Genomic DNA, 53083 nt, shown 5'->3' on the forward strand with positions numbered 1-53083 from the left:
GTGTAGCAGGAGAAATAGTCCAATGTCTTTCCCAAATGATGACTTTCTAGTATGTCACATGAGGGATATATAGTCCCCCCTCTTTCCAACTTGTGACTTGTGTATAGTAGGAAGAATAGCCCCTGAGGTTCACAACGCCCCTGACGTTCACAACGTGTTCGCCTCCCACAGCCTGTAGCTAGGGAAGCAGGAGCTATAGTACCAGATGACAAGCATCAGTGAGTCTTGGGGCACTGGGCTATCCTCCCCTGCTACGCAAGCCACAAGTTGGGAAGGACAAGGGGCTATGTATTCCTCCTACTACTGTACGTACTAGAAAGCCAACATTTGGGAAATATAGGGGACTATTCCTCCTGCTACACCAACCGCTCGTTGTGAAAGACAGGGGGCTATATCACCGGTTGTTAGAGACTGGGGTTTATACCTCCTGCTACTCCAGCCACAGGTTGTGGAGACAGGGGCTGCTTCACGTGCCACTGGTTGTGAAAGACTAGGTACTTACTATACATCATGCGTCACCAGCACCAGATAGTGAGAGGCAATGGACCAAGTTGTAAAAGGTAGGTGTTTCTCTTGTGTTTGAAGGACAGGGACTGTTCCTCCGGCTATGCCAACCATGGGCGTCACCTCACTTGTCTCGTTGTGACTGATTGTGATTCGCCTTGTTCAGCTCATTATTTGTCTCCCAAGATGTCTTCTTGATGGGTCTCAACACGTTGTGACCACTCCTTGAGGCATGTATATGTCACATCTCGTTCTAATCCATCACATGGTCTTCGTTGGAGGACAAATTACAAGCAGGATCAGTCACATCTAATTCTCACCGGTAAATTTGACATTTTGGGAGACATGCCACAAGCAGTAAAAGGAACTGTTGGTATCAGTCACTTCATGCCCATCATGGACGTTTTGGGTTACATGCTACAAGCATCATTGGTCACAGAAATTTCACACCAACAAATTGGACATTGTGCAAGATGTGTCACAAGCACGATTTTTGCCGGTGGCTGGTGTGGAAGGAGGAATAGTCCTCAGTCCTTCACAACTTGCGACAGGTGTAGTAGGAAGAATGGTCCCTGTCTTTCATGATCACAACATGTGCTGGTGTAGCAGAAGGATTACAACCATGGCTGGCACAGTCGGAGGAATAGTTCCCTCGTCTTTCACAACCTGTGGACTGGTGTAGAGAGGGAAATACTTGTCAGTTCTTGTCCTTCGTTACCTTTGGCTGGACTGGCAGGTGGAATACCCTCCCAGGTCTTTCACAATTTGTGGCTGGTGCAGCAGTCTCCGATGGAGACAGTTACAAACTCTCCCATCACTTCACCAACCATGCTTAGGCTTTCATTCCAGATGTTCTTGGGGGTCACGAAGGCTCCTGATCAGTTTTGCAGCATCAAGAGGTCATTTAAAGCATGTTGGTGCATCGGTCCTGCAGTTAACCCGGAAATATTCGCGGCCATTTTTCAGTTTTGTGAAATGGCATCTTTTAATGGCTAAACTTTAGAATCCCTGATCGGAAATGACGTAGTTTGATCGCATTCAACTATAAATCCATTGAACAGTGGTGCTTGGTTAGTCAACCGATGACCTTTTTTTGGGGTGTGATCCATTCCATTCACGGGCCATACATCCATAGAGGGATGGTGTCGGGATTCGACTCCTTTCTCTCCATGTAGGATGCAGGATGGAATTCAGGGTAATGTGATTGGTGGAGATGGGAGAATATTCGCTGTTAAAAAGTAGATCCTTTTCAAGCAGTCCATGATAGTTATATTCGGGGTATTGGGGAGAGGGCAATCACACTGGGGAGGGGCATGCCAACTGGCTGTTTCCAGAAGTCCACAGCAAACATCTCAGGCTGTGGAGAGATCAATAGCTTTCAGAGTCCTCCATTAGTTCTTATGATGATGCAATGATGATATTGACCATCTTGCACAAAAAAGAACATCCAAGCTGAAGAAATGAACAAGATGATAAGTATGCTAAGTAGTAGAGGCCTCAGGCCCATCACAGGCCTAAGTAACTCCTTTATTCACCAGTAGCCACTAGATATTTACTAGCATCACACATGATAAGACAAGACACACAGATCAGAACTGCCGCGACTGCTTCGAGACACGACATCTTTGACATGGCTCAGGTTCAATAACGCAGTTAACCATGATAATATACACGTGGAAGAGATTTTTGACTTGAAACTCTCAACAAAGAACGATTGCAAACAGCACTGGAGTCCAATAATCTTGAGGATATTTCGTTTATACGCATTATTTAAAATTGTCCATCCCAATTTATCATTATCATCATCATGACCATTTGAGGTTCCATTGTGCTATAATGACTATATAGACTTGTTTCAAAACTGGCATTTGTACGTCTCAAGAGATCTCACATCTTACAAGTTACAAAGAACAAATTATCTATTAGATTCGGAATCTGAAAGACATTTAGTACTTGTAAAGAAGTTTTCTTAAATTAAAAATAAAATAGTGTGCCACTTCTATGAAGCTCAGCACCAAATACTTGCATTCCATCAATGTGTTCTTTGTACTTGGCATGTAGTATCTCTTTGTGGTAACACAGAAAAGCAACTATCAATAATACTGATCTCCATTTCAACATAATGCCAAGAGATATGCGAGATCAGGTCGAGTGCATTACATGGATTCCCCACCAAGCAGATCACCGGGGAGTAAGCCATGTGACAGCCCTGATGATCCCCACAGGTTAGACGTCCCTGTACTCCACATGCCTCCTTGCAGACCACCCAAGTTCGCTCCGTTCCATTGACTGGTGTTGCTCTCGTATTTCATATTCATCTGGTGACCCTGGGAGCGGATCATATGTTGTTGTTGATGAATAGCAGGCTGGGGAGTCGAATGCGAAGGTGTTTGCTGCGGCTGAGACTGCTGTGACCACAAACTGGAGGAGCTTGTATTGACGTTCTGATCACTCAACTGAGCAAGATCGTTTTCGTTGGCGAATTCGGCCATGATGGTAGTGTTGCCCAGGACACAGGCATTGAGTGACTTCTGAGCTTTCATGGCTTCATCTCTACTTTGATACTGCACCAGTGCCTGGCCATAGTTTAGGTTCAGATGGAACATCAAAAGCGGTCCATGCTGCATGCATAGAGTCTTCAGAGTAGACCCATCGATCTGAAAGTCAAGAAATAGATTAAGTCATCTGATATAAAGATTGGAGAGCTATGGACCCAGAAGTGTTCAGAATCAAGGAGCCCTTATATTGTCAAAGCAGTGTCCCAAGTATTCTATCCTCTACCCCCAAACCAACCAACTTTGGGATTGTTTTCACTCTTGATAGCCAGGCTATTCATACCAAGGGCAGTGGTCAACAGTTTGGGACTTATACCTCGCTGTACATGTATCCACCTTCTTGGAATGAAAGCTAAATTCATACCTGTAATGTATACATTGGAAGCCAATACAACACAACTTTATTAGTGTTAGTGGCGATTCTCAATGAATCTGATTCGAAATATATGTACAGTGCCCAAATTTCTTTGACTACACCTGATATTTCATCACAAAAAGGTTTGTGTGCACACATGAATCAGCTGTAAATGGTTTTACCTCCCCTCTCAAAGAGATTCTGTCTCAAGTACAACAACTTTAGGTCGTGCAGGATCAGCCACTTCATAAATTTGACGATACATAAGAAGCAAAATTTAAGCTTCTGTCAAAATTATGAAGGGTATCGGGAATAATGATTAACCAGAAAAGCCAATTTGTTAATAAGTTAAAACTACTACTAGCCTACACCTCGGACAACACGTGTAACACGGCTGTGTGTCACTGACTTACCTGCGGAGTAAGGTTCTTAAGCACCAGCCAGTTGGAGGAGGATGACCTCCCATCCCAAGATTGATTGGAAACTGGAAGATAAGGAAGTGGAGAACACTATCATTTCTGAACACACCAAGGACCAACACCAATTCCCTTCAACAGGACAGGATTGGTTCCTTGGGCATTTTTTCAGACCAATCCAAATGCTTTTTTTAGTCATGGACATAAATGAAATGAAATGATAGACAACACACACTGAATATTCAAAGAAATGTTTGCAAAAGAATAAAAACATAAGACTCAAGCAGAAGGTTTTTGTTCTGGAATTTCTCAATATTTTGTGAAAAAATATCTGAGATTCCAAAATATAAGAGAAATACAAATGAGATCCAACATTCAAATATGTTCCCCAATTTTTCTTTTCAATCATTTTGATTGTTGACTTCATTATCTTCCACTCCATAAAGCGAAGACTAGGACATCGTTATCTGCCAAGAAATGACCAGTGATTGGCATTTGAAAATACACAGCCAACAGGGAATAACTTATCACCTACAAGAAGTCTTCGAATGCTGCAAACTCATGTTTTCTAAGTCTAAGGAGACGAATGGTCATTTCTGGGCAGATATCAACAGACAACTTGCTCAAACTTAGAAATGTTCATTTCAAACTAAAAGTCTGACATATTCTTATTTACACTTGAGCACCAACTTTATACCATTTGTCATAAACTTGACTGGAATCAACATTGAATAGGAAATGAACATTTCTTAGCTGATCAAGACAGGTTTGCTAACCAAAACCATGACTGAGAGTGATGATCAAGACCAGTTTTGGAATTGTACTTCATAATGTTTTTATAAAGTTTGATCATTTTTTCATCAGTCTATGATATCAAATGAACTTGCAAAACATGGTCTTGATCACAATCTCATGTGTGTGTGTGAGAGTGAGTAACATCTCTGAAAATCCAAGGAGAACCAAGCTAAAGAACCATCTACACACTAGCACCACATTGAAGCAGGTGTGTGTGCGATCATTGATTGCCCTACACCACTATATTGACCAACAACTTCGGCAACAATATAGAAAATGCCTCTTTTACCATTAGCATTTCTGCTGCTTTGAGGAGATGAGTCTGGCTGAGGTGGTGCACCTTTTTTGGCTCCTTCAAGCAAAATATGGAAAAGCTGTTAACTTGTGAGACATGAATTCTGTGATCTTAAACAATCTCCAACCGTAACCCTTTATGACATGTTCTACCAGTTCATACCTCATGCATCAACTCCCCCCCCCCCCCCCGAGCTGATCATTTTTGACTAAAACTATCCATTCTTTATCACAACACGTTCATTATGCCAACCGACAAGACCAGAAACAACACAATTATCTATGAGCTTAACAAACACTGTATCCCGCGATACGAACAAGTGTCTTTAGCTGGATGATCAATGGATACCTACATTTGTATGTTGTTAGTAACTGGAAATGCACCGTAATTAAAACATGAAGAGTTAATGGTTTTATGACACATCACCAAGCATAGCGAAAGAAAGCAAGTCATGAACTAGATGAGCTGGTGGTTGTTTCATCAAGCTGAGTTGACTCTTGACGTACATGTTCTGGCACTTGACCAGGTCCGAGGTCTTTGAAGATTTCGAAGCTTCACAGCCAATAGTGATCATGAACAGTGCATTTCAAAACGCCTTTTGCAGGTTGTACAGTATCACTAAAGGCTACAAGGATAACAGCCAAATCTGTATTCAAAATGTCAGTGTCAGAGTACGTGCAAGTGACAAGACTTAATGAAAGAACCCCAGCTGGAGAGAGTCACTTACCTGCAGTAAATGCAGACTTATCACCGCCCCAAGAGATACTGCGATTAAAGTTCGGTTGCTGTTGTTGTTGTTGTTGCTGTTGTCCAGAAGACGAGCCCCACAGGTTCTTTTGATTGGTCAAGCCTGGTGGAGGGCGGGTGGCAGCAGCTTTGGATGGCACTGGAACTCCCCAAAGCTCTGAGGTCAGGGATGTCGGCGTGATTGAGGCACTATTTGGCCAATTACTAGTTTTGGCTTGAGGGATGGCAGTGGACTTAGGGAAGTTGCTGTATGCCCAAGTGGAACTGCTCGAAGTGGAATCGCCAGTAGTGTTGCTCACAGCCTGTTGCTTGGTCAGGTTGTTCAGGTACTCATCCTTGATTGTGTTAACACTCAGAGATCTGGAAATGCTGCCTGGAGTAATGTGAGGGTCATCTTCTATATTCTTGTTGGCCACCCCTTGCCAAGGTTTGCCTGGAATAAATTCTGGGATCATATCGTTCAGGTTGAAGGTCGAGCCGGCTGAGTTTGGTGGTGTGGCGGAAGGCGTTCCACCAAGAGATTCCTTTGAAGCGTTATCCGGGTTCTCCTTGCTACTCTCCAATACTGAGGAGACACTGGACGTGGGGGTGGCAGTGGTTGTCGGCCAATCACTTTCTGAGGTCGAGGTAAGAGCAGACCAAGTACTGTCACCACCAATAGATAAGGAACGATGGAAGTCAAACTTGGACGACTGAGCCTGCAGATTGCTACTGGAATGCGATTGAGTAATAGGTTTGGACCCTGGAGCCTTGTTCAAGGTTGAGTCGGAGATAGGGGGAGTGCCGCCAGAAGCTGGATCATCTGACATGCCGTCTTTCTCTGGTGATGGAAGCTTCCACTGTGTCAATCTGGACTGAGTCTGCTGCGGTGGTGCCGCATCTTTCATACTGAAGTTACCAAATTCTGACTGGAGTCCGCTGACCAGATCGTTTGGAGAACCGCCTTGCATATCCTTCATGCCACCAGCACCAGCTTGCTTGTTGTAGCCCTGCTGAGCCTGGGTCAGTTGCCCCTGGAGGATTACGATTTGTTGCTTGATCTTCTGTATCATCAGGTTGACTTGTTCCAGCTGCTGTCGTTGTGCCATTGGATTGTTGACAGGCGTCTTGTTTTGGATCATCTGTTGCTGGGTCATCAGGCGCTGGAGAATGTTCTGTTGTTGCAGCAGCTGTTGGAGGATGCTGAGCATCTGTGTGTTGAACTGCTGGTAGAGGATCTGTGGACTGATCAAACCTGCTTGAACGGCCATGCGCAGCTGTTGAACTAGCTGGTGTTGGACAAGCTGTTGCTGGACTGACTGCCCACCAGGGATGAGGCCACCACGCTGTCCCTGTGCAAGGTTCTGTCCCTGCTGCAGCACCTCTTGCTGTTGTGGCGGGGGTTGTTGTGGCTGTTGCTGTTGTGGAGGTGGCGGTTGTTGCTGCTGCTGCTGCTGACCTAACAATGGATGCTGAATAATCTTCTGCTGAAGCGACGGACTAATACTGGTATTTGTGAGACTTCCAAGACTAGAGGCTGTCAGACTAGGCCCCTGTTTGAGGGCAATGGCTTGTGGATTTGGTACTTGGCTTTGAGCACTGGAAAATGGCTGAGTATTTTGCATGGAATTAGGAGGCACATATTGATTACTGTCAGAATGAATATCTGCATGTTCATCGTTGCCATTATTAGCACTGTCATGAAGACGCTGCATGCTTCGCACCTTGAGGAGGGCTGCTTTCTGTGGATCGGTCATGTCTATGTCTTTATTCCTGTCAGCATTAGCACCGGCAATCAGATCAGCTGAAATGAAAAGCAAAACATTCCACAGTCTTGTCAAACCTGAGATACTCTTTGGATGCATTATTTTACAGCTAAAACATAGGAGACAAAACATTGTCATTGGCTATATTATGATTCGTTTCTTGATCTTGAACAAACAACAACATTTAATAGTAAGTGTCTGTAACAACATCTGGCAAGCAGCCTTACTAGATTCACCTAGCCACCAAGTAGTTTCTACTCACCAATGGCACTATCGAGGTTCATGTTATTGCTTATCAATGCATTTTGAGCATCCTCTTTCTGAAAAAACAAAATATTGCAATTGATTAATAGAGGCACCACCAATCAAACTGCATTGCTATAAACTGAGATAGCTAAAACCACCTATGACTATAAATGTTTCACTGGTTTCTTGCACCACTGGTTTCTTGCGCAGATTCGGAGAGAGACCAATCTGAAAGATGACATACCTTAAAGCCCATGTCCATGAGTTGCTGCAGCAGTTTAATTCTCATCTGAGGCTGATTCTTGTAAGAACCAGCCATGGTAGCACCCTGAAACGACACAGCATCCTGCACATCAGCTAAGTTTTACTGCCAAGTTCAGTTGTGATTGGATGGACTCTGACACATATCATAAACAGGTCATGATAAAAACAGGGCAAAGACGAAATTTCCAAAAATTTACTTTTGCTTCACTATTTACTGTATGTGGAACGTCATGAATGATACTGATATATATTATTGCACATGTTCGAAAAGCAAATCAGAAGGGTTTGATTACAACTAAATGTTGTATTACAAGCAGTAAAACTAGTCGATTTCAGTTGAATAACTTGTGTGGCATTGCCGTACTTGATGCAGTACAGTGATACACTGTTTAGACTTCAAAGGTTTATAGAAAGAAGAGGTGATAGGAAGCATTCGTTAGAGAAACCCCACAAGCTCCAGCACAGTTTGGATGCATTTCATCACTCCGTGTCACACTAAAACAAAGGCACACAGAAAAGATTCAACAGATGCCTTTCTTTAAACATATTTTCATGTGGTAGACATTGCCAGTGCAATTGGATGACTGCTTACCAAGTCTTTTAAGGTGCTTGCAACACTGACCTTGACAACAAGTTTACTCAAGCCAGAGTGAGTCGACATATATAGTGTGGCCCTGCTCATAATTGACTTTTTCAGCAGCAACATCCCCCCGCCTTGACTTTTTCAGCAGCAACATCCCCCCGCCCTGAGTTGGATCTTTATTCATAGAGATAAATGTTAGTATTGAAAATTAACTGAAGGTGATCATACCATTCCTCAAGTGATATTCTTTAACTCAAGTTTGTCTTCAGGCAGGTGAAGTTAAATGTAAAGTGTTTCATTGTTGAGAATGGTATCATCACATAAAGGGAAAGTTATTTGTAAGTGTGGGATCAGAAAGTTAAATGTAAGATTTACAAATGTTTGTACGGTGTGATTTGAAGAAAGAACTGGTCAGCCACACGTTAGAGCTGATCACTCATTTGTGGCCAGGAAGCCATTACAGAATCTTTAGTATTGACTACCAAAACCCATCATCTTTGTAGTATGTATAAGTTGATAGAGCATAAAAAAGAATGGTTCAGAGTAAACTCATTTGAAAATGAATATGGAATTTTGGTATCTCATAAAACACTGAATGAGCTGTCATAAAACACTGAATGAGCTGTGTTTGTAGAAGATGCAGACTGGTGACGAGACTTGCGGTCTCAGAAGGTTTGGCAAAAAAATGTTTTTAAATGCACCAAAATGTTTAGGGAATATTAGAATTATTAATTTGTGAGATAAGACAGGACAACAACTAGATCAGAAGAAGAGAAGCACAACGCAGGGATGTTTAGTGTCGGGTGCGGTCAACAGGTGGAGACAAACTGTCTTTAGCCTACAACCCATTTTGGTGCAGTAATAGAGAAGAGAGAGTGAAGCAAGACCGGAATGGAGGAGGACAAAAGCAAAGCAGTGGATGCAGAAATGCGATGTTACAGGTGCAAGGAAAAGCTAAGAAGTGCGGAGAATGGAGAGGGTGAACAAAGGTGCAATCTTGAAGACTGAGAAGCAGGCTGAAGAAACACGACAAACACCCTGTCAGAAACGTGGACGCACAACCCCAAACTATTGGTGGGAACGGGTCAAAAAGCAAATTAAAATCTAGTAACTAAGTTGGCACACATCGCATGGCTACTTGTGAGGTACTGTAAAATGTATCAGGAGTGTGTGAAGAATCTATGTACTAATTTTTAAAAGGTGCATCATAGCTACCTTCATGGCCGCTTTCTTTTTAGTCCAATCTTTAGCACTACTCCAAGAAGCATTCTCCTGAACTACCGAATCATCTTCTCCCCAAACACTCACATCATCCGGCCAAGCTTGGCCTGGTTCGTTAGGCTGCAAATTCAATCAATAATAGATCTCGTCAGTGCTACCCAGATTGGGAAATTGCTCCTCCATTTTTTAGGGCGAGGTTCGAGTTTTTCAGGATGGGTAAACTGGGCACTCGCCACTCAAACTCAACTTTTTCAAAGTCATGGAATGAGCAATGTGAAAAGGTGACCTTTAGTTCATGTAATTCTTACTGGGAGGGAAACTAGACACAAGACACAAGACAAAGACAACACTCTGAGGAATGATATGGAAATGCCTGGATGGCATGAAACTTATCATAAACTTGATTACAAATCTTGGCCTTGCATCCTCAAATCCCCACAATACCTTTTTCCCACTGGGTTTAAGAACTGGTGCACAAACGATTCCTATGCCTGTGAGAAGGTTCTGTCGGCTATTCAAATTCGAGGAAAGTCAAAAGGCAAGCAGGAAGACCATGTACAAAACAAGAATCTTAGGAGGAGTGGCTGCTTCACTCACGGGAGGACCGAAAGATGCCTTACTTCCTCTGGGCCTGGAGTGGGAGGGGTGGGTTCAATTCCCACCAACAGACTTGGACTAAACTCAGGGGCATATACTAATGACAGCTTCTTACACAAACAACAAACAGTGAATAATCCGTAAGTTGGTCCACACACTCCAGGGCGACAAAGTTTCTAAAGCACTTATTCTAAGAAAACAGATCAAGTTCTGTAAGGAAAAGAGGCAAAGGCTGGAACACTGGAACAAGGAATCTAAGATGGTTGTGAGTCTTGAGGGATAAGGGTAGCCAACAGAAGGAAGGATCTGCGACAGTGGGTTGCAGGGTAAGGCCAGACCACCTGATCCCAACACCTTCACACTATTACGGCCCAGAGAGCCGAGACGGAGAGGCAGACTTTTCTGTTCATGGCTTTAATTTCAGGAAATCTCGTTGTTTCCTCTAATCTGGAAATCTGTACAGTGGTGCCCGAGGTGGCAATACAATGAACAATTGTTCATGGCTTTAATTTCAGGAAATCTCGTTGTTTCCTCTAATCTGGAAATCTGTACAGTGGTGCCCGAGGTGGCAATACAATGAACAATTGAAAAAAAGAAAAAGATCAGATAATTCGTTTTAAACCACAGATATCAGTATATTCAGGTCACATTTCAGTTTTGCCCCTTGGCGATTTGGAGATCAAACCATCCTCCCATTGCAGGCCTTTGGACTGATTCAAAATATGCTCAATAGTTTGGAAATATCCAAAGTGAAAGGCCTGCTAATGGCAAGATGGGTCAAACCGCATGCAAATTACCACCCCTTGCGCCACAATTGTTTTTATCCTCTTGGTTGATTTCGGCCTTTAAAAATGTGGTTCTCGAACCAAACGCCAGGGCAGGGAAAACCAATCAAGAAATCAGATTCTCGGAATCCCGATTTTTGAGAATTGGGTGGCCTGGACAACAGACAGGTAGAAGAGTGCATCTCGTTGCAGGCTACTGTGAAGAGGTGGACAGTTTGGAAATTATGAAGTCCTTTTTTCTTAATCTTTCAATTCACTTTGTTTTGTAGTGTAAAAAACAACAATTAAATGGCACAGATGACAGGCACCTTGGTATAAATTGATGCTAAAACTGAGAAGAACTAAGGCTAAAACGCAATAAGGACAGTTCAACTCTTCCTAGTGATGGAAGAGAGTAAAATGGGATCAAGGCCAAAAAATTTGGGTAAAAATCACAGCTGAATTTGTTCATTTATGTTGTTTTAGTGAATTGCAAACTGCATAATTTTGTTCAACTTAAAAATAACTTAAAACTCTAACCAAACACAAAGCCTACATTATAATAAACTAAGCAAATCTGAATAAAATGGGTAAACAATAACACAATGAACAAAACAAAACACCACTTTCCAGAAATATTTTCGAAAGGCGTCATATTTTTCCAATGAAATGCATCGTAGATACCTCAAAGTATTGTCACAATACCTTTTAGATCTTCTCTCTGACGACAGCTCAATCGAAATGTATTCTGGAAAATGATCACATTTGTCGTTTGTCCACAGAAACAGGACTCATAGATTTGTTGCTATGGTACAGCTAACAAAGCAAGGTAATCTGTCGGCCTACCTTATTCCACGAGTCGATGGTTGTAGTACCCCAGCTGGATGATGAGGGTGTTTTGGGCTTAGCACCAGAGTTCCACTGATTAGCTTGATTTTGAGGATTGTTTTCCCAACCGCTGCCTTTTGCCTGCAAGGATGGAGAAACAAACACTTGTATAACTCGACTGCAGGAAACGATCAATCTCGTTGGATGAAAGGCTGGCACTAACACAATTGACCCACCAGACACCATCGGTGACCTCAAAACCTCAGAAACTGTGCTTGCACCTGACAGAGTTTCATTCATACATGTAACAACAATAGTTTCACCTTGTAAACATGGCGCTCAAATTTTGGGAAGGAATTGTGTGTGTCACGGATTGGTGGAGAAAGTGCAGGGGACCAGCTCCTGTATGAAACCATATGATCAAAGGCAGCAATCATTGTGTCCACTTTCCCCAGGAACCTGATGTGACCCGTTCTTGGTCTGGCTGCTCACTGAGCATTCCCATCCAGCACTCTTCTATTTATGTCCCAATCAAGTCAGAACCATTCAACTCAATACAAGTACCTCCATATGAAGACTTTTTAATAAAGCCATTCCCCAAGTGACAATGACATAACTTGTTATTATGACATGAAATAGATTACCACGTTCAATTCTCCACAACTCAATGTGCCGAGGCCAACAGAGCCCTTTCAATTCTCAACAGTGAGATGTGAAAAGGTCAATATATACACACTATTGATTGAAATGATGTAACCAATGGACTTCAGGTTCTGGGACTCCCAAAACTGATCTGCCAGGTGAATTTGAAGAAGTGAACATGACTTACCTGCGGCGGTGGACCAATAGCACTTGTCCAGAGGGCGTTTCCTCCACTGTCAACTTTCTGCTGCTGACTGATGTCACCCCAACCCCTCTCAGGCTGACTGGACGGTGGTTGTTTATCCCAGACGGCAGAAACATCATCTGGCTTTGGACGTGGGGTTGGCGTATTAGGTGTAGTTGGAGTGCTTACGCTGTTCCAGTTGGAGACTGGTTTCGTCTGACTGGCAGAAGGATCACCCCAATACGACGTGCCAGTATCGATGTTTTTCCTCTGCGTTGGCGGCGAAGGTTCTTCCCATCCCATGGGCTTAATCTCCTTTTTCTGCAACTGTGGTGGAGGTGGTGGAGGTTCGGCCCAACCGCCACCTCCGCCATTCCCACGATTATTTCCACCATCCCAACTTGATGTTGAAGTCCTCTGAGGCGGCATCGCAGGTGGCGGCTCCCCCCAGCCAACAGGAGGACCAGCACTATTGCCACCACCAGCAGCACCAGCATTTCCAGAAGCACCGCTACTGGCTGCATCACCCCATCCACCGGATGGATTGCTTTTCTGACCATTATTATCACCCCATGAACCTGAACTGCGATTCGATCCAGCACCATCCCAACTCGACGTTGATCCTCTTGGACCAGGAGCAGCACCCCAGTTGGTACCCCCACTGGTATCTGGAGGCTTGGGACCTCCCCACTGATTCTGACCTTGGCTGTGACTTCCATTAGCACTACCCCAAGCAACATTAGCACTAGGATTGGGATTAGCACTTGTATTCATCCAGTTGTTCTTATCCGGTTGTGGTTGCTGCTGTGGAGGAGGAGGAGCACCCCAGTTGTTGCTGGATTCCTGAGGTGGAGGCCCGTTCCACGTATTACTACTCGCATAATCATTATTATCACCCCATCCTCCTGATCCGGAGCTGGAAGTTGACACTCTTGATTCGGAATTCCAATTCTGTTGCTGAGGTGGCGGTTGAGGAGGTTGGACTACAGCATTTGGCATCGCTTGTTTCTGGTTTTCCCATATGGCAGTTCCGTTATTGACTTGTGTATTCCACACATTGGAATTAGCACTCTCGATCTCACGGCGTTTAGTGCGAGGCGACACTTCAGATTCCCACGACAGATCCTGTTTGACTGGTCGCTGACCCCACCCATCCTTTGCATTCACAGCACGAGATATCTCCATATTACCTAAATGCCTCTCATTAGGTGCATTGTTTGCAGCAGTGTTAGAAGGATTACGAACAGTATTGGCAGAAGAAACGAGTCCTTTCCCGGCAGCCTGAGCCCAGGTGCTAGGTTGAGTTTTGGCTGGATTGGCATTCATTGGCGTGTTCATTGGAGTGTTTTGGGCGCCCCACTGAGCTGGAGGTGGGCCCTGTGCAGTGGAATTTTGTGGAGGTGGAAGATTTCCCCAACCACCAGACTGTTGAGGGATACTGGTCTTGTCTGGTTGTTGTGGGTTCCATCCTGTCGCCGGATTAACTGGGTTGGGACTAGGCACTGGACTAGGTTGCCCCCACCCCTTCGAGTTGTTTTGCTTGGCACCAGGTGCTCCCCAATTCTGCTGTTGGGTAGCACCGCCCCATTGGTCTGTTCCATTCCTTATTGCAGTTCCATCACTCTTACCCATATTACTGGCATTTCCTGAATCCGATATGTTCCAAGCAGTGTCCTGATTCACTTGGGGTTTATGAACCCCTGTACCCAAATTACTAATGCCCTGCCATAGCACAGGATTACCAATAGCCCCTGGTGGTTTATTGGCAGCCATTTGAGGTCCATTATTGTCAATAAATTGAGCACCAGGTTTTTGTGCTTGCATGGCATTTTGTGGTCTCTGATTGCTACCTTGGGCAGCATTGTTCATCCCCCAGCCACCAAGGCCAGAGTTAAGTGCATTATCACCAGCTGCAACATTTTGAAAGCTTTGCATATGAAGTCCTTGGTTGCTCACAGCAGCAGAGGTCGGCGGATTACCACCCCAACCAGTGGAGTTCATATTTCCCGAGGGATTAGCAGCTCCGAAGCCCCAGGGGGAATTAGCGTCCATTTTTGTGTCATTAGGAGTACCTCCCCAGCCATTGGAAGCACTTTGACTTTTAATGGCACTTGACCCCTGACTTGACTCTTGACCTTGTTGCCCTGGATTGCTTGAGCTTGATATCACAGATCCTGATTTGACTGATGCGTTGTCATCACCGGCTTCGGAGGCATTCGAGCCCTGGTCGGCACCAATCGATGGCCATGCCTCCTTATCCTTTGTGTCGACGATTATGTCATTCGTGTTCGCTGAACCACCCCAGCTACTCTCAGGGTTCTGCCAGGTCCCGATCTCCTGGCTATCACCCTGGTGGGAAGCAGAATCTGAAAAACAGACCAATGCAACATTTAATCACACAGAAAGAACATTTAAGGACAGTTAATTTGGTGAACAGCCTGTAACCTGAAATATTTTGTTTTGGGGATTCACTTTAAACTTGGTCTGAACTGAAAGGGTCAAGAGAAAAAATAATCAAATGGCTATCCTGGAGGAAAAAAAGAATACAAGTGGGTTATGCCAAAAATAGGAATCTTATCCTTGAAAAAATTCAATTATGGGAAGGAAAAATATGTTAGGGAAAAAAAAGGTCAACATGATTTCATACAGGTTGTTAGACTTTGCATCTATCTTCAACAGTTTCCCATCAACGGCTGGTCTGTCAGCAGGCTAGATGAGGAAGAACTCTTGAAAGCCAATCTATCATTTTACAGTGAATGTCACTTGCCACCAGTGAACCCCTTTCCTTCAATATGATGAAGATAAGGCTTAACTGGAGCTACAGCTACAGGGTAGTGCAGTGGAACTTGACTACAGAAGCACGCAGACCACATCAAGGCAACAATAGACAAAGTACAACATGTCACGCACCCCACATTAGCTTTCGACACTTTCTTAAGACAGTTAAAACTGAGAGATCCCCAGGGCAGCAAAGGAGAATCAAAATTTCCGTATTCAGTAAGCTTGACTCAGATATCAGTTTTTGTTTTTCACAAGGAAGGTAAGGTGAGGAAGGAACAACTGATCAAGTGGAGCTATTGACAAGTGTTAGAAGAAACCAGCAAGTGTTCAAGCTAATGATGCCTGCATACCCTGGGAAAACTGCCAAGTGCCAATCAGATTACAGGTCAAGTTCAAATATGATTTGACAACAATGTCGGAAAGATTAGTAGTTTTCCAGGTTCAAAAGGATCGAATAGTCTCAGTTTTAACCTCATAATAAACCCATCCATTCCATGTTCAAAATGACACCACTCAATAATTTTCAGTTTCGCTCTCAGTTTTACAATGACGCCACCCACTTCCCACTTGTTACAAAACCTTCCAACAGCTGACACTTACATCCTTCTGTCCACCCACTACCCGTAGTTTGAGGCCCCAGGCTCCAGTTATTAGCCTCATCGTCATCACCCCAACCTGGGCCTCCCCACTGAGAGCCCTTTTTACCACCTATAATTAGAGAAGAACATTGCATGTCAAAGAAAGTAGAGCATTTACTGGCTCGCATCTGAACCACTTCCCTACCACTTCACCTGACTTGGTTAGTTTGATTTTTTGTCAGTTTTTGTCAAGGTCAAGTTCAGGATTTCATGTTTAGAAAACAAAGACTGGTTAGTATATTCAATGGATTCTATTAACAGACCTGGCCCTTTGTGGCTGGGTCAAATACCGAATCTTAAACAAGAAGGCCACCCTGTTACAGTTACACTAAATCTCAGTTGATCCAGAAGAGTGTGCACAATGGTTTTCTGTTTCGGTACTATCTTGGTCAATCATGTCAAACAGTGCCCAGTGCACACAATAGTAGACATTGCTACAGTAGCAGCCCTTCAACAGCTCCCCAAATCCCAACACAGAATGAAAAGCACGACTAAAATGAGCCGAATAGTTTAGCACACTTGTTGTGGATCAACTTGATGGTACCCAAAAGAAACACAAATTCGCCCTTACCTTGCTGCATTTTTTGCTGCTTCTGTTGCTGTTGCTTTTGAGCAAAGCGAGGCGGTACCTCACGAGGTGGGTATTGTTGTGACTTCTGTTGCTGAGTCTGTAACAGCGGAGAGCTATTCTGTTGTGGAGACTTGGGTTTATTATTCACAGCCTGTTGTTGATCAGTCTGTTTCTGCTTCTTCTTCTCTTCGTCTTCTTTAGCTTTTTGTTCAGCTTGTTGCTGTAACGAGAAACAAAGTCAGTTTAATTAGCTCGGCCATTATAAAGAGTGACCACCTGCAATAACGAAGCATGACATTCAAAAGCACATGAGACATTGTCAGACTCTATAATTTCATGTTACTGCAATGGCTATTGAGCATTTACATGTTTAACACTGCTAAGAACTGTTGTCGGATCAAGTGAAGACCCTCATACATTTATGATTTAGTCCAGAAACAGTGGTAGCATAGTAACAAATTCAAGTCACAATGCTCTACAAGGTGTGATAGCTTCCAAGCTCAGAGTACTGATAGTATCATGGCTGGGTTCCAAATCATTCATCTTGTGAAATTATACATCCATGGACTGCAGGAAACACTACTTTCAGACTTGGTTTTATCTTCACTGAAGCAATATCACAGTCAGATCACAAATTCATACCCAATTCTTTTAAAGACATGATAGATCTGGGACAAGACTGGCTAACATGATTAAGTTAGAATCTTGCTATTTATACCAGAAATAGTGGTTGAAAGTGGGTATGTGAGGAGCCATGGCAAGTTTGCCCAAGCTCCACGCAAAGTGTCCAACAAGTGACAAGTGAAAATCGTACCCATAACCAATGCGTGCAAGAACAAGCCTGTCATAAGTGGTAAAGTTCAAGACATGCAATTTGAGCATGTTGCCCTTAACCTTTAAAAATTGATCTCGCAAGCTTCCATGACACAAGATTTGGTTTACTTCAAGATAACCATCTTGATCAAGGCTACTTTCGAACAATACATGGAATGGCCAAAGTGGTAAAATCGAGCATTTCCAACCTGAAGTTGTAGAGAAAACCAAGCAGCAGTCCTACGGTAAAGTTTCCCAGGGGAAAGGTTACCTTCAGCTGTTTAGCAGCAGCAGCTTTTTTCTTCTTTTCTTCTTTTTCGCGGCGTTTTTCTTCGTCTCTTAGACGTGCCTCCTCCTCTTCACGCTCACGTTTCTCTCTCTCAATACGCTCCTTCTCTTCTCTGCAAACAGATATGGAATTAGAAACTCGAGGTGACCAGTCAAACCATTCCATTTTTAACTCTGGTGAAGCACAATAATTAGTATTCCACAAAATTTTATTTTGTGTCGCTGGAAGCGCGTTCAGTGTATGATCTTTTTGATTGAGGAAAGATCACCAACTTTGGATGGTTCTCACAAATTACGGTTTTTATGAATATCACAAGGCACTAACATATCCAGAAGTGGCAGCCGAGGTTGTGGGTGACATGACAATTCCACCCAAGCAATGTTAGGTGAGACATGCTATTAGTATCATCTAAGGAGGCATAATAACATCACCACTTTACCTACTTTTCTCTCCTTCGCTTATCTTCAGCTGCTTGTCGAGCTTTTTCCTCTTCTTGACGTTTTTGTTTTTCAATTTCAGACTGAAACCAAGACAAGGACAGCGTTGAAAATGCTTTCAAATGGAAAGGAATCATTGACCAGAAATCAAATTAGTAATCATCTGAAGGACTGTCATCACCTTCAATAGTTGTTTGGATGAAGAAACTAATGCCCCATTAAATTGGCTCTTCCTTTCAGTTTGCACTGCTATGGGCAATTTCATTGGCAAAGACACAATCAGGGCGATGAGCTCAAAAAGTGTTTTCTTTACAGATGACATAGTCCAGATCTACATTGTCTACATCCTGGACCCTTTTCATCACCATCAGGAATACTGTATTGTTGTTGATACACAAGACACTACCTAATACACACAGCAGACAAGTACCCTACAGGTAACATGCAAACTTGACGGACAAGTAGAACTTATTTCTTTTTAGTTTTAGTACAGGGTGGACAACAAAAACCTACACATTTAAAACAAATGACTGACTTCACTTAACAAGTTGCCATGATACGAGATGCTGTGTTAATATTTAACTCCACAACTGTCCAAGACAGAAAAAAAAAGGCGTGATCTTACATAATTTTATGACAGAGATGTCTAGTTACATTACTTTGGTAACTGTTAATTGCTCAGCGTTACAAAAAAGCTGTGATGTGCAATATCACAGACGCGTGATTATTACATCAAGTGTTAATTTGTGACTAAACATGTTAAATGAGTCTCTCATTCGAGGCAAGAGAACAGAGCAAAGCATAAAGTATGTATCCCATTGTATGGGCTCCTGATCAATTTATTGAATATTAGTATTTTTGAAGGGCATAGCAACAATCCATGGTATCAGAAACAGTCCCATGTTTCATTGATGTCTCCACCTACACAAACATGAAAGATCTTTCCAAACAGTCTCCAAATGAATTCACTTACTTGTTTCTTTTTTTCAGCGCGCTCTTCTTCTAATTTAATCTTATCTGCTATCTCGTCAGCGATAGCTTCCATCTCCTGTGAGAATAGAGGAGAAGCTTTCAATTAGACTGATCACTTTAAAGTCGGCATCAAACTCAGGGCGCCACAACAATGACAGTCTACAAATCATTTTTATTTATAATTTTATAATTTTTATTCGTAATTTTAATAGATTTGACTTGTTGTGAATCTGCTTGAAACATCCAACGCAGAACAAAACGTCATCAGCTGAATTCATGGACGGTCCCTTAGAAACAGTAAACTGCTGGGAAAATTCACTTGAAATTCTCTGGAAAGTTCTTCACCGAGCGTTTCACTATCTGTGTCTAGTCATGCATGAACAAACTAACTGTCACAGTTATGTTGAACACTCAGCATGCAGCATTCAATTGAGTGTTAGGGGAGCTTCTAGCACTTGACATATCACTAAGAAAGCAAGGAGAATACATACCCGCTCCCGCCTTCTCTGTTCAGCGGCCTTTTGTTTCTTCGACTTAGGCTTTGGCTGAAAGAAGAAACGGCACTTTCAAGTAACTCTTGCCTTTTCTTTACCACAGAAAACAACGCAACACCTCCCCAGGGAACCCATTTACCCATCTCTAATTTATCGATAAGAAAAATGCCCTTCTGGCCTCAACACCCACACACCTACTAACTACTGACACAAAGAAAATACTGCGTCTCATAACAGACTTATCCATCATAAATACCCGATTCAACAACATGTAATAAGAGGCGTTTACAGGAAGAGAAACCAAACATCGCCCAAGCTACACTCACAATATCAAGTATCAAACCCAGGAAACCTTTTATGACAAGCTCAAATACCAACATGTCCCTTCAGCGCCAAAACTAGTATGATCAACAATAACATTATGACAATGCCCATACAAAAATCTAGCAGCTATCATTAAAAAAAAACATTGAGAGGAGCTGACAAAATAGGTTAAGTTTACATAAGTCATTTCGAAAGTATTCGTACATCTTCAGTAGGGTGACATGACTGTGTCACACCCTTCATTCTAAAAAACGTCCTCCATAAAGACTGACACTTTCCAAGTCAGTTCCAATTCTGTGCAGTATTTTTTATTTACCTTCGACACAGGCACTTGATTCGATGGTTTAACCTTTTGACTATTCAATTTCTTGGAAATTTCTTCTTTCGCGGCTTCTTTCTCTTCGAGTAAAGTCTCCCGCAAAATTTCTAACTGCAAAGAGCACAATGCAAACATTATTAGATCAGGAGAGAGTGCACTCATTAATAACCCCATGTCCACTAAAGTGTAGGGGGAAACCAGGGTCCTCCTAGAGGGCTCTTGTGCCATCAGAGAGATCAACCATCTCAATCACATGGAGAAGTATTCGGACTGGGAGTTGAGTTAAACACCTCAAATTTGACAGGCACAAAGGCTTTAACACTAACTTTTTACCCACAACAGGAGTGTGAAAGTTGCATTATGTATTGAAGTCCAATTCAATGCTAACTTCTAAATAATCAACTGACATGAAGAAAGTGACTGGGAAGATCAACTTACCTTCTCAGGTGTAAACTCATTTGGAATGAGCTTACCTTTCTTTCGTCGATTCTGAAAGAAAAAAACAAATTATTTTATACAACAATTCCTATGGTTGGAAATATTATGAACGTTGCGGTAGAATGTACCTTTGGCTGATATCAATATCACAATATTTTGGGGAGATAATCATCATTTGGTGGCCTATATCAGTAACGGCCGTCTGCTGATGCTAATGATCTGCAGCATGAATACTCACCTCAACGATTTCTACAAAAGTTTCAAATTCCTGCTCTCCTGTGTCGTTCTCCTCGTCATTCTCTATACACATGTCATCCACCTGGCCACGAACACCTGCAACAAACAACAAATTAATCATTCACAGTTCTGTTTCCATGTCTACTGTATTCTGCACCTGTATCCAACCACTCCAGCCAAAAGATATTGCCAATTTTGCAAACAGCTATCAATAAGTACACAATAACCACAGTCATTGGCTAGTTATCAGGCATGTCAGATAGTCAAGTTCCTTCCTTATTTGTCTCACGGAATCAGTCTCTGTTCTAAATACCACTTTCACAGAACAGGGAAAACTGTTGAAATGATGAAACCGATGTGGTCAAAGAAAATAAATAGGGAGGTGTTTTGAAATTCCAATTTAACACTGTTACTCACCTACATGGGTATTTGTGAAAAATGCATATATACTGAGATCTGAAAAGGTGGGATAATATAGAATTAGAACAGAAAAAGAATCAATTCAATCCCAAAAAAATTTCATCAACTAGAGTGGAAATTGGAATAAGCCTTAAATATTTTACTCCCAGCCAAAGCTGCTTATTTCTCAGTTTCTCAGTAGCAGACAGTCTTGCTATGATCACAAATTTCTTTGAACAAATCATCATTCATTGCGCCATATTTCAACCATATTGACTTGACTTGACAATATGCCAGGAAACAATAAAATGTAAGTTGCAGCATTCATTCCTACATACAGTTTATGCAGGAACTGGAATGTACCTTTCATATTCATATAGTAGGCCAACACGGATCTACTAACATCAAATGTGAATGAGTGAATACCATTTTTGGCTGTGCCTGTGCAGGCCTGTACAGAATGCCAGTGGCAGCGTTTTTTATGACACATTTGTTCAGCAGATGATTTATGATGAATGTCTACTTCCTGAACTACACTTGGTCCATATCCTACAGTGAAATATAGCCATGTGGGCATTTTCCGGATAAAGTCTATTGAACTGATTCTTATTTTATCCTGGAAATGGAAGTGTTCAATTAGTTGGATATCTTACCTCCTTTTCTGGACAAGAGGACATCTTTAAAAAGTTTGAAGAAAACCTAAAATGACAGAAAGAAACCAACATAAAAATCACTTGGCAACTCTAAATCTAGTTTTAGATCCTCGGCGGAGGAGTACAAATTACACTGAATCTGAAATTAAATTCCACATTGCTGCAAAGACAAGCGACATCCTTTCATATCACCTATCTTATAACTGTCATGTTTTTCATCGAACCTTGCTGACAATAAGATGAGGTCAAGTTCAATATTATAAGAATGCAGGTTTGGCCCCAGTTGAAGTCGGAGTCCAAACACAGCCGAGTTGTTGCCACATTGTAGGACCAGGCCAAGGGCTGTAAATTTGTGAATTTCTGAGGTCTGCTTCAGTGCTTGACTTCGATTCAACCACCAAGAGTGAAGTCATGGTATTCAACATAGTTTATTATTTGCTAGTATTGGTAACAATTATCCATCTCCGGGTTACCAGTAAATTCACAATCCAAGAGCGGAGATGACGTAGTTTGATGCAATTTATCATTTATAAATCCATTAAACAATGACACATATTTTGTCTTGATGCTGTAATCGAGCATTGGTAACTCATTCCCATCCATGAAACTCAGGTGGTAGGCATAGGTGTGGGCAAATCACCCCCAAAATATACGAAAATAATAGAATTCTCGGCTAAAATAGGCAATAACTTCATCCTAATTACCTAGAGACTTTGGTTTTTTCAACACACAAGGGCCCCCATCAGTTATTTGGTGTGTATTTACCCTACAAAACTACTGAATTATGCATAGCGAATGTGTACATTATCTCTGTACACATGTATTCAATACACGGTGTACATCGCACTGTACAATGAATACATTGAGAGGCCATATTTATTTCAAGTCGGCCATTGCAATAAACCTCTCAAATAAGCACATAAATTCAGATGAAGATGATGAAAACGTAGATGAATATCCACAGAAGATATTAGATTATCCTTCTTCACAGTCCTTAGCAATCCTTATGGAATATTTACCTTTGAAATACCACAATCTTATCCTACCCTGTGTGACTGCACTAATGTACATGAAGCACTACGCCATGCACTGATATTCAAAACTGAGGGACCATCTCCAGAATGATAATGACTTCAGAGAATATGAAATTTTGGAGTCAGGGTTTTTCATTTGAAAATCACAACAAGATACAGGTAAAATACTAAAATATATGGAAATACATTCTTCTTCTTTTTGTCCCAGTTCAGCTCAGGTAGTTTAGTGAGCAAAAAAATTATGTTAGTGTTATACTTTTTATTTCGATGAAATGGTCCCTTTGCTTACCAACTATGAGGTATACTGTGATTATCATGACAAAAGTGTGTGCTGACAGTTACGAGTTTATTATTCAGTTATTTTTTGAAAAGTCTTGCAGGTTGATGCCCCTTGAAAGTACTTCCTTGCATGAGGAGCGTACTGCTGACCAGAAAATCCCGCAATTGTCATACATTCTCCACTGATCGGGCAACTAATCCTCTCACAGAACATTTGCCATAACATGAGAACCTTTGATATATGGCCAATGAAGCAGAACAGTTGACAGGCGGACTGGGCACACTAAAGAAACTTGAGACTGTCAGATAGTCTGCATCACTTTGTAATGGGTTTGCTACCGTTACCACACATCCTGTCCATGTAAGTGAAATTCTGGTCGATTGAATTAAATTCAAATATTGAGAAAAGGCAAGGTGCTGTGCCCTGCTAAAATTCTTTAGCTGAAGCACTAATATCCTTCATCCGTCATCTATCCAGGTACTGAGTTACCATGGAAACCAGCGGGAAATGTAAGATTTGAGATCCTCCAAGCTGGCAGTGTAGGGTGCATGCTGTATAGACGGTTCCCATGATTGGAACAAGTATCTACAGCTGTCACTCGATCCCCTTGAAAATACTTCGATGACAGGTTTGGAAAGAAACCCATCACAGCGGCAACTGATTGTGTTTCACCATGGTTCCCCAAGTATCTACGTTAGGAAGTCGTATATGTCATACATACCTTATTACTGTCTACATCTCTATCTTCATAACCTGAAAAAGACAAAATCATCAAGTATGAGAAATCACATTCCAATTCTCTCATGAGGGCAGCAGTGGATTAGAGCTCATACACTGCTGATGAGGGTTTATATGGTCCTTTTCTGGAGGGATTAACCTGAAAAACTCTGATGGCAGGGTAGAAAGGGGCGAGGCTGGGCTCCCGGTTTTGTTTCAGGACAGGGAGGGTCAGTTGTTGTAATTTGTGAGATTTCCCTGGGCTCTACGCCAATTATCATTAATTGTGTTATTTCAATTCAGTAACCTTTTTTTTACTTTGACACAGCATACTGAATTGTTTACCTGGGTTAGAGAGTTGTAGGCTATATATGCCTAGCTAGGCTATTTCTGTTTAGCTTTATTTATAGAAGATACCAGATAGTCTAGAGGAATCGACTCAAAGAGAACACAAGCCAAGACCACAAGCCAAGACGCTACTGGGAAGGCTTTCCAAACTGCACATCACCCCAATGCAGCAAAACTGACCAAAGAAGTAACCTTCCCCAAGATGACCTTCCAAATTAAGAAGCCGTATATGGTCAATAAGGTCCCACAACACACGGTGGGCTTGGAGTAACAGGGCCGTATTTCACTTCTTCCTCCTGGAGGAACTCTGAAACCCTTTTTGTGCGGCTTGTGGTATTCGACTCGATGACTCGACGACGCGATGACTCGATGACGCGATCAAGTTGGAATCTTTTTAAAGAATATCACTGCCTGGACTGTAATTTATACATAGAATCATAAGTGGAGGAAAATAAAAAAAGAACCGATCATTACCAACCCCTTTCCAGCTGTTTTCACCGTATCTAATCCGACCATTTTTCGTTTCCTACAAGTTCGCATTTTTGATAAAACCATGCGCCATGTTGCTATGCAAGCTTACCGTCAATACAGCTAAATACACCTAAATATAGCTGGTTCAGATCAACCTCCTACCCAGGTTCTTTACGAGCAGAAATTCCAATGTTAAAATGACACGCGAGTTCCTGGAGACAAGGTTGGCTCTGGATATCCGTTCAGCACGGCAATATTATGGGCCGAATTCATAAAGGGCGTTTAAGGGTTAGACGTGTGTAACTTCTCCTTAATCAGTTTCAGGGCCTATTCATATTCTGTGAAAATTTATATGAAGGACCTGAATCTCTCCATTCAGTAGTTAAACGCTGTTTTAAGCTAAACGCCCTTTATGAATTTGGCCCTAAATGTCCTATACACCTTTCCAGAAATGGGGCGCTGAGTGTCCGAAATAGTGATGTCATAAGGGGAAACTAGGCCTGTGGTGGAGGGACAAAGGAGATAGTCATGGTTGACCAACACACTTGAATGCCTTTAATGACGGACAAGGGGGAAAAAGTTAGTTCCAATGCAAGCCACCAATTTCGGAAAGCATGTATAGGGGCTGATGTATTGGGGGGGGGGGGGCAGATGTCAAGGGGCGGAAGAGGGACTGAGTGACTGAGTCTAAAAAACTGCACATATGCGAAATTCCGATTGTTGACAGACTACCACATGACATCTGACATTGGCCACTAGAAGCTTGTTTGTCAATTAAATCTTCGGTCATTTTGCATGCTATGAAACTTCCGCGAGTCCTTTAAATATCAAAATCAATCGCGGGGACCAATCTTCAGTGGCCATGGCTGGGGGGGGGGGGGGGAGGGGGCACATCCTTCTACATACCGTAGCTGGGTATGGGAAGGCCGAGCTAAAACCTCTGCTGTTGCAGCGGTAGCCCGGAGACCAGGATCATGGGATTCCGTATTTTAGCAAAATCCATAGCAACGATCGCGTCATCGAGCCATCGCGTCGTCGAGTCATCGAGTCGAATACCACAAGCCTTTTTGTGCAACCCACCATTATCTTTTGCAACTCCTGAAAAGTCAGTGTCAACCTCAACGTGTCACACTGCATTGTAGACCTGACCACCAATGACTACCCAAGGCAATCATAACAACAAATGAAAACCAAATCGAAAATGTGAGAATTTGATGGAGTTGCAAGTCAGTGCACAGTCGCCATGGAAACAGGTTTATAGATTTTTACAGACCCTCAAATCTATGGCTATGCTGGTGCCTCCAATGATACTGGTAGTGGTAGCACAGGCGACACTGGTTCTAATATTTCGTACAAGATATCAGGAGTGGAGCAAGGTCTCTCTTGAGACTTGGCAGCCAGGATCACAAGGTCAATACTCCATTGAGAGGGGACCACCACTGGTAGAAGAATAACAAAATTTCTCGACTTTGATCTGGATGCACATGCGCATGAATGGTTAATGTAGAAAAATCTGGTGCCTGCATGCATAACCGGACAAAAAATCTGCACATTTTGTCCACCGCAGAACTGAGTCAAAGTCTTCCAGTGAGAATTCAAGGTCAATTCATGTGTATGCTGACACACAGGGGTCACTCTGTGGAGGTCAATTCTGCTCCTTTTAAAGACTTTTTTCGAATTCAGAGGGGAGGCGTGCATCCAAGGAGCTTACATCACCAGTGGAGAATGGTCAATTTGTGACATATCGTGATCCTTTTCACTCTGTCACACCAGACAACCACGTCAATATTGACAGCAGTGGCTCATATCATCGACTACTAACAGTCACTGGGTTCTACCTATGTATAGAACTGTTATTGATTATCCTAAATCATGCAGGCTTTCATATTCACTGATCACTACTCATGTATTCAATATACCTGTATGCTCCAGAGGCTCTCCACCGATGGATTATTTAGGGGGTGACATAAACATTAGCCAAACATTGCCAATAGCTAAATATGTAAAGGTCTTGATCGGTACAGTAAATGCTAACACTAAATAAGGACCAGTGGATATTTCGTGAATTGATAGTTTCAAACTAAAATACCCCATCTCCTGCCAAAATTTGCCAGTATCAGTGACTGCTTGGGTGAAGCACACATTCTACAAACTTGACGGAGCCCACACCCTAACAGACCGAACGTGTTTCTTCGAAGTGGGCTACTCAAAGGTTAACCAATCAAATTTGGTCGGCTATAGTGAAGTTCTGATAGCTAGCAGTCAATATGGATCCAATAGCTGATGGTCAGCCTCTCTGGGTCCAGTTCTTCTTTTTCATATTTAGAATCTCTGAGTCTGCAGGAACCTTCCTCTCCTCACAGAATAGACACTAGGAAGAACTGAAGAGCTCCGATGGTAGATATTACCTTTACATTCCATGGATTCTCAGTGAGAGATATTTTTCCTCCTCCTCATACAACCTGTAGGTAAACTGCATCACAACACGCCAGCAAACTTGTCTTTACAAAACAGATGCACTAGTAAGATGTAAACAATTTACATAAAAATTTGCGTAAAATTTACGAGGTTTCCCTCTTTCTCCATCTGGTGATATAAATCTGAGGAGCCCTGACAAGTACTTCACACTCTGTATCGATCGAACAAGCTGTCTGCTCAGTAGAAAGTGGCCATTTCGGATTATTACCAACCTCAGTGACACGGTCACTGCTACAAACAACTTGGCCAGACAACAAGCCCAAGTGTGAGATACAAAGTGGTCGCTCAATATCAAGATCAATCAGAGGCCACCAAGCACTGCCACCTCACAGACTGGTGCAGAAGCACTTATATACTTGCTCCACAGCATCTAAATGTCAGTAGGTATTTCTTAAACACTTGCCGGGTCATTGCCACTCAGCAGTATAGTTTGGCCTATCTAATGGAACCGATGATTAGGCCTATTAAAGCAAGGCGGAAAGAAGAAGAAGATGCACACATATTATCAGGCAAATATTCGCCTCCGCTTCACCAATGGCAACAGACACCTCCATGAGTTTTTACAATGCTCATAGAAAGGTAGCTCTTGGTAAACACAGACATCATGAGGAATTGCCAACAAGTATGTTCAGCATAGCAAGCAGACGATTTACTTATATTCTGCAGCCAGCAGGCGGTTAACCCCTTCCGTTCACCTTGCTAAAAAAGTTGATAATCTAAGTGAGTTGCATGTGCTGACCTCCTTCCCTTGGAGGGCAATTCGGCAAGTCTGCTTGTTGCAAATGTTTACTTACATGAAGATGTTAGTTTCCAGTATGCTTTGGTCACTTCTTCAAATTTGGCAACTGAACATTTGTCCTGAAAACCAAAGAAATTCGACAGTTACAATAAAAAGAAAACTAATTTGTTGAGGTTGATCACGCTTTAATCATGATTGCGAGGAGTGAACGATTTTGGACGAACTTCTAAAGATGTCAACCACGTTGCTCCTCCAACATGTCTAATCAGCAACTATTCTACATCTAAGGGGCTCTCTTGACAACAATTTATATCCCAAATGCATGAAAGGGTTAAAGCAAGGATATGTGAGCTGCAGCTCCTGGCATTAAAGAACTAATATTGACCTTGTGATCAATACAGATAGTTTACAACAACCGCAATGGTAAATGAAGAATGCACTGACCTAAGCTTGAACAAACCAAATTTTATCACAGATAAATAACTGTGTGGATTTACTGGTTTACTGAAGAGACATGCACGGTCATGTTCAACAAAATGGCCACCATTAAGAGGATTTTCAAAAACTGATTGTGATTGTTTCAAGATAGTCAAATAGGCCTTAAGTCTCATTTCTTATCACCCCCAAGGCCAAGTTGGACAGGTCAACTGGTTGGCTAGGATGACTGTGGTCCAGGTTATGCAGTCCTGGGGTGAATGTGTCTCTTGTGCTGGCCAAAGCCTATACCTCACCAATATCTGACATGTGGTTGTTCCCATTCTATATAATTTATGCATTTCCATCAAACCGCATTAGCCCAGATTGTAGGTGTCATGTCAACAGGCACATTGGAATAAGACCACAATGAGGATGGATCCCACGAATTGGAACATAGTTTTTTTGGCATCATGTGTGTTTACGGCCCCAAAGTGTCAAGCTTTCAGAATTTATGAGGCTAGCACTGAACACTGCATGTCACATAAGTACCCAATAATCAATACTGTAGATATTGTAATTTCATGTTTATCCTACAAGTCACTCAATATCACCAGCTGTGTCAGTGTTACTGCTGACCTGTGTTTACACTGGGGGTCACCTTCACAGGGTGAACCAACACCGCCGGTAGGCTTCCTTTAATGGTATATTTCCACTAGGATCTTTTTATAACCAAACAACCACCAAATTTGTGCATAACTTAGGCCTACTAAATTCTGCGATTTATTGCTGTTAAATATGCTGCCATCAATAAGGAGGAACATTGCGATGTCAAATACATTGTCCGTTAACAAAAGAGATATCTCAGTGGGAGAGACACCATTTGAAAGGGGGCTTGATAAGAATAGCACGGACCACATGAATAAGTGGTGATAAAGCTCGGGGAGAGATCTCAGCTATGGGACTTTCGACACGCAGGTCGATAGACAAGGCAATGGATAAAATGGCTAACCAACCAAGACATCCTTTTTTTGTTGCATCCAACATGATGGCTATGCTGGGCAGGCACCAGCTTCTTAGGACATCCTGAGACAAGAGAATTACATTACAGTGACCTGCTATCGTAGTCATTGCAACCGCTAATAAAAAACTCTCCTTTCCCAGCCAAACAAGTTTGTTTGATTTGAAAATTATTACCGGTTGCAGCAATGACAGATTCTCACTGCGGGCACCTGCAATGACTTCGAAAATGGAAGAGTCTTTTGTCTCATACAATAATAGTCGAGGTGTGTTGCAGGACGCTTTAGCGCCTAGTACCAATTAACAACTATGGTCAGGTCTTTTGAACACAAGCCCCTGTTTGCTCGGGGACATCACAAATTTCACTCTTAGTTTTCCAACTTTGGAGGAAAAAGAGTTAACAATGTGGATCGAGTCATTTGGGTTAACTTGACTAGGCCATAGTATTGCAAACTGCGTCATCAGTATTAGCCAGAATAATTTGAATAATTGATGGAGATGAGAAAATTACTTGGTACACACATACACAATGAAATACAGTTTACATTATTTTGCTATGGTGATATGTATAAATACATGCATATATCAAATAACCTTATAGGGCTCCAGGCTTGTTTTACAGACATAAAGCCTCTTATAACACACACACAGGTTCAATAAAATAAATATCGTCAATATAGGCTTTATACTAGCAGCGAAATTTCATGTGTGACCATTGTATTGTAAAGGATTGCATAATGCAGTCAACCTCAACATGACCTGTCCAGAACTATCGTGAACATGGGCCTGCACTTAGCTTCTGACCATTCTTGGGGTGGTCAGTCCTAATACGATCAGTTATTAGGTCATTACAATTCTACCGTTTTTGGCACATTAAAGAGGTTGAATAGCGCCTCCAGAAGCAAGCAACAGCGCCACCCGTAGCAGAAATGAGAACTGCTTAGTGACGTCATGGTTTCCATATACGGCATCTCATTTGCATATTTTTACAACCTTATTTACTACGAGTTATAAATATGCCAGTAGCACGTGGATCATGCCGGGCGGCGCTGTCAGGTGTTTCCACTATGGGTTACATAATCGGCTACAAAGAGGCCAGTGTTCTAGTAAATGAAGTTAGCAATGATAGCGAAAGAATGTTAGTGTATGTTACGCAGTCAATAGCGATAGTAGTGAGTTGGAGAGAGGAGAAAATGGAAAATGGAGAGAATAGTAGTATGGATTTCGAGTCCCAAGAAGAAACTTTGCAAAGTTTTCATCAAACTGATAATCATATTCCTTCCTTCTCTGTCTCCAACAATTAAAAGTTGCTGCAGTCAACCTGATGCGTTTATCCGCGAGCGAATCGACGAGACAAGCATTTTTCAAGCATCCGAATGGTACCTTACAGATCCGCAAGGGGCGCGTTACCGAAAATGTTGCAAAAATCAACAACGTGATCGTAAATATTGTCATATTTTTCAAAATGAGAGTATGTAAATGATACGCAGACGGTAAACCAATGAAAGGCCAGTATCTATTGAACCTTACAAGTGATTTGGGGGCCTTGAAACTCCTTATATTTATCAATGAAACCTTATTCCCGCCTAAGGTTTTGACCGGGCCGTCCAAAACTCCCCATTTTTTGGCGGGCCATTCCCTTTAAGTGTATTTGAGTAGGACATACAAGACTGCAAGCATTGGAATTCCATACACTTTAACATTCACAATATATTGAAAACGAGAGGACAGAACAAACTTGCGCCAAAACCGATAACGGGTCTACACTCAAATGTTTATAAAAACCTGTTTTGAACAGAAATGAGGCACAACATATTATTAAAACGCAGCCAACCTGAACACAGTTATTTAGAAGATAACCTCCAATCTATTAATAGTTTAAACGAAGACGAAGATGTTTCAACCATTGAAACGAAACTGATAAGAGCCGCCAACTGTGATATTTTGACAAAGAAATGACAAACATAAGGTTGACCAAGACATGACTTTGCATAGGGTTATATTTGGTGACTTTAGAGTAGGGGGACATGCTTGATTGAGAGGTTTCATGATCTGGGAATGACTTGATCAGAAAGAAACATTAGCTCTTGAAGTTGAGCTTTAGAAATGAAAAGGTACTAATTTTGGTTGAATTCAATTCAACTTTGATTTTGCTAAAGAGGCGCTCCAGACTCAATGTACCCTCCTGTAGGGAGAGGGGGGTGTCTGGAAATTTCGGCAAATACGCATACACCTGTATAGGGGAACCTTTTTTGAAAATTGGGGTTGTGATGTGCACATACCTTAGTATGTATGGCTAAGCAACTTTATAATTCAGTCTACAGATTAATAAATCACACGTGAAATAGATTGGAAGACTGGGATGAAATGGAGAAAAGAAGGATAACTCTGGAACATACCTTATTATTAGGTCGGTCAGGATGATATTGCAAGGCAAGACTTCGATAAGCTCTCTGGATATCAACTGAAAGATCAAGGAAACAATGTTTATCACACTTGACAGGTTTTGTGAAGAAATTGACAGGCAACAAACAAATTCTCATTTCAACTCTTGTTTCAACCTCCATGTCAAACCGACTCCAAGACACTCTGACAAGACCCATGGAAATCTGAAAGTGGCAAAACACAACAAATCTCTTGATTTTAGGATTATCATTTAAAAGACCAGACATTCGGAACTCTTTTCAGACAAATACTGTAGCCTACATTGCCTCCTCTTTCTGCACCAAAGTGCTACTACATGTATATCACTGCGGATCAATACAATCCATTAGGTCCTCTGATCCTCTGGCATTTTGATAACAATTTTTCCAATATATCATGCACACTGTTTCTTCCTTACGAGTCCTATAAATATCATTGATTTCAACCCAAAATAGAACAAGCAATAACTAGGAGTCTTGATACAATATTCCATGATTATTTTTTCATAGCTATAAATGTTCCTAGTTTGAAACATGCATTTCTTTTTATTGTTGTCCTTTTTGCATGGGCCATTCACAGATAAATGATCAGCTGAGAATAATGGTATTAAGCACAAACTGACTAAAAAGTCAGTAGAAAATGCAAATATGAAACAAAGGGTTAAGAGAGATGCCATTTGACTGATAGGTTTGATTGATTATAATGATTGTGTTGACAGTGTCTGCAAGTATCATTTTAAACACTTCTATTGACAACAATAAACTCACACTATTCAAGTCAACAGTCCATATAAAACAGGCATCATCAAAATCACACATCGACCATCATCAGATTCCTTTATTATAACCCGCATACGGCAGAGACAGGCGATTATGTAAACATCATGGCCAGGGGGACAACACGTCACTCCATCAACAACACAGCACAATAATGAGCTCCAATCAATAAAGGTTTCAAATATGGCCGGCTTATAGTAATGGCTGCCGAGGATAGCATTCAAAATGGCGCAGACATCACATAGAAAGCTTTCAATCATATTATTGATTAACTTTGCTACAATGCAATACAGGAGTATCTGAAATGAACTTTATAACATGGCCAGACTTAATGAAACGTTTCATGGGGTAAACTGATCACCAAGATAGCCTTAGTCAAGTGCAAGAAGAACTGTCTATGGAGATCATTTATGTGACCTAGATTCTCATCAGGGTCATATCTGTCCTTGGATGAACCACAAGCAGTGATTTTGAAATATTGCACCAGGGTTGCACAAGTCTGAATAAAAAGACCCCATTTTCCAAAAAGAAGGCCCAAAATAGTGTCCTTCATCAGATGCAAGAAGTCTACACGGACGACCTTCCTCATTAATAAGAGTATGGTTCTATAACCTAGACGTAGACTTGCGTACATCTTCTTTTCACTCCAGATATGTAAATAGAAGAACTACATCTTCCTATAAACATTACATATACAAGAGTTACAGCAAACACTCCTAGAGGCTGCTCAGCATCACCATTGGAAACCCTATCCATCATAAACAAGGTCTATACCAACCCAGGCCACTGTATATAATTAGTACATCAGACGGCCTCTCTAGGTTTGTTGTTGTCAATTAAGCGCCTCAATAACCCACTAATAACCCCTCTCAACACCTATATTGTGCACAAAAAGCAGTGAAAGCATTCAGACAATGGTATTACCTGTTAAATGAGAACAATGATAAACAGCTTAATCCAATAATAAGATCTGGCAAGTCAAAATAGAATAACCATCACATAAGGTTTCAGCACAGAGTTCCAATGATTGGGGCTGAACGAGATTGTTTGTTGTGTATTCGCGATGAATCCACTGAGTTCTCGCAATATCTACAACCTACACCACATAAAAATGTCTAATCGTAGTCCTGATACGTGTGTGGGGCACACTAAATTACATGATCACGAATATACACTAGCAAATTTGAGAGCCAGCTGATAGAATCACAAGTAAATGCATCCCCATTAGTCCAGTCTACACAAAATATTATGTACAGTTTTGATCTGGACGCCACAGCCCATGCTCAGAACAGTCACGTGGCCTAATCAGCATAAAGTGTCCTAGCCAAGCCATACATTATTGATCAGGAGTCCGGGCAATGCTCACAGTCTGTGCATGCACCAGTAGTGCTTCTATTTATAATACCCATTGATTGAACACAACTCAGATGAATACACTGCATTTCTACTTTTGAAAAGCGGTTTAGATTCGTAGACCTACAAGTCCCCTTAGCGGGCTGTTCAAGGTTGCGTAGTCACGGTTTTGGCAAGTAAGCAAGCTATTTGGCCCAATATGTGGTATCACTCGAGGTAGTGGCGGGGAGGATTTCAAGGTGCCTCTCCCCAATGACTTCTACAAATTTGAATTTTTTGGATCTGAAATTTCCAATTTTTTCTGGGGGTGGACACATTTTCAGACGATTAGGGTTCTCGCTCTGTCACTGCAGGGTTGATATCTTTTCTCAAAATCACTTCCAAATTCATAATTTCATCTATAAATAGCACTTTAATGGGTTTGACTTGGCAAGAGATAAAATCATTGACACTTGTCTCAATTGCTCCTTTAGTATCAGATCAAGCCATTTAAAAAAGTTTATCTTTTACAGTCACCAATTTCTTCATTCCCAAAAATAGGCACCCATTTAGCCTTGGATATCAAGAGTAAACCAGCCAACGAAGAGGCCCGATCATGATTCTATAACTGATACCTCATATCAAAGTTAAATGTGTTTACCCACTAATTGACCATGACACAACTCACCACGTGAGAGTGATTTGATAAATTTTAACTCTCCATAAAATGCCTTGAATAATGAATGTCCTGTTTTTTTGCCTGTGGGTGTGAAAGGGTTGTGAATAAACAGGCTTATACTATTTCAAAAACATGTTCGCATATGAAATACGTGGCAGGAAACCTGTTATTGCATGTAATGTAGAGTAGGAAGTTGGACAACGCAATCCCACTAGTCCCTACATTGCGTTGGCCCCATAGAATGGAAATATTAGCATGGATTAACCCATTCGCAGGGTAATACTTTTCATGTCACTATGATCAGCAGGTCATAGGTTCAACAATAACCACCGTTTCATCCCCCTGTCCATGAGAAAGACACCAAACCCTACATTGCTTCTCCCCCAGGTCAGCATCATGTCCTGGGAGAGTAATACAGTGAAACCTCCTTTAGCGGACACCTCTCTATTAAGGACACCCTCTCTATCAAGGACACTTGTTTTGGTCCAAAATTGGTTGTCTTCATTCATTCTGACCTCTATAATCAGGACACCTCCCTATTAAGGACAGCAATTGTCAGTCCCAAGGGTGTCCTTAATGGCGAGGTCCTACTGTACTCCCAGTCATATCTTATAGCTAATAGAATCTGGGATAGCCCAGCAGACTTTCACTTCGTCGAGCCGCTGGTCACAAGGACGTTGTATGGACCAAGAATCGAGAACGCTGTACTTTTTTCTGAAAATACATGCAGCGACGCATTATCCCGCGGTGGGAAATACGAGTCTGTCAATTTCATATTAAACTCTTAGCAACAGGTGTTGGTGAACAGCTTTCAGGCCATGGATCTGGAATAAAACGCAGTCAATATTGTAGTCATGCCACAGAATAATCAGCAGGTTAGGAGGAGATTAGACTATGGTACCGTAACACCTCGCTTAGTGGTCACCTCGGTAAGCAGGACACCCTTCTATAAAGAACACTGATTTGGGTCTGGAAGTAGAATTGGCAATAATGTTGTGGAGAAGAAACAAGACTATAATTGCCAAGTTTCAGCAAATCTGCCTGTATAACATCTGCACTACAGCAGTATTTGCTTCTATTTTACTGAGCGACAGGTAACTACAATGAAGACAATGCCCCCATGGTGTAGGCCTTAAAGGTGATGACAACCGGTAGATTTTTATTGAACTAACATGTATAATCCTAAAACCACAATATCACAACACTTGACCCATTTTATATCAAGTCACATCAAGCCTACATGACATAAAGGTTTGATCACATGTGCAAAATATCAATACATGATCCATACCAACCTATAGATTTCATGACTGTTGTCAATAAATCATTTTAAGGACACCTATCTACGGCATGACGCATTGTCGGCATCGCAATATGTAATATTTCCTTTTCAATCAGGAAGAGGACTGTAGCGAAGAGTGTAATGATGACCTTATATCAGTTTGTTGACACCATGACATTTCAATCAGTCTTTTTATAGCCCCCCTCACCCCTTTGGACTGCAGTGCTTACGTGAACAGGTTCTGAATCACAAATCTAATGACTGTGAGTTTATTATCAGTTCTTTATATTTCCCCGGATCTTGAGTTCAAGTTGAGTCCTGTTCAAGCTACAATTCCACCACTTCTGACAAACTAAGCTCTCATAACCAAATACATGAAATAGAGGCTTATGTATTTTGAACCCAATATTTACTGTTAACTTGCTCAAATGACCACCGTTCCTGGCAGGATGTCAGAGACCTGGACATGATCACACCAGACATTGTGGACAAGATCTTGAAGACCTTCCAGGAAGCCAGCAGGAAAAGGACCTGTGTTGATGGCTGAGCCCCTACTCCTTCTGATATTAAACCAGTACCAGAACAATCAAGTAGAGAGCAAACCCTCTCTGATTATTCAGACATCTAAGCCATCTATGGTATTCATAAGCTTCCATCATTTCCAGCCCAAAGACAGGCAAGCCATTCGCAGACCACCAAAGACAACATGAGCTGCTTTGGCAAGAGACAGGTTACCATGGCAGCCAAGTCATAATATCAATGAAGTCTATCTGGATGTCTGAGATACATGGATGGAGGGAGAGGTCATCAATGGAAATGATGGCAAGGCTTCATTCTGCCTTTCCAATTAATCAGGCTAATCTCTCAAATGGATGATCAATCACTAATGACTGGAAAAGTAATGGCTTGAGACTGTTTGCTGGAATTGTGCTATTTACCAATGGACAAATGCAGTAGACTGGACAAATAAGGACACAATCAAAGCCATGTCCAAGCAGGACTATGTCAGACCAAAGTGGCACATTCTTACATCAATGTTCCGGACCCCTATCCCTGAGAAATCGGCAACGCATTTACCATTATCATCAATCCGAAAGTGTGTGGGGGTGGGGGGTACTTCATTCTATATCATTTATATAGCTGAACACGTCACACTCTCTACACAATATTTCAGTAATTCCCAACACCAGATCACAGTAATCTCTGTGACGTATGGTGAGTATGACACAGTTAAGTTCTTTGCTCATGATTTGCCTGAGGAGGGAGATTAGGGCTTAGGACTGAACTTTAAATGCCCAGTTATGGTTGATTAAATCTACATCTATTCAAATTATATCTACATAATATCCTAGCAGACATAAAGCTAAAGGGCCAAAAAAGCTACAACTAATACAAATAAGCACTTTTCAAGCATGCGCATGCCTTCAATCCAAACCCCGCTTCTCCCCCTCCAGACTAAAGGCGAAAAGGCAAGTCCAAACGACGGTGGACAGTCTGAGCTAAGTCATTATCACCACATCACTATTCCATCAACCTGCAATTACCATTCTATCATATTGATTGCTAGGAATCAAAGGGGCCTTTAGTGCTCACGGCCAAAGTGATTCACCGCATTACCGCCAATCTTGGATGTTGACTGCCTGGTGATGGTACACTAGACAAGTGGCCATAGTGATGAAATTCAAGGTTGGCCACATGGAATGCATTGGTAGGCCCTTGGACTGTGAGTCAGATACCCAAAGACACTACCCAACCCAACACACAACTCCAAACATACTGCATACAACCCTGAAAGGCTAAATATCAATCTCAACAGAAAGTAGTAATGAGAGCGATGACAAAACATGCATACACTTTGAGAGTATAAGGCAACTCCATATAGTAGTATAGCGCATAAAATCAATCCTTCTAAATATAACAAAGGCCTTATTCACCTTAGCTGCTCATCGTAATAACACAGACTTATTGATAAGGCGACAGTCTTGGCCCTAGGCTTTAGTCACACACCTACAAGTATCACATGACCAGCTTCAATCCCTCAAGGGATGCAGTATAATTACCGTCTCATTTAATTATAGTTATTTACATTTGTAGAGCATCTTTTATCAGTAACACTGCTGCAAATGTTTTGAGCAGGATCATCATGGCACAGCGTGATGAAGGGCTGCAATGAAGACAGACTTGTAGAGGTTGGATTTTACTGCACGAGCTGTCTGGTATTTAGACCCGGATAAAAGCTCACCAGAGACACACCCAATTACTAATTTAGCATCATCACATACATAGCTGTGATGCCTGACAGGTTGCCTGATGGCACTTTGATACGGTAAACCCACAGTGAGACAGCACGAGAGGGGTGGGGGAATTTGAAGACAACATCCATAAGGGAAAGCCAGGCATCACTCATCATTCAGCTGTAGCAAAGTATTGATCATCTTGACGTTCATCAGACCCTGGGAACAGGTGATACAAATGAATCATTTTTATGCAATAATCCACAAAATATACATGTATGTAATTACTCTCTCAGTAAAAAATATCTGAAAATGTTATTCTTGTAAAACACGATCTGCATGCTTGTTCAGGTTTAGGTTTTACAGTGAGCCACAAACAAGGTCATGATCTTGAAAGATTGACACACCAAGATGGTCAAACTGCAGGTGGAACGAAGTATCTTTTGATGTATATTCGACGCCATTTACCAACCGAGTTCAATTTTCATGAGAAACCAAAGCACCACTTTAAATACTATAGCAGCCCAAATAAAGTGACAGAACATAAACAGACAACTAGCCCATTTCAAATATGTATTCATATACCCCATTATCAAATCCTGAGAGCCACGATATCCTGCGAATTCCCACCCCATTAATGCAAAGTGATTCTCGCACTACCCGACACGTTCAATAAAGCTTAGCCAGTAAACAGGCGATCGAGAATAGGCTGATAGAATCACTGCTCTCATACCAATAATCTACATTCAGCTCCATTGATTTTTAACTCTCCTTGCCCATGATCTGCCTTGGGGACAGGCGGCTAACTGTACACACAGGTGACTGAATGATACATGCATTATCTTTCAGTTTGTCACAGTCCCACCATGTTCAGTTGACACAAAACCATACATTTCCCATTGATAATTCATACCTGTGATGTGATGCATTTTTATCTACGAACCTAAATTTGTGCAGAACCTCCTGTCAAAGCAAATGGAATACATTAACTGACTTGGAACATGCAACTTCATGTGTCTCTGAAAACCTGTTCCTTGCTCTGACTGTTGATAAATTCATTAACCACAAACACCACACCAAAAGTGACAGAGACCTGACTGTTGACAAACTCAGAATAATGTTGCTAATAAGTTGTGCTTTGGAGATTACAGGGTATTAAGCTAGCACATGTAACCAGAAACTTCAACAAATACCTGGACTAAAATACTGCTTTTGAATTGCCAGCGTCGTCATGGATACTTGGCGTATGAATGCTGGGTGGGTAGGATTGGAGGCTCAATTGGATATTGCGACTGAAGCTTGGCTGTCGCCTATCATTGGCAGTGTCTGCTTCTATCATACATGGGGACGAAGGGAATAACATCGTAACACGACTCTTTGGAACAAAGTAAATGGACATCATGATTATTAGAAGAGTTGTCGACTCTACATGGATTGTAATGTCTGAAAGTCATATCACATAGTTCTTTTTACAGAAACGAGCTGTAATATTGTTGAAAGGTTGGATTCAGATTCCAAGTTCAATATTCTTGTCTTAACGTGACAACAATAAGGAATAGGTTCACATTATATTGTAGCTGCCAAAATGATCAGATTATGAATCCATACAGAAATTTAGCTTCCAGATGCGCCCACTTCACACCGCGGTACACCATGGTGCCTTACTTTGCCTGTCTATTCTCACCTGCTGCAACTGACAACAACATTGCGGGCAGAATACCTGTACATACATTCACCCGCTAAATCATCAAGAGAGCACCGACAAAAAACTGTGCAGAGCATTTCGTACATACAGTGCATCCTCTTGAGTATGGAGGAGGTGCACAGATCAATAGTTTTAAAAGGCTGATAGGGGAGAGATCAATGCTCAAAGACTGTCAACGTTGCAGTTTTCGAAACATGTTTTGATTACAATGGCAGGGATCAGTATTTATAGAATGAATAGGTGTAGTGAATCATTTTATATTTCATGAGCCAGGTCCACTGCATAACTGACACTAGAGACACCTAGGAACGTTTACCTATACTAACACCAGAATGAGATGCCCTTCAGTGGTAACATCTGGAACTGAATTCAGGCCACATCTAATGCAGAAATCCAATGAAAGAAGAGTAATGACCGAGTGGAATGATAGATAGACTGATGATAATGTCCTATTTGATGATGAAAAAGGACTTGAGTGTTACGAAAACTCTGCCATAAAAAGAGAAGCAAAGATAGAACATTCTCACACAGAGTAATGTCCTGCTCTCTCCTAAAGAAGAGAGAGGAATACTGACCAAAGGACACGACCCTGACCACAGAACTCTGGAGCTCTATATGTAGGAGAGCCATATCTCTCAGAGGAACGACAGAGGTGTGACACTCACCAAGGCGTCATAAGAACAGGCGTATATGCTGCACATATCACACCATTTTGGCACTTATTGCGTGACTGTTGTGTGAAAACTAGTTCCACACATTTCCAATTATTTCTGATTGATCTGCTCCATGAATTATATGCCTGATTTTAGCAGAGGTCAATATTTATGTCTGGTGGCCATGTGGGTGCTTTTAAACAGCTCAATGAAGCAGCAGACAGCAGATGTCAGAACGAAGTACACTCAAACTACCAAGACAGAACAGGACAGCAATCAGCATCAAACTTTGAAGTTTGATAGCAGACGCTCAGTCTCGATAGTCTTTCATTGAATTTGATGGAATGCTTTCCTAACTTGGGGCCGAGGCCACTGCAGTATTCTAGGCCTATTTACATGCACAAAACAACAGTTATTGTTAGAATTAACAGTGCGTAGTTAGGCCAAACTTAATGTAAATCATCCTGACGCAAATTAATACAAGGGACAGATGCATTAAATGTCATAGACTACAATACATACAAACAAGGCTGTACAACTGGATATATGCATTCCGGAGACTATTAGAATGATATAGTATACTCCAACAGTATGGTAGGCCATTAGTAAGGGAAACAAATATTCTGTCCCCCATATTATGGTGTGTTCACACTGGATGCGAATTGAAACCGAACTCCGTAGAGCGCTCTCCGGAATACGAATTGGTTAATCCAGTTTCAGAACGGTCGCGTCACACTGGCCCGAATACGCATTCAAATCGGTTTAAAACGCGCCATCTATTATTATTATTATTATTATTTATTAACCTCCCATATGGGAGAATAAAAGTACAAAACATATAAGTATATAATATCACAGTATCACACAGTCATTATTAACAAGTTAAAATCGCGTAAGGTGCTTGACCATTTCCATCTCCCGGCCATGCCTATTGCCAAAGTTCGGGTCAAAGAGGAGTGTCCTCAGCGAGTCAACACCACCGTCGCTAAATGCGGAGAATCCCGGCCTCGCCCTCGAAAACGAGGCCAAAACCGGGGAAAACCCCGCCGCGATGATGTTGCTGACCAGCGTACCTTTGACCAATGAACCGGCGGCAACATACCTTGCCAGGAAATGGAAATGCAAGTCACGTGCAAGGGAGTTGATTTTTCCCTATTCTATGGCATAACGAAAAACGATTTGAGTTAGTGAGATCATTTAAATACATCAGTTAACTAGTTCGGAGCACTAGTTCCCGCGGTCAAAGGTCACCTTCTATGCGCCGGGCGCATGCGCAGTGCGATCGAAAACCTTAATTCGTATCAAGCGCGTCACACTTGAAATCTCAATACGGTTTCGTTGATTCGGATTAGCTGATTCGCATTCAATTCGGTTTAAGAACCGTGTTGGTTAAAGCGGATTGAGATCGGTATGAACCGAATTGAGTGTGACGCCCCAATACGTATCAACGTTTTAATTCGAATTCAATTCGTGTTAAAACCCCAGTGTGACCACGGCATTAGGGCATTCTGTGTAACGCAATACCTTGTTGTGCTATAACCAAGTAACACAAATGCATGTTGATTATTCAATATGAACTGTTACTTCCCAAAAGATGTTGCAGAATTCCTTTTCAACTACAAATACACTCCATTTCATGAAAAATTACATTGCAAGCAAAAAATGTTGGAGAAAGCTGTCTGTATTTTGCTTCAAAAGGATTTTTTCCACCAAAATGATTTGACTGCAAAAAGGTGTGAAGCAGATTTCCCAAAGGTCTGATTTAGCTGCAACCTTTCAAAAGACTAAGTGATGCATGTCGTGCCCGCATGGGAACCCACATTGGAGATAGGCACAGACTCCATTTATTGCATCCTGACAATATCAGGCCATTTCCCTCGATACATACTGAGGAGAAGTTGTGTTGTAGGCCCTGTTTGCAAGAGGATGCATTCATTGCCAAGCAGACTTAACCTTACCAATGCATCTTCATATCGGGAACAATAACATTGAACAATGGAAGTCATCAAACAAACAGCTGGTTGAGCAATCAAAATCATGGACAAGAAGAAGACAACTCACCAGAGATCAACATTTAAAATATATCAATGACCACTGTGGTTCTGTAACCTGGCTTGATCCACCACCTCAAATGTGATGGTGATCACTAACCGATGACACAATGCGCTGAAGCTGTCTTAGCAAATAAACTCAGCAAAAACAACAGATATATGTTAGTCAAAGGTGCAATAATCAAAGCTGGCAAGTTAGGTTTTGATCAAACTGTCATGCACAACATACATAGTATTGCAGCCAATTCTAATCCAAGGTATGGCCAGGCCAATTTTGTTTCTACTCAGAAACTCTTCCAAGGCCTGGGTACATATTTTCGTTACAAAACATTAACTTCCATAATTTTTGTTGTTGAGGGTTACTGGTGATCTGATTTGCAGAAACCAGACATTCGACAGAATCTGAGTTTATACATCATGTACGTATGACATTGCTACGTCATCGTACATTGTGCAAATTGACAAAGAAAAACTGGAAATAATTTTACCAAGAAATTTCTGTATCCACTATAGCTACTTAGTGGAGCTGGCTTTTAAGCTCGGTCTTGCACCTGCAAAAGGACAAACAATATGAGTTTTTTTACTGAAGGATTCATGTTTTTTACCTTCAGAGACAACACTAAGAAGTATGTATAAATGACAGGAAAGCAAACTGCAACACAATACTTAAATCATTGCGATGTAGAAGAAGGCCTCCCTTCCTTCCCAATGAGCAACTGAAGAATTCAGCGATCAGAATATCACTACCAATATCACATATCATTCTAAGTGAGAACATTGAAAGATTCTTTGTTTCATCACATCAATCAGATTCTAATCAAGAATCCTTGGCGCCCAATAAATATCGGATAAGTGCAATTTCCTCCATCCAAAAACACCCGTTCTTCACACTCAATGCAAGTAACACTTTATGTTATAAAGCATGTATCCTGGCATGGTTTCCATGGTAATCAACTGGACCTTATCTAGAAACTCTCATTTGCTGTGTTGTAAAAGCTGAATGATATGGGCAATGGCCATCTGCAAGTATTTTTCTGACTTTTGTGATAATGTGAGATAAGAATAACTTGGCGAAACAGAGCATCTGTGAGTGAGAAGGACAATCGCCACACTAAACTACTCGAGATGCCATTTCCACTAACATAAGTTACAACTTGGTATCATTATCAATTCAAACTCTTAAAGTTTATATGCTATTTACCCACACTCAGGTAGATATTTGACATATTTGAGTGTTGGTCATTTTAAATTCATTTATAGTCAGTTTATACAATACATCTATTTCAAGGACAGCGAACAAATTGAAAATTCCCACATACTGCATATCTCATTTCATTTTATGTAAATATGGTAGCAATCGAAGTTTCAGTAACAAAACTGTGGAAGAGATTTCAAAACATTCTGTACACCATACTCATCATAAAACTAACAGAAATGTCTGTGACCCGAGGCAGAAAAGATGTTTACTTGGGCTAAGAACCCAAATAATCTATGGCCTATGGATTAGCAAACTACCCTTCCACGAAGTACTACTTTGTCAAATCTATCAATGTATACTGGGCCTATCTAGTATCTTCCAACAAACAGTCAACAGTACTTCGTAATGACTTCTGGGCAATGGCCTCTCAACCTACAATATTTAGTAGGAATATACATCTACATGTAGTGAGGAATGATTGCAACATGCAAAGCAAAAACTGTCACATGCAGAACAGATGCCTTACAGTGCGCATACAAACATGTTTACATGATTCAATCCAATAGACTGGTTACATGTAGAAAACAACTGCATGTTGAACATCCATTAGATATCTGGATCATGGCCCAGCCTAATGGTCATTGTACTCCAGGAACCGTCTGCTGTTACAGGTATTGGACTGCGTATGATATCTGCCCACTGTCCCTATGGTTGTATCCATCAGATCACTGAGAGCCTCTTTATCTATTCATCAGGGAAGTTCTTTTAATGGTCCTCTGTGGTATTCAATGGATGATAAACCAACATGAGAATTTGGGGCATGTTGTTGATTTATAGGGGCCATGGGGTGATTTTCAAATAGGTAGAAGTACAGCTCATGGGGTCTATTCTGTGATTCAATTAGGTTATAAAAAAAACAATTTTGGCTTGTCGACTCCAAACACTGCCCAAAGAGTTGATGGAGGAAATTACTGAATTAGGTTATATTGTGGAAACTCCCTCAGCGGGCACCTCTTTTACTTAGCAGGACACCAGGATACTGACTTTGATCAGGAATAGGCCATTGCCACTGAGGTTGACCTCACCAATCAGGACATATGTCAACTCCAAGGTGTTGTTTATAAGAGTTTCTGCTGCCTGCTGGATTTCATTTACGCACCATATTATGGCCGTACATGTATCATGACAATGGCCATACTCACTGTTGGAGAGCAGTCGTGACCTGTGGTAGGGTTACATCAAAGAAACAGTATTTAAGGCTAACCTATGGCATATACGGGGTGTAAAACAAGCCCAGTTCTGCTCCTTGTCACGCGGGGGTGACTTTCTTTGACACCTCTGATCATTTCTAACTCTGGGGACTAAACTATGCTTCTGGATTGTTCTGGGCGTCCAAGATCTTGTGGGTCTTTCCCAGTCTGGTCACTTGTGTATATTGTCTCTTTCTTAACTCTCTACTTGTCTATGGTGGAGGTCTTCATCCAAGGTCTTTGTTTCAGTTGCTTTACCATCTTTGGCAGAGCTGCATTAGGACAGATGACCGCAAACAACACAGTTCTCCCTTCTTCAGCATGACAATTCACACTATGACTAAATGTGAACTGAAACTTGTGGGTGCTCCAAGTCTGTGTTGATTCCATTGCTCAACCCGGCTCAGTCTTCTGGGTTCTTGGTGTATGTATGGATGTGACTGGGAGCGAAACACATACTTATCATGCCGTGACCGGCATGCTTCCAGTAAAATGAACGCATTTGTTAGTCTTTGCTGCCGTCTCAAGGTGTCTATAGGCCCCTATTTATCATTAATATTAGCCAGGCTAACTCGGGTAAGCTAAATAAAAATAAAATACAACATTGTTTCCCTAGGCTATTTCTACGGCCATAGGGATGGCGATGACGTACGGCATGTCTATCTACACCAGCAGGCTTTAGTTATGTGTACCTTAATAGAAGTGTAGGGGTCCCATAATCCAAATCAACATAGCCTCTAAATCAATCAATCAGTTCTCAAGTTGTCACGTCAGCATGTACATGCCCTGTACATTTTGTGTACATTGGCAAATGATGGGATGGGCCAGGAATGGCACTTTATCAACCGCTGTTTACTCACCAACAGCACAATCACTCTCAAGTTTCAATCTATGATAACAATCGTCTTGATCATGGCTTGCCATCCTAGTGGCAATCGTAACGATTCGTCATTTGATCGCGCTTTCTGCAGCTTGTCAAAACGAGAATCTCTGCCAGATTTTGAGTGCATCAAAAACAAGATGGCGAGATTTACCTCATACCTAAATAGGTCAATAGCCGGATATGCATGCCTGGTGGGACTAGGGTAATAGCAGGCGAAATTTTGCATTCTCCAAGCGTCGTCGATGGTGATCATTATTGCCAAAACTGTCTCACTCGACCTACTGACTATGGGACAATTTCAGTGGGTGCATGTAAATTGGACATTTGGCCCGGCGCCCGGATGATTGGAATTTTTGCACATTCTCCGAGCACAATCCCCTGCTGAAGTCTAACTAGCGGGATTATCGGGCTAAACAATGGGATGACCCAGGAAAGTACTGTCTATGAGAAGAAAGTACTATGATGTCAACTAACAGAATTTCGGTCGATTTTGAAATAGGAACACGGTCTTTTTCTAGATATTCTTTCACAGGCAGACTGTACACGGCCCCGTAATGACAATGTGTCAAATTTTGACATTTCTCATGAAAACGCCAATAAAACAATTTAGAATCATTGGAACTTTTTCAAATTCACTTATGACATTGACAAGATATCGGACTACACTTCTGCAAAGTTTGATGAAACTCCCGGCAGTGCCCAGGTTGGGCAGTGCCAGTGGTTGTCCTGAGCCCGCTCCTGGCTCCCCTGCCGTTGGCCATTCATACTACATAGTACGCACAAAGACAAACCAAAGCAAAGACACTTGTGTAGCATATCAAGGACACGTAGATTGATACTCCTATGTGTGCCACATCAAAGACATCTGGACCATACACCACGTCAAAGATAACGATGCGAAGTCAACAGGCGGCGCCACTGTAGATTGCTGGCGGCCGTTGTTGTTATTCGCCACCTCTCTCCCCATTATTCCAACAACTTGTTGAAGGAGGTTGACACAGTTTTCTAACTTATCTCTATCCATGGTTATGATATACTAGTATGATTGATGATGTTGAAAAGAAAGGGGATCTCAAAATACGACAGTCTACTACGAATAGATGCAATAGTGACATAACAACACATGTGCATTTTCCCGCTAGTCGCTTATATCAACAAAAACCTATAGTTGTCGAAATCGTTTTTACTTTTCCCAAGACGGTGGCGCCGCCTGTTGACTTCGCATCGTTATCTTTGACGTGGTGTATGGTCCAGAGAGGTATTGCGGTCATGTCTTATCTGTGCTGTGTATGGCTCATGAAAACAACTGTCTATCCCAGTGAGGTTGCGGTCTAGTTTTATCTATGCTGTATGAAACAAAAACAAAACATGCATTCCAGATATCTTTGATGTGGCACACATAGGAGTATCAATCTACGTGTCCTTGATATGCTACACAAGTGTCTTTGCTTTGGTTTGTCTTTATTTGCGGTAATAACCGCCCATAGTAGTACCATATAAAATACTTCGTTTATTATCTAGTTAATCTACTTTTTCCGTGCTTAAAATCTCTGCCGCTGAATTCTATAAATAGAAACTATTAACATCGCGGCAGTGTGGTTCCCATTGTGCGCCCTCCCACTTCACACCATGTCAGGAACTTTTACGGAGAGGGAGGGCGTGCAGTAAGAAGAATGGCCAAAATGACGTCACGTTTTCCTGGCAATGCCTCTTGCCAGACCAGTCAAGCATTGGGAATGCATCTTTAATTCAGACAACGTTAGAACTAGAAAACGAATATGTTAATTTGCAAAAGTAAAAGCAGATTTCACCACTAACCAGTCAAATCGGAATACGACGGCGCAAAATGTTCTCGCTTTCCTCCTGCTAAAAAAACCTTGTTCCCGCACTCCTATTTTAATTTATGCCCAGGAATATGATGTGATCTGTTTTCACTTGTTTGTAATTAAATGGTATTCATATAATGAGATCAATAGTGGTGTTCCTTCAACCACCAGCAAGAGTACACGATACAAAGCCACTCAACACTTCTTCTCCATGAACAGATCCCATCGTTCAACTAGTCTTCTCTCCCCAGGTGCCTCACGGACCTTCAGGTTCCCATACTCAAGACCAACTCTTACGATATCGCCCTCAAAACAACCCTGGAGTCATGAATTCACAGGTGCTCCTGTGAAATCTCAGTTCTAGTATTCACTGCATTTGCGGGAAAGTACAAGTGTCAAAGTAGATGTGCCTTCTAGGGTTGTACATTCGACATTGCCGCCTTTTCTGTATGATATGTCGTCTGCTCTCACGTTGCACCACGTGGTACATTTTCTAACTGACCTTGGGCGTGGTCAGGCCTTTTTTTCTCGGCAAACATGCGCAAACTACGAGTCAAGTAGCTGACCAACTTATGCTGGAGGAATCTGACATGGATAATGCAGACGAATCGGTAATGAGTGCTGATCCTTCTGATAAAGATACTACCCCTGATAATGCGGCAAGCAACGAACGTGCAGCTGGACCAAACGATAAAACCTACAGATGCGTCAGAAATGAGGGCCTTGGGCACGGTCTGAGTCAGTTGTTGTTTGCAAGTGGAAGGATAAACGACGAGAGGTATTCACCATAAGCAATATGCACCGCGTTGAGATGGTGGAGGTCCGCAACCGGAATAACAAGGCATCGCAAAAACCCAATGTCGTGGGCGATTACAATAAGGGCATGTCTGGTATGGACAGATCTGATCAAATGCTGTCATATTACTCAGCTCTTCGCAAAACCATTAGATAGTACAAGAAGATGGGGCTTTACTTGCTTGAGATTTGGGTGTCGAATGCCCATATGTTGTATTCTGCTGAAACTGGCACCGCAATGCGCCAACTCAAGTTTCGCGACACCATCATCAAGCACTTACTTGGGCCAGAAGTTATGGAACGCATAGAGAGACCACCAGTAGCAGTTGCAGATGCGGACCCCTTTCACTACTTGAATTCGATTCCACCATCGGAGAAGAAACAACGATCAACGAAACCTTGCCGCGTCTGCACACGATGGGGTATCAGAAAAGAAACCAGGTACTTCTGTCCAAAATGTAAAGACAAACCGGCTCTCTGTGTGGATGTTTGTTTCAGGCACTTTGACACTGTTTGACTGGCATAAGTTGGTAGAGTGGAGAAAGTAGTTACCTATGTACATGATGTACGAGATGTTGAAAGTGTTTCAAAATATTTTGTTATTTTACAGTAGTTTCCTTCACAATATTTTTTGAACCGCGTACACTTGGAATCTTTGATGACACCAACCTTCATGGTGACGAAAAACTGCACGGGAATGTGCACTATTTTTGAATTATACTTTGTTAAATATATGATGTTATGCAAATGGTTCTCCATCCATTTCTTTAGTATAGAACTTTTTCAGGAAAATGAACAGCCTTTCAGGGACATACAGGCTTCATGGTCACTACTTGTAACATGACTTCCTGGTAACGATATTGTAACTTGATTTTCTTAATAAAAAATCGTTTTCGTGAGATGTTATTTGTTATTCTCATTGCCCATACACTAAACTATTGACACAAGGGCAAAAATACTGTTAAAATGTCCCATGGGGTGAAATTAACGATTTTGAAGAGGAGTTACTGTACTACGTCTTACTACGAATTTACTCGTAGTCGGCCACCAAGGGTGACCTTCAACTACAAGTAAACTCGTAGCTGGCAGTCAACGGGTTAAGCCTCTTGGCAATATTGTCTAGTTCATTGATGGCTATATAGTCTTAACCACCAAGTTTTTTTCATCATAGCCATGAATCAACATACTGAAAAACTTAACTGACCGGCCGGAGCCCAAAAAAGCCAAAAAGTAAGTATCTTAAAACTCACTCCCAACAGGATTCGAACCCACGCACAGTTAGCAACGATATCTGTCAGTCCGACGCGCTATGCTCTGGGCTAAAGTTGCTCTTGCGCGTCGAGGCCGACAACTTTGGGAGGTTTGATCCGGGAGTTTTGGTAATCCCTTTCTTTGACAATTTGCGCATGTCTCTGTCACCATTAACCGTTTGCGCATGTCTATACAACGTCACTGCGAATTTTGAAAGAGCACAGAACTCATTCACTCCCGATTTCTCATGAGGGACAGGTGGATTTCGTGGAATTTGATGAAGCTCATCTGATGTAAGTTCCATGTTCACTGTTTATCTGCCGTTTTGAGTCTCTCTTGATTGTTTAGGCCCTAATATCATGTTCTAAAGCGTCCAATTTTATTCAAACTTCGAAATCAATATTGATGATGTAGCGAAGTGTACACCGACTTACCAATCGAGCCGCCATCTTGGTTTTTGGCTTGCCTTTGGCTTTTGAATCATGCCGCGGCAGAATATCGATGATATTTTTATGGTAGGTGCTCCAATGATTCATCGGTGAGCACAATGGCCCGTGGCCATTTCATTTAGAGAAAATCTTTCTGCTCATTTTTGAGATCCCTGGATTTCGTATTCAGCTCATCCCTGATTTTTGTATGTAAGGTATTTTCATGTTATTCTACAAGATACTTGTAGTTTGGGCTGAGACTTGCTTAACCAAATTGTCAGGAGAATCCATAGTCTGAACCCTAGTAAACATTGGCTGACAAACAAAATTAGGCAGTCCTCCTTGGAACTAATTAGCCTCAATGGAGTGTGAACCAAAGGAATCTATGTAATAAAGGTACAGGAAAAAAGGTACAGGAAAAAAGGTACGGAAATAAAGGTACAGGAAATAAAAGTACTGGAAATAAAGGTACCGGAAAAAAGGTACTGGAAATAAAGGTACACAAAATGGCATAAATAGGTAAAAAAGGTACACAATTTTTTAAAATTTTTTTTAGAATATTATGCTGTTCAACTGGTTCCATAACAAAATTGTCCGCAATGTATTAAATTATTTTAAGGCACCGCCTAAGTCACAGAAGAAGGAAAATGGGAAAGAAAAGAAAAAGGCATAGGCCGAATCTGAACCAGTTGAAGAATGATTTATCCCAGTTGGAGGAAAAAGATTCTAAATTATTTTAGGATTATTTAAAGAAGGTAAAATTGGAAACCAAACAAAGGTCACCTGGAGATGACGTTTCTCCAGATACATGGTTTACCCACTTTAAAGGTATACTCTCTGATCCCACGGTGGAACTGGAACTAAACCCCTTCCAGAAAAATATTGTTGCTCAACTTGAAGCTCTTGTGTCACTGTGTCTTTATAACGCATATGTCTCTGTTTTCTTCAGAAAACTAGAGCGCTTTTAGACCTCTGATTAGCTGTGCTGTAACGATAGCAACGTGGGATTGTGGTTATGTTGTAAATTTCATTGTTTTGATATTTTGATAGTAATGTACATTTGTATTTGTGTTTCGTGCCTTATATGCAAAGATTGTGTTTTGGCCAATAAATTTCATTTCATTTCATTGCACCTGGGTGCCTGCACCCCATGCCACATCCTGATGGAACCATGTGGTTTAAAAATATACTCCTTGATATTTGTCAACGAGGTAGGTGTATAGCAAAAACCTAAGGTCAGGATGAAAGGTATAACCCCATTCACTTTCTGCCAACTCTTGCTATTCACATTCCAATACTGTATTTACATGGCTATGCTCAAAATTACAGAAAGTTTATTGTGTACATGAATGTTTATGAATATATTAAGTGCCAAATCAAACATGTCCCAGTGCCCTTACTCTACATATTAGGCACCTTAATTGACCCACGCGCGCCTTTTCAGGTCTGCTCGGGTTATGACTCGTACACACTCATACTCCCTTATTATCTTTTCAACTGTTTCATTGTTGATATCGTCAGGAATATATCCTTTATCCTTCAGCACCATCACTGCACCAACCATCACTTTACTCACCTTCCCTCCCGTGCACTAAAACTGCATTCACCATGCATCAACCCCAGCCCACCCCCATCCTGGCACTAACATTAAAGAATATAATCCTGATTGTATCGTATGATGAAAGAGTTGTTTATCAAAAACAAAGTTCGAGTGAAGAGCCAGATTTCCCCTCTCCTCTGATGTTTCATCCCAATGATGACAATCAACCCTAACCAAGGACAGAAGGGAGAGCAGCAAGGTAGTATTCTCGATCCTGTAAGGTAAGGTTAGATGTTAGTTTGTAAAGAGAATGAGATGTGATTGTATGCTTGTATCTTTTAAGGCAGCTTCTTCAATTGAAGGATGGATGACCAGCATTGCCAGGCAAGAAGGAAAAAAGAGAAGGTAGGAGTCTCGATCCCAGACAATGCTTGAGGTCAGGAAATGGCTCAGGCAGTCGAGTTTCGAGGGTAGGTAAGATTTAGATGTTAGTTTGTAAAGTGACGAAAGATGCTGGCTTTAAAATAGCATGCACTGTTCACTTGTTAGCAGATTTTTAACATAAATCTGGCTACCAGTAGGTTTCAAGCATCGCTTTAAAATAGCATTGCACAGGTCACTTTTGACAGATTTTTAACATAAATCTGGCTACCACTAGGTGGTATGTGGTTGTATGCTTGTATCATTTCAGGCAGCTTCTTCAATCGAAGGATGGATGACCAGCATTGCCAGGCAAGAATCAAGAAAGAGAAGGTAGGAGTCTCGATCCCAGACAATGCCTGAGGTCAGGAAATGGCTCAGGCAGTCTAGTTTCGAGGGTAGGTAAGATTTAGATGTTAGTTTGTAAAGTAACGAAAGATGCTGGCTTTAAAATAGCATGCACTGTTCACTTGTTTTCAGATTTTTAACATAAATCTGGCTACCAGTAGGTTTCAAGCATCGCTTTAAAATAGCATTGCACAGGTCACTTTTGACAGATTTTTAACATAAATCTGGCTACCACTAGGTGGTATGTGGTTGTATGCTTGTATCATTTCAGGCAGCTTCTTCAATCGAAGGATGGATGACCAGCATTGCCAGGCAAGAATCAAGAAAGAGAAGGTAGGAGTCTCGATCACAGACAATGCCTGAGGTCAGGAAATGGCTCAGGCAGTCGAGTTTCGAGGGTA

At 41.6% G+C, this 53083-nt stretch overlaps 1 protein-coding gene across 9 annotated transcripts; it reads right to left on the minus strand.

Moving 5' to 3' along the window:
* Nucleotides 1-1981: 1981 nt before the first annotated feature.
* Nucleotides 1982-46214, minus strand: LOC135494918 (trinucleotide repeat-containing gene 6C protein-like). Of its 9 annotated transcripts, none has more exons than XM_064783252.1 (24): nt 46052-46214; nt 32007-32071; nt 28229-28292; nt 24142-24173; nt 22107-22152; nt 21472-21510; nt 21056-21150; nt 20818-20868; nt 20377-20490; nt 19734-19787; nt 19244-19318; nt 18277-18353; nt 17816-17945; nt 16732-16951; nt 16123-16230; nt 12745-15107; nt 11934-12056; nt 9721-9846; nt 7903-8004; nt 7675-7732; nt 5648-7450; nt 4915-4977; nt 3828-3898; nt 1982-3161 (listed from the first exon to the last, which is right to left on the minus strand). In XM_064783252.1, the coding sequence occupies exons 1-24, from the start codon at nt 46113-46115 to the stop codon at nt 2661-2663; spliced, it is 6444 nt and encodes a 2147-aa protein (XP_064639322.1). In that variant the 5' UTR covers nt 46116-46214; the 3' UTR covers nt 1982-2660. The 9 variants fall into 9 exon arrangements, with proteins under 9 accessions (XP_064639322.1, XP_064639393.1, XP_064639340.1 ...); XM_064783323.1 differs by lacking the exon at nt 46052-46214 and adding an exon at nt 33732-33741; XM_064783270.1 differs by lacking the exon at nt 19244-19318.
* Nucleotides 46215-53083: the final 6869 nt, after the last annotated feature.

This window comes from Lineus longissimus, chromosome 1 (genome assembly GCF_910592395.1).
Source record: "Lineus longissimus chromosome 1, tnLinLong1.2, whole genome shotgun sequence".
NCBI lineage: Eukaryota > Metazoa > Nemertea > Pilidiophora > Heteronemertea > Lineidae > Lineus > Lineus longissimus.

Bases quoted from the DNA above. Each gene is read 5' to 3' on its own strand.
- LOC135494918 (XM_064783252.1), bottom strand. From the start codon at position 46,115: ATGGCAAGCCATGATCAAGACGATTGTTATCATAGATTGAAACTTGAG. The intron at 28,293-32,006 runs GTATGTTCCAGA...TTTGGTTTTCAG, and splicing joins CTGACCGACCTAATAATAAG to GACAAATGTTCAGTTGCCAA. The intron at 4,978-5,647 runs GTAAGTGACTCT...TTTTGCTTGAAG, and splicing joins TAAGTCTGCATTTACTGCAG to GAGCCAAAAAAGGTGCACCA.